The 72089-nt window shown below is 37.9% G+C and overlaps 2 protein-coding genes and 1 pseudogene across 2 annotated transcripts; 2 read left to right on the forward strand and 1 right to left on the reverse strand.

The window, feature by feature from the left end:
* Nucleotides 1–8548: 8548 nt before the first annotated feature.
* On the forward strand, nucleotides 8549–11814 carry LOC126592086 (uncharacterized). The gene is made up of 3 exons (XM_050257843.1): nucleotides 8549–8850; nucleotides 8956–9552; nucleotides 11340–11814. The coding sequence occupies exons 1-3, from the start codon at nucleotides 8697–8699 to the stop codon at nucleotides 11681–11683; spliced, it is 1095 nt and encodes a 364-aa protein (XP_050113800.1). The 5' UTR covers nucleotides 8549–8696; the 3' UTR covers nucleotides 11684–11814.
* A 10435-nt stretch (nucleotides 11815–22249) lies between these two features.
* LOC126592172 (uncharacterized) lies at nucleotides 22250–23469 on the forward strand (annotated as a pseudogene).
* A 28531-nt stretch (nucleotides 23470–52000) lies between these two features.
* LOC126592711 (calmodulin-7) lies at nucleotides 52001–53708 on the reverse strand. The gene is made up of 2 exons (XM_050258472.1): nucleotides 53529–53708; nucleotides 52001–52541 (listed from the first exon to the last, which is right to left on the reverse strand). Exons 1-2 carry the CDS (start codon nucleotides 53602–53604, stop codon nucleotides 52168–52170), a joined length of 450 nt encoding a protein of 149 aa, XP_050114429.1. The 5' UTR covers nucleotides 53605–53708; the 3' UTR covers nucleotides 52001–52167.
* Between the last annotated feature and the right edge of the window lie 18381 nt (nucleotides 53709–72089).

Consider the following 72089-nt stretch of genomic DNA (forward strand, 5'->3'; position numbering starts at 1 on the left):
CGGCGGAGATATCACCTATCTTGGGCGTGATTTACTGGGCAATATCCCTCGTTGCATTAAATGATCAACCTATGTGAGGGTTAAGCGATGGAGAATACGGACAACTTTGTCAACTAAGACTGCTTTAGTACGTTTAGCATCCTCTCTAGGGTAGGTGAAATTTGGTTACCTGAAGAAAAGACTCTATCCAAGGAGGATTTTTCTTCACTACATATCAAAGAAAAGATTACTAAAGTATGAGAAACAGTATTACATTACCAAGATACATAAGATAAAAGAGTAAATTGAAACCCTAGCTTTCAGTCAAAATCTCAAATTTTCATTTTTTTTCGTTGATTCCTCTGAAGATTTTGGGTTTGACAATCTTTAGTTTGAGAAAAAAAGTAAGTCATATTTAGAGAAGGGAGAGAGAGGGGACACGACATAGAGAGAAAGATAGAGATGGAGATCACAGGTTTGAGGAATTTTGTGTGTTATTCCTCAGACCTTGTGCCTTATTTATAGTAAACCAAGGAGGATTCTTTGCCTTGCAAGTAATACAATCCTAAAGGTAAAAGATCTTCTAGGATCCAAAATACAATCTATTAATGATTTACACAATCACACATGTGGTAGAATTATATTCATAACACTCCTCCATGATACTCAAGTAGATGGCGCATCAGACCTTCATGACAAATGTAGAAGCAATTAATGAAGTCATCTCGTCTAGTCGGCACAAGTAGCGAATGCGAGTATCAAAACAAACAGAAGAATGCATAGGTAGTAAAACTCACAAAAATTCGCTATAGTAAAACCCAAAGTAGGATAAAAACTCATAGTCTAAAGAGAAAAGTGAGAAGTTGCATTAATTCAAAACTAAAAGTCTTTAGAATGCAAGTATAATGCTCACAAGGGTATGACCAGCCTAGAATGAGTGCCTTGTTAAAATTTAGTTAGATAACAAAAACCCAGTAGAAAAAATGCTCCTAATTGTAATGAAAAATAGTACATTAAGGTCAAGTGAGTATGCTTCTGGATACTCCCAATGAGTTTGACAAAACTTTGAAATGAGAACTACAAGCATTACTAATGAGATAGTTACGCATACCAATTCCTCGGACTAGCTTCTGGAATGTAGACTTCGGCAGTGACTTCGTGAAGAGATTGGCAAGATTGTCTTTGAATCTGATTGCTTGACTTCAATCTTCTGATGCTCATGCTAATGTAGACACAATATGCTTGGCGTTGACTTCTTGGATCGTTGTTCAGACCCAACAAAGGATGAAAAATGTAGGTCCTTCAAACATAATCTCATGTACACATGTGGCATATGGTGAAGAACTCAAAGGCGTGGTAACTAAGGTCTATGTCATGGACCTTCTAAGATATTGCGGTGATCATAACGATAAAGACATAACCATTTGGAACATGCCTTGTGCGGGTTTGATAGTAACCAGCCTTAGCATAACAAACACAACAAGCACCATTCAGAGGATCATGGGAGTTGGATTCGCTCGAAATGCATAGGGATAAGCCCAATTCCATAGTACTTTCAAGGTAACGAAAAAACGTATTTAACACCAATTTGGTGATGGCATGTAGGCAAGTGTTATTTTTTTTCCAAAAGATTATCAGCAGTTTAGATGTCTGATCTAGTGCCTTGAGCTAAGTATAATAAATGCCAATCACACTTAAAGATGGAAACTCCAATGTCTTATTTGCATCTAGCATATGGGCGATTAGGGGTATTCTCGGAAACAACACCTTCTTGGTGTAGTTAGCCTTCAGGCTTAGATAATGTCGAGTTTTTCCAAGATCTTTATCTCAAATTTTGATTTCAGGTGTGAGGCAGGATGTCATCGACATAAAATGCAACTTTATCAATTTCGAATTTTGTACACGCAAGGGCAGATATCCCTAACTACTCAAATATTCACTTAGACGGTTGTACCATATCCGCTCGGACCATCCTGTCCATAAGGTGAAAGCATCATCTAAATCGAAAAGGTGTTCTATGGTATAGAACTATTTGAACCAGTTTATGTAATTCTTTGGGAATCTTACATGTAAATTTAGTATCGGGATCCCAAAGATACGTTACAACCACATTTATAAGTTGTAAATCAATCCAGGGCATATAAGGTAAGCGTTGCACCATAAGACAATGTTATAATGCACAATTTCATTCATCTCATTCGAAATGGATTGTTTCTTTCCAGTTGATCAATCAGTTCCACGTTGCCATCAATCAACAGGACGCAGTTCGATACGTCGTTTTTCATTTATATCGGTAGCTGCCATATAAGTGAAACATCATTGATGATGGTCTCATTTCATTTCCATATCTCATTCAAACTAGTATACTGGACTAAAAACTTCAAGTTGAGATTAATTTCATAAGATGGAAATGATTGAGACAACAATCGAGGAAAGGATTCGTTTGTGCCATGTTCCTCCACTTTTGAGGAGGTGAATCCTTATAAATGAGTGATCTGTTGTGCATCTAGAAGAGGACATATTGATTGGCTAGCCACCAGTGTACTTGGCGACCACTAGGTGCGAGGAATCTCCTCGTACACTTAGTAGTGTCCCTGACGTCAGCCCTTCTGGAAAAAAAAAAAAATGTAAGGACATCCTCCCTTCTGGGGAACAAAAAAAGTTTGTTAAATATGTGGCACAATTGGCACATAAAATGAACACCCAAAACGTGTAATTACAAAAGTTTAAGTTTGTACCCAGTTACCAATTATAACGTCAAAATATGATTGGGTGTAATGGGCCTCATAACGCTATGCAATATTACATATCCATACGCATAAAAACTGGAAGCTTGGTGAGCTCACTACCAAGTGTCTGCATGATCATTGAAAGCAAATAATGATTGCTTTCTACAAGACTTGATAACTCATATATTTCATGCATTTATACTATTCATTTCTAGTCTCTTTGTGATGTTTTTGAGTTAAACCTGTTGCATTTTACCTTATTTTGTGTTAGTGTGTAGTTACATTTACTTTAGGATCAATTTCAAGGCAAAAGAAATGAAAACATGCCATTTTTGAGGTTGACCCTCATTCAAACGTGGAAACAAGTTTAGTGGCCTGTTTTGAAGCCGAAATAAAGAATCCAAGACGAATCTGGCTTGTTAGAAGACCAAGAACAAAATGGGAAAGGAATTGGGATATCTAGCCTAATTTGGAGGTGCCAAATAAGGCAAAAACATGTAAAATAAAGACTAAGTTGCTGGGATCACTTTGGAATATCTTGCAGCCCCATTTAGCATATAAATACTAGGGTTTCATATCACTTTTACACAAGCCCCCCTTGGGGTCGCCCAGAGCTCTCTCTCTTTTCTTTCTTTGGCCTTTTTTCCAGAAACAAAACCCTATTTGCCTTCGCCATATGCCACCACGGAAGAAACCACGTAATCGCGTTGTTCTTGAAGAAGTTCAACATTAGAATTGCTTCAAGGTGGTTTCTTCTACGAACTTTAGTTTCACTCATGTTGTTCTTGATATTTATATATTTTGTAATCATGTTGTGTAATTAAGTTCATAGCTGGGAATTTCGATGTAGCCTTACAAAACTACTCTATGTTATTAAGTTAAAGTATTCAAACTACCAATTTGTGTTCTTGTTTCATTCATTGGTTTTATAGTTTAATTTGTTTGTTAATCTTAATGTTTGATCACCATTAGGGGTGCTTATGAATTATTTGATCAAGGTTATAGTACACATCATGCTTAATCTTGGTGGACATGTGAATGAATGAAGAAACTGCTATGCATACATCCTACCATGTGATTTCTTTGGTTCTTTGAAGTTTTCTTGTTCTTAATGGATTATTACTTGCTAATCTAAGTTGAACATCATAACTAGGTTGCAAATTAGGAGTACTTGATCACAACCACACATTAAATGGATTCTCATAAATAAGTAAAATGAACCCTAGTTGCAGATTGGATAGTTAACGCGTTTTGACTTAATTTTCATGGAATTGACTTGTAATGGTGAAATTGGTATCCCTAGTTCCGTTCCCATCATTTCTGAATCAATCTATCATTCATCTTTATCTTGTCTTGCATTTTAAGTTACTTTAGCTTTCAAAACAAAATTCTAAATTCAGTTTTCATTTTCATTGCTTAGTTAGGGTTCTCATAAAGCTAGTAATTTGTAGAGTTCTAATCAGTCCATGTAGTTCAACACCGTTACTTGTGCCATTATACTATCCTTATATTTGCACTTGAAAGGAACACAACAAGACTGTGGGTGTGAACATAGGGAATCAATATGTTCAACCCAAAGGAAATGAATCATTAATTTTTTTTGATATAAACTCTCCGAAATTATCTAGTGTTTTTGACTTTATGGTAATCGGGGTGGTGAGCCCACAACCTAATAATTGGTACCAAGAGTCTAGCAAAGCAGCATTAGGTGTGGACAAACATGTGAGCAATGTGTAGATATGTCAACCAAAACCATAAAATAATTAAATGGTCCACATTTTGGTTAGCTTAGTCCACAAATATTTCCTTGAATTCGCTGTAGAAAGGCGGAGGATCCGTAAAGGCCATAGGCAAGTAATTGGTTTGCCTATTAATGATCTTAGTAACTGGGCTAAATAAGTTGCTCAGTGAAGATTGGTGAGCATGCTGGGCAAGGCATGCTTTTAGGTACGATATCTTTACTTTTGGTAAGGGGATGTACTATACGGCGCATTACTGATCATCCTGGAAGTTTTAAACGTTCATGCCACATCAAGAATTCCTTTACAATGTGAATGGTTATGATGTACAATCTATTGGGGAGGTGTTACATCTTTTTTAGAATATGCTTCTAGACCATGTTATTAGGAAGTGGTACACAAAGGAATTCAACTCCATTTTCTAGTGATTTCTATGTGATGATAGTTTTCTTGAATATACTTAAAGCTCAAAGGCATTCTTCTAGAACCAAGTGAGTATAAGGCTTACCTTTATGGTAAAAATTAGTATAATTGGATAACATCATATAGGCAGTGACATGCCCATAATCAGGTTGGATAGGCTTGAAAGGGTTATCATAGGGGGTGATTAGGTATAAAGTTAGCATATGAAACCAAACAGCTAACTTTTCCACAAAACATACCTAAGCATGAGTTAATTGGATTCTTCACATGTATTAACTTGGATCAATTAACTCATATTCTAGAACAGTAATGTGATCTAGAACAAACACCAAAATTAAATTTGGGAACATAAAATTTGTTCACATAGTAAACCAAAGTTATTAGGGGGGTTCGGTCAATATGGCCTTCAATGTTAAAATTTTTCTCACCCAAATGTCTTCGGTAGAGGAAAATTATTCTCACATATTAACTATGGGAATGGTACTCCTTAATAGCATTGGTAGAGGTATAGACAAGTGCATAACCAATGATCTATTCTGTAAAAAATGGAAGTAAATTCTGAAGGGTTGAGGTTCGAAAGTTTTATCATGTATTCTTGAAGTTTTGGGCCCTAGGTGCCAAGGAATCACACTTCTAACTATAATGCCTCCCATTGGTAGGTTCTGATTCTACCTTATGTTGTAAAACAAACTCGCAAAATAGGTGTGAGAGAAAGAGACATACCTCGGCTTGGGTTTGGAATAATTCAGCCGAAGTTGGAATGGTTGTTCAGTACACTTTGCTGAAGCAGAACATGTCATTCAGTAGGCCTTTACAGAAGTAGAGCATGCCTTTCAGTGAATCCCTGCCGAACCAGGATACCACCATTCAATATAGTCTAGCTAAACTGGGTTTATATTGTTCGGTACTTCCCAGCTGAATCATTAGGTACCTTTCTCTCACAGTTGTCGCAGTAATCAGATCCGAGAATTTGATAAACTTTCACTCTCTACACTACTGCTTCTAGAGTAAGTTAGAGACATGGAAGGACGAGAAAAACTTCTCCATTCAAAATTCAACCGGATTCTATAAATTTTAGAATTGTACCTATTCATGAAAGTAAAGGTTTCAATCATGTCTTACTTCAGGCAAGAAATCATATTTTCATGATTGAACAATTTATAGGAGCGAATGAAAGAGCCATGGAATTCTCGTTAGTGAGGTACTTCCATTTGAAATGCTTCATCATAAATCTTCGAATGAAGATCATTGCGGAGGCTTATTTAGCTCTTTCACGCCATTCTTGGCTTCATTGATTTTGCAGATTTACGTAGTCAAGTGGAGCTTCACATCTTGTATCCACATAAAATAGTTTTCTGTTATAAATTTCCAAGACCTTGTTATAGTTTGACAATTCTTGTAATGGAGGGAACAAGATTGTGATTTGTGCTCTAGGAACTAAAATCTCTATAAGCATCAAAGTTAGTACATTCAAGTTCTAATACATTATTTGGTTTAAACGGATTAATCGTGGAGAACTTCGGGTCTCAACATGAGTGGTGCGTGTTAGGAAACTTCAGGCTTCTATAACACCTTTTTGAAACTTCAGGTTCGGGAGTATGAACTTCAGGTTCATAATACCTGCAACCAAACACAATATATACAACACAATATATAAAGCAATTGAAAACAAATATAATGACAGTGGATAGCTTTAGGACCCTTTGTGTAAAAGTTTAAGGAACGTATCTAAAAAATATGGAGGTTCAGGTCCAAAAATAAAGGGTAAATTACATAGTAGCCCCTCAAGTTTGAGGTCTATTATAACCCCATACAACATCTTTAAAATATTTTACTTTCATACCTCAAGTACTATTTTATTTCAAAATAATACTTCTGTTAAATTTTCCATCCATTGATACGTTAAATGCTGACGTGGTTGCCACATTTATGCAACGTGGCTACCAAATATGTGCCATGTGGTAATTTTTTTTAAACCTTAATTTTCTAAATTAAAAAAAAAAAACTAAAACCCGTAACCCCCCTCCTCGCAAGCAAACACAGAAACCCCCTACCCCGCAACAAACCCAGAAACTCGTAACCCCCTCTCTGCATTTCTCTGCTGCTTCCCGTCTTTTCCTTCCCTTGCAGATCAAATCCAACGATCTAAACCCCCTAACTTTTCTCTTTGCACCCTAAAACCCACTTTTCCCACCCCCTAAAACCCTAAATCCACACCCACAAATTCCTAAATGGACCATCGCTGGCCTCCCCGTACTGTCAGCGACCTTCGCCAGTTTTTTTTTCTACGGTTCCCGGCTCACCAGCCCGCTGTGCGATTCTCGCCTCAACTGGCTCCAGTGTGGCCCCTGCTCCTATTGCTACCAGCAATCTGACCCGGTTTTCAACCTGGTCGGATCTTGCAGGAGTCGCAGAGCTTAGAGGGAGGAGAGGGAGGGGATGAAGGTCGGGGAAGATGGGTTGCCGATGAGTTCGCAATGGCGTGGGGGGGGGGGTTGCGGGGGCGGCGGCCGTGGAAAGAGAAGGGAGGGAGGGTTGTTTGGGGGTTACAGGGGTGGGGGGATGGGGTCTTAGGGTTGCAGGGAAAGGGAAGGGCTCGGGAAGAAGGTTATTTTTTATTATTTTTTTTTATTTTTTATAGAATATTCAATTTTAAAAAAAATTTAATTTTTTTTGCCACGTGGTACAAATGTGGCAGCCACGTCAACACTTAGCGGATCAATGGATGTAAAATGTAACAGAGGTACTATATTGAAATAAAATAGTAGGTGAGATATGAAAGTGAAATGTTTTAAAGATGTTGTATGAGGTTGTAATAGACCTCAAACTTGAGGGGCTACTATGTAATTTATCCAAAAATAAATTATTATTTTAATTGGCCAGGCTCCGGGCTAACTTGTGGAAATAGGTGGGTTGGCAGAAGCTAACTTGTGTAATTTATTCAAAACTTTCCCTAGGCTACAATCATATAGGATGCATTAATCCATAAATATATATAGAGAAGTTCTATTTGTTTCTTCCCCAAAACTTCCCTTGGGCTATAGCCCACCTTAGCCCTCTTAGTAGTTCCCAATGCTTGTGTGAGAAGCTTACCATGTATGGTGTGTGAGTTTGCATCCTATAACTGTTTGGATTCAGATGTTGTGTGTTTTTTAATGACTGGCCTTGTAGGCACATAATCAAGATCTGATATTCATTGCAATTGCATATCTTAGCAGTTTATCAAATTGTTTCACTCTGTATTTTGTAGTACAGTAACGAGTCAAAGTGTGACAAAGTTTGTAGTTCAAGTTTTGTCACATTGTGACTAGTTACTTACAACACTACAAATATAGAGAGTGAAACAACTTTATATACGGCTAAGATATGCAAATGAAAATATAATACAAGATCTATGACTAAGTTTCTTCCCCTAAACTCCCCTACTGACAGAATCCTAACAGAAGAACCAAATTGGTTTGGAACAATCAATTTCAAAAGCGACATTGATTGATGAGAGACAAAAAAAAAATGAAAAATTAGGTCAATGTCAAAGATCATTTGTGATAAAAACCCTAAAATTAAACAACTCAAACTACAAGTGTAATACAAGATAGGAATACTGAAAAACTGCATGCTAAAAGGTTAATTGTACTTTTTCTTCCTTACCTTGCAAACCACTAATATATATATTACCGTTACGCGCATGTGCCAGCTGCTTGCTGGTCCATTTTCCAGTCTAAAGTGAGAAACATCATTCGATCACGCTCTCCTTTTACAATCCTGAAACAATTTGTCTCTCTTACATCCTCATCACGCCAGGCCCAGGGGAGAAGAGAAATCGTCGATGATGAAACGACAGGATACTAATCTGCGGTCAGCATCTTTGCGCCGTGAAAATTCGCCGACAGAAAATCTCAACGCCAAGACCGTCGGCTGCATGTCCGGCATCTTCCACCTTTTCTCTAAACACCACTCTTCCCGCAAATTCCTCACTTTTGGTCTCTTTCCTTACTATTTCATTTCTTCTCTATCTATATATTTTGTACATTTATCTCTCCCTTTTGCTGTCCATTGATTAATATTTTGTTAAATTATATTTTCAGGGAAAAGGCAAGAGAGGAATGGGATTGGTTCCTCTTCTACAAGATCAAAATCGATAGCACTAATCAAAGGTTCCGCACCCGCCAAACTAGCTGAAACCAAACATGAAGACAAGTCCATTTATATTGGGAGATTCTCAAGCAATAACGTGCCAAGAAGCCCGACTCTGCCAGCAGAGATCCGGCGGTTTAGCTCCCTGGATTCGCCGGCTGAGAACTCCAGAACCCCACCTGCTCTAGTTGCTCGGCTGATGGGGTTGGAGCAGGCTCCGCGGATAATGTCAAAGATGCCAATGCAGGAGTCCATGTCCATCAACAAGAGGCAGCAGCTTCTGGGAGCACTAGAGAAATGTGATGAAGATTTGAAGGCCCTAAAGAAGATCATAGACAGTGTCCGGGCTGCTGAAACTCTCCGATCACCCGCCATGGTGAAGAGAATGGAGGCCGCCGTTGATGACAATAAGAAACGGTTCTACGGTGCAAATTTTAAGTGTATGGAGCTTACTAGTGAGCAGCCGAGTCCGGTGTCTGTGCTTGACGAGTTCACTCATTCGCCTTTCAGCAACCAGCACCACTACAGAAAACAAGTATTAAATTACGGTATGCGCCATGTTCACTCTTTTCTTCCTTACGACAACTTTTTCTTGACCTTTTGCTTTTGCTTCGTATAATATACTTACATTTAATTTGGATAATGTTTGTGTTAACTTACTTGTTTCTCCACGTATGATTTACATATCTTCACCGTACGAACATTATAATTGGAATTGTTCATTCTCTATTTTTATCTAAGATCCTATCTGCAAAAATAATTTAATTTGGATATTTAGTCATCCATATATGTCAAACCAATCGACAATTTAGGTTATGAGTAGCACCTTCATGATGAACTGTTAATTTGTTTGATGCATATGAATAGCTAAAAGATCTCCCAATTGAATGATTTTTTGCATATATGGTCTTTACACAATGATAAAGTGAATGAATGGTTTTGATTATGATCTTCCTATGGTAAAGATGAGTAAATAGCAAGTGAAAGGACAAGTAGGTTTCTTGTGGAAAAAACACAAGCATTATTCTTAAAATTTTAATCTTAACCTTGTACATTAGTTGAGTCATTCATCAGCATCTCAGTCTTTTATTAGTTATCTTTCTTAATTTTTTTTCTGCATATCTCAATATCTAGCGTTTAAAGTATAGGATAATACTTCCCTCAGTTTGGGGATGAGAAAGTCCTCATTTGTATTCAATAGTAGAAAAGTAAAACTTATAAACACTTTTGGGAATTTAATTTCATCCGTGGTAAAGCATATCATTAATCCTAATTATGTTAATTAAGTAGAAACCAGTAGAAGAATATCAATCGGCAGTTTAGAGACTGCATACCCTAACCCTAGTGGAGGGGACTCGATGCTTTTTTCGAGTAAGGTGAATGTTCCAATCTGCACCAGCAAGACTTAGGAATTAGGATTCCAAGTGAATGCATCATGCACCATCATAATCATATGCATACTAGTGGGAAACAAACTAATTTCATCTCTCAATTGCTTACTATTTGCAATTATATTGTCAACTCAATATTATTGCAAATAGTAAAAGAATCCAACTATAATTTTGGTCTGTTGACCAAGCACAATACAAAAATAAATAATATGGGATTTGTATAACTCTAAGAACTATAGTAATATCATTTAGTACTACGGTTTAGTGATATTTATGTTCACTTGTAAGTGAGAGGTCTTGGGTTCGATTCTCGGCAAAGGCGAATTTGAACTATATTATTGCTAACATATTATGAGGCTTAACCCACTCCCCCCACCCTCTTAACATAGATAATGTCGTTTATTTAAAAATAAAAAATAATAAAAAAAAAACTATGGTATAAATTAAGAAAGCTTAATTTGTATGGACCACAATTTTTTGAAATTCCTTCATAATGTAGTCAAAGATGATCAAAAGCAAAAGGAGAGAGCGCGAGACAGACAGATTTACAGAAAGAAAGGAAAAAAACCCTAATGGCTTACCTGGAAAAACCCTTTTTTTGTAGTGTGTGGGTTCCATGACCACTTTGTATGAACTAGTGTATGCTTCAAGTTTTGACCCCCTCTCACCAAACCAAAAGAAAAATAGAAAGAAAGGGAAAAGTGAATGCTTAAAGCTGCGTCTGGCAGCCTCAGCATAGACTGAACTGCGCATGGGGACGGCTGGTTGAGGCCATCATGCATTTTGTAACTAGCATATGCATCGTATGTCTCCACATGGCGCCAGTAGCGCGAGCGGAAGGTTTTTTTTATTTTTTATTTTTATTTTAATAATGCGCGCTCTTTGCGTCTTAAATTTTTCGTTATGTAAACGATATACAATTTTATTCTTATTTGGATGTATAGGACGAGCAGCGGCACAACCTCAACTAAGGAAGAGACCAGGAGAAGAGGACTTTTTGAATCCAAGTATGATTGACAAAATCACAACGGAATCAGTACTTTATAAGAGCCACAACGTAGAAGCACCATCGACACCATTATGGAATAGCAAGGCCATGGTAGAGAGTGTAGCAGAAGTGTGTAGGGACATTGCTTGGGGAGAGAAGAGAGAGATTGGAAGAATAGGGCTGGCTTTGCAGGACCACATTTGCAAAGACTTGGTAGAAGAGATGGTCAAAGATATGGGATCATATACTTGTGTGTATTCACTGCCCCTTGAGGCATGTAAGAGAAGACTACGCTTCTAATTAGTTTGTGTGTATTTTTCTAATATTTTGATTTCGTTATTATGATTTTGATTCTAGAATTCCAAGAGTATAAGACGACCGAGGGTATTGAATTTATTATATTTGTCAATCATGAATTCTATTGTTTCTTACTCTCTTGCAGCCTTAGATACAACTTTTATGTCTTGAACTCTTAATAAGTTCTAATATACGAAATGCTTGAAAGTGATTGAAATTTTTTTTTTATGGTGAAAGTGTTTTTGTATTCCAAGAACACTTGAAGTAGTTTTTAATAGAAACACCAGTTATATATGTTTTTTAGGATTTAATTAATTGCAATTTTACTAAAAATTATCTCAAAAACGCTTTTATTCATTTTAAAAGCACTTTCAAATGCACAGTCGTACGAAAGGTTTGAAGGTGTTCATCAAAAAGGTAAAAACATTGAGCTTAAGATCGGAGTTGACAAACAAGGCAATGCACTAACTTTTTCTGAAGAGTAAATTCTAACTATATGGTCCTTTAACTTTAACTCAATTAGAATGGTCTCTCAACTAAAAATCCATTATCATTGGTCCCTCAACTCATCAAAACGTGCAGCTATGGTCCCTCAACTAAAAATTCATTACCATTGGTCCCTCAACTTTAATTCAACTTGAGAAATAGTCATTTAACTTTAATCCAATTGTAGCAATGGTCATTCCAACATAACTCGTTTTGACAAAAAATTTGACATAATTGACGAAAATGACCATAATTACACACTTTGATGAGTTGAAGGACCCTAATTATATAAATGGTTATTCCAACATAACTTATTTTGACAAAATGTTGACGAAATTGATGAAAAGGACTGTAGCTACACATTTTGATAAGTTGAGGAACCAGTTTTAATGAATTTTTAGTTGAAGGACCATTACTCCAATTTGATTAAAGTTGAAGAACTATTACTACAATTTACTATTTTCTGAAATACAAAAAAAAATACTTTTAAATTATTTAGGATAAAGCTTCAACTATTAGGACATGTGAGAACAATCTTTTTGTTTTCTTTTCAAGTCCAAGAACAAGTTTGAGTTGATGCTGCAGTTATTTACTCCATGGTATAATCCCATCATTGCACATGTTGGCAATAGTTCGACTGTATTTCATTCCGTAATTTGAGAGTGCTCCATAATATTTCTCATAAGTTTTCACCTGCATGGAAGACGACCACATTAACTAGCATCAAAGAGCTAGTTTTAACTAGTTATCAATATTTGGTCACAAAACTAGTTATAAACAAATAGATCATGTAATTGAACTTGTAGTTCATGGATAGCAAAAAAAAATTAAAAAAAAATTATGAAGCTGACACGTGAACTTTCATCGGTAATTGACGAGAATCTCCTTATTAAATTAGTAAGACCCACATTTACTCCACACGCAATTCAATCTTAAAAAAGACCTAACCTGCAGACTACAACTCCTCTAAGCTCATCTGCTCATGGAAAAAAGAAAAGTCAAAGGAATTAAAGATAGAATTAATAGCTAAATTAAAGATAGAATTGATAGCTATCACTATCTTTAAGCTTTCTTATTGAAGACCAACTGGATATCAACACATGACATGAAAAACGCTACACAATTAAGCACTAAACTCCCTTTTAGAGAAATTGGCTCAAGTATTGGAAAAATCCATTAGTCAAGCCCCCATTTCGTGGGCGCATGGGGTATCTCCTGCGTTACCTGTTGCACACGTTGGATAATAGATCCATGAGAAGATTTAAGGGTTAATTACACATACATCACCTGATTTCTTTTGTATTTTCACAAAGCCCTTTCAGATTTTCAAGGTATCATAGACACCCCGACGTTTTTCAATCATTTCACAAACCTCCCTCCATGACTAAAAAAACCCTAACCGTCCAGTGTTAAATACAAAATCCCTCCAGTGTTAAAGTAATATTTGGTTATAATTTTCGGTTAGACTATTCCTATCATATTAAAAAACCCTAACGATAGTTTTTCACCGTATAAAACCACTTTTTTGTAAAACAGTCTGCAGCGTGAAAACTAGGCCCGGCAATTCCTGACACGATCTGATAACTCGACACAACACGACACGAAATTAACAGATATTTGGGTCGACACGATAATGAATCAGGTGTTATCGGGTAACCCGATAAGCACCTGTTAAGATAACGGGTTGGTTCGGGTATACACATGGGTAACACGATACACGATAAACAGAATATTAATTTAATAATTTTATAACCCTAAAAAATACTATAATAATTATATATATTAATTTAACAATTTTATACCCCTAAAAAGTTTAAAACTATAATAATTATATATATATATATTAAATTAACTATAATAATTATATATACTATAATAATTATACCCCCAAAATATTAACTATAATAATTATATGTATATATATATATATATATTAAGTTTTAAATTAAATTTTATATCCCTAAAAACTATAATAATTATACATACAAAATAAATAGATTTAAATCTACATAATATATATATACACACACCATTGAACTTGATGGGATACACGAAACTAATTTCAACGATCCAACCGTTAAACTTGTTTGTATATGCTTCGAGATCGCATCAGCAAAAAATTGCAAAAAACAAACATTCAAAGATCAAGTAATAAGACAAAACTTTTCAACGGTTATAAAACAAAAAATCACGATTTAACGGTTATTTTAACTCCGATTATGAAGATTTTTTACAGCTCCACACGTTGACCCAATATGAATACAATGAATAAATTCGATTTTCAATTTAAAATATTTACACAAGTGGATACCACAAAATCTTATGTTATGCTTAATGAAAGTATAAATAAGATCTAAGTGTTAGTGAATCTATCGTTTTGATGAGATACGAATTCTATGAAACTAATTTCAACAATCCAACTGTCAAACTTGTTTGTATATGCTTCGAGATCGCATACGCCAAAAATCACAAAAAACAAACATTCAGGGATCAAGTAATGAGACAAAACTTTTCGATGGTTATAAAACAAAAAATCACGATTTAACGGTTATTTTAACTCTGATTTTGATGATTTTTTACAACTACACTCCTTGACCCTATACGAATACAATGAATGAATTTGATTGTCAATTTAAAATATTTACACAAGTGGATACCACAAAATCTTATGTTATACTTAATGAAAATATAAATAAACTCTAAGTGTTAGTGAATCTATCGTTTTGATGGGATACGAATTCTATGAAACTAATTTTAACGATCCAACCGTCAAACTTGTTTGTATATGCTTCGAGATCGCATATGCCAAAAATCACAAAAAACAAACATTCAGAATTCAAGTAATGAGACAAAACCATTTGATGGTTATAAAACAAAAAATCACGATTTAACGGTTATTGTAACTCCGATTTTGATGATTTTTTACAACTACACTCCTTGACCCTATACGAATACAATGAATGGATTTGATCATCAATTTAAATTATTTACACAAGTGGATACCACAAAATCTTATGTTATACTTAATGAAAGTATAAATAAACTCTAAGTGTTAGTGAATGTATAGTTTTGATGGGATACGAATTCTATGAAACTAATTTTAACGATCCAACCATCAAACTTGTTTGTATATGCTTCTAGATCGCATATGCCAAAAATAACAAAAAACAAACATTCAGAGATCAAGAAATGAAACAAAACTTTTTGACGGTTACAAAACAAAAAATCACGATTTAACGGTTATTTTAACTCCGATTTTAATGATTTTTTACAACTACACTCCTTGACCCTATACGAATAAAATGAATGAATTTGATCGTCAATTTAAAATATTTACACAAGTGGATACCACAAAATCTAATGTTATACTTAATAAAAGTATAAATAAACTCTAAGTGTTAGTGAATCTATAGTTTTGATGAGATACGAATTCTATAAAACTAATTTTAACGATCCAACCGTCAAACTTGTTTGTATACCCTTCGAGATCGCATACGCCAAAAATAAAAAAAAAACAAACATTTAGAGATCAAGTAATGATACAAAATTTTGTGACGGTTATAAAACAAAAAATCAGGATTTAACGGTTATTTTAACTCCGATTTTGATGATTTTTTACAACTACACTCCTTGACCCTATACGAATACAATGAATGAATTTGATTGTCAATTTAAAATATTTACACAAGTGGATACCACAAAATCTTATGTTATACTTAATGAAAGTATAGATAAACTTTAAGTGTTAGTGAATCTATAGTTTTGATGGGATACGAATTCTATGAAACTAATTTTAATGATCCAACCGTCAAACTTGTTTGTATATGCTTCGAGATCGCATACACCAAAAATCATAAAAAAAAACATTCAGAGATCAAGTAATGAGACAAAACTTTTCGACGGTTATAAAACAAAAAATCACGATTTAACGGTTATTTTAACTCCGATTTTGATGATTTTTTACAACTATACTCCTTGACCCTATACAAATACAATGAATGAATTTGATCGTCAATTTAAAATATTTACACAAGTGGATACCACAAAATCTTATGTTATACTTAATGAAAGTATAAATAAACTCTAGGTGTTAGTGAATCTATCGTTTTGATGGGATACGAATTCTATGAAACTAACTTTAACGATCCAACCGTCAAACTTGTTTGTATATGCTTCGAGATCGCATATGCCAAATATCACAAAAAACAAACATTCAGAATTCAAGTAATGAGACAAAACTTTTCGACGGTTATAAAACAAAAAATCATGATTTAACGGTTATTTTAACTCTGATTTTGATGATTTTTTACAACTACCCTTCTTGACCCTATACGAATAAAATGAATGAATTTGATCGTCAATTTAAATTATTTACACAAGTGGATACCACAAAATCTTATGTTATACTTAATAAAAGTATAAATAAGCTCTAAGTGTATATGCTTCTAGATCGCATATGCCAAAAATCACAAAAAAAAACATTCAGAGATCAAGAAATGAGACAAAACTTTTCGACGGTTATAAAACAAAAAATCACGATTTAACGGTTATTTTAACTCCGATTTTGATGATTTTTTACAACTACACTCCTTGACCCTATACGAATGTAATGAATGAATTTGATCGTCAATTTAAAATATTTACACAAGTGGATACCACAAAATCTTATGTTATACTTAATGAAAATATAAATAAACTCTAAGTGTTAGTGAATCTATCGTTTTGATGGGATACGAATTCTATGAAACTAATTTTAACAATCCAACCGTCAAACTTGTTTGTATATGCTTCGAGATCGCATACGCCAAAAATCACAAAAAACAAACATTCAGAGATCAAGTAATGCGCCAAACTTTTCGTCGGTTATAAAACAAAAAATCACGATTTAACGGTTATTTTAACTCCGATTTTGATGATTTTTGACAACTACACTCCTTGACCCTATACGAATACAATGAATGAATTTGATCGTCAATTTAAAATATTTACACAAGTGTATACCACAAAATCTTATGTTATACTTAATGAAAGTTTAAATAAACTCTAAGTGTTAGTGAATCTATCGTTTTGATGGGATACGAATTCTATGAAACTAATTTTAACAATCCAACCGTCAAACTTGTTTTTGATTAGGCTCTTATTTTCGAGTGTAGATGTAGTACTTGAATGACAATTATGTTTTAATGTTTTGAAGTAATATTTATGTGGTAATGTGTGGTATGTGCAAATTTAAGAAAAAAATATATTTTTCTTAACGGGTCATAATGGGTTGGGTCACTTTACCCGTTGGGTAAAGTGACCCGGCCTGTTAAAGACCCGTTAAGATAACAGGTGTGACACGACACAACCCATTAAGATAACAGGTGTTACACGAAAACGACACGACCACGACAGACACGACCCGTTTGCCAGGCTTAGTGAAAACGATCTGCAGTTTCCCATTATGCTTGTTTGCTTTGAAAATTAAGCTTTCATCAATTTTTGCTCCAGACTGATAAAAAAATTATTAAAAAAAAAAGGAAAAAGGATTACCGATATCCACGTGAAATGGCCCCTGGTGATTCGCCAAATTGAAGGTTGGTTTCACACCTGGTTTTCTATATATTCCCTCATCCAATGCAATCAGAAATGTCTTTTTATAATTTTCATCGGTTATTTCATATGTTGAAGATATTGAAGCTAATGAGGATGAGAATGAGGGTGAAGGTGATGATAGTAGTGGTGAAGAGGGTCGAGCACCTGAAGATGTTGGTGACGGAGAAAACGAGGCGTTCCTATTACGACGAAGATTTCTTCGAAGAGGGCTCCTCAGCTCTTAGCACAGCTCCCCAAGGGATTGGCACTTTGGATGTGTAGTCGTGCTCTTGCTTGGTGATGTGCTTCAAGAAGAGAACAAAGTTAGTTCTGAAATGTGCCTTTATGGGGCCTTAGGTGTAGGCCTTAAGGCTCGCAATCAAAAGTAACTGAGTGCTACGCGTGCCACTACTATCTCAGTATAGCAAATGTAGAACAAGAGTGTGTTTAGTCGATTACTTAAGCCCTAAGTTACTCGGATTTCTTGTTATCAAAGGATAGTCGTGGATGGGTTAAGTCCACATTAAGTTTTTTTTCTTGCCTTGTGACCAAGGACTTTTAGTTCATAATCTTGTTTGTTTGAATGAAGGGAATCCAGATCCCCTTTAAGCCATTTAGCCATCTGCTTGGTTCTTGATTGATATTAAGGATAACATAACTATTAAACTAACCAAATCCAGGTGTAAATGAGGCTCTTAAAGTAGGAAAATAGGTGGATATGACTTGAATACATACAGGAGAATGCATTACGTAATAGATCTGTATATTCAGAAAACAAACAAAGAGATTCGGGCAAGATTTCACCTTGTCTGTCAAGGTTGAACTTCTTGCAGTCACTTATCTTTGTGATTATAGGGGTTTATATGCTAAAAATCGATGGATGGTAGACAAGTTTATACAAGGGAATTGATACTACACCACTGAAAGAGATAGCTGAGCTTTTAGACTAAAGAGAAAGATAGCTTGTCGTTAAAAATGATTGAATCCGGGTAGATTTCAGCTTTTGGATGCAAATCTGGCTTGAGAGCAAAGTTTGTATGTTTGTTTGTTTGATTGGTTGAGTGTCCTATCTCTAGGGCCTCTTCCTCCTTTTATAGGCCAATTAGCCCGACTACTGTGACCTTGCTTTTGCCTGAAAGCATTTGGAGGGTAGTGATTCATCATCTTTTTACTTGTATTGTCATTAAAAAGTGCTTTTTGGCTGATTGTGAGTTAGTCTCCATCACCTGACATTTAAATCATTAATGGGGAGATGCCAATTTGTCTCTGGGCCTGGTGCTGGGCTTCAGGCAAGTCTTTTTTTAATTGGTATCTCTGGGCTTCCTCACAATTGCAGCCCAATGTTCAAATATTAACCCAAACAGTGCCCCATTTAATCATTGTTAAATCTGTAACCCAAGACGCTAAGGCCCTGTTTGGCACACCGTATAAGGCACTGGATAGTACTAATAATATGGTGTACGGTGTTTGGTGGCTGTTTGGATTAAATAGGCACCGGATTAAATAATCCGGGCCCATTTTTTTTACACGGTGTTTACCCGCTTGCTTATACCATCCAATTTCACGATATAACTTAGTCGGGCTCTCTTCTCTCTCGGCACAATCTTCCACTTCCTCTCCAGACGCCCTTTTGCTCTCATCCTAGGTTCGTCTTCTCATAGTCTTCTTCTTCGTTTGAATCACAATTCGTCTTTTCAGTTTTCTTCTTCTGGGATTCTGCCCCTCCCTCTATTCTTCCCCCTCTTCCTATTTTTCTTGCAATTGATTGAATCTAGTTATTATTTTCTCTCTAATTATGCAATTGATTATGTAATTTTGTGTTTTAGTTATAATTTTTTAATTTTAGGGTTTGCTATTGGGGTCGAATTTAGGGTTTGTTGTTGGTGTTCAACTTTAATTAGAATTAATGATTGGGTAGAGTGGGAGTGTGCAGGTTCACTTAACTAAACAAAACTTTGTCTCTGGCGCAGCTCCCGTTTCACTCACTGTCTCGCAGCCGCAACGCAACCATACGGACAATAGGGTAAGCCAATTTCTCTTCGCTCTTGTTCTCTGTCTCTCATTCCCCATCACCGTCTATGGCCTAGAAATTAGATCTCAATTGTTGTTCTTCTCAGTTTTTGCATCACTCCCTATCAGCTTTTATCCATTTTTTAATTTTTATGTGAATTTTACTTTTTATCTGGATATATATATGTGTGAATAATTTCGGACTAGGGTTGTTGAATTGTTGATTGGCATTTATTCCACTTTGTAAAGTAATTGCCTTTTAGAAAAAAGAGTGTGAGTGAGAAATAGAGAAGAAAGGGAGAGTTGCTGCTTTTCTGATGTTTCGGCTTAATTTTGATGCAACATGACACTCAATTTTGATGCAACATGAGGTGATGAATATATAATGCTTTGAGATCGTACAAAGTACCTCATAGACTAGACTTCTTTGCTGCCCAAACCATTTCATTACTCTCCATTGTATATTTGCTCAGTAAGGTCCATGCAGTATGATCAAATAATATAGAATTTAATTGATTATTAGACAATCATTGGGCCCTAAAAGGCTTAAGCAGTTAGGGAATGGACCAACAAAGACAGATCAATCCCATGTGGTTTGCAATTTAACAAATAATACGGGTATAGAGAAGATAGATTTCACATGTCATAAGAGCTCTGATACCAGTGACAACCACAAATGCCAAAAAGGAATGGGAAAAAAATAATATCAATTTAACAAAACACAAGGCAGGAAACTTAACTCAAAACTAGTACCAAAGTTGCTTGTATCTTTATATGAATCAATAAAGCATTATATTACAGTCTAAAAGCTAAGAGATCACCTCACAAATAAATTTGTCCCCATGTCCTAGTTGACCATATTTGTTCCAACCATATTTTTTGGTAGGACTTATTAACATGCTTCCTTCCGTTTTCAGTGTTATTATGCATTCATGCTCCAGTTACTTAATTTTTTGCCACTATCTAATAATGTTATTTTATATTTTCACTAGACATGGATGAAAGAAAGATTGTGGCATGCTTCAATGTTAAGTTGTGGTACTTGAATATTGTGACTTGGTTGATGATATGGTTCATGATGAATCATAATTCAGCTAGAAGGCGGAATCGGCAACTTGCACTTAGAAATCGCACATTTGTTAGGAGAATGGTAGGGTCACCCTATTTAGATAGCATAATAGGATATGATGATGTTCAGTGTGTGAACCAAATTAGAATGGATAGAAAAACATTCCATTATTTATGTCAGATGCTTCGTGACCACGGTAGAGTAAAATTGGATGGTGTAGTGACAATGGAAGAACAAGTTTGCATGTTTTTGCAAATACTTGCACATCATGTCAAGAATCGTACAATTGGGAGTAGGTTTTGTCGATCGGGGGAGAGCATAAGTAGGTATTTCAATTCCATTCTACATGGAGTGTTAAGGCTACAAGGTAGACTTTTGAAAGTGCCAGAACCCATTCCTAATGCCTACCCAGATCCTAAATGGAGTTGGTTTGAGGTATTCTTCATATTTTATAAAAATTACTTCTAAAATTAATGTAATTTAATATATTGAGCTTACCAATGTTAATGATTTTTTTTTTAGAATTGCTTGGGGGCATTGGATGGGACTTACATTAACGTTCATGTCCCTGAGCGAGATAAACCAAGATACCGATCGAGGAAGGGAGATTGTGACCAATATGTTGGGAGTTTGTAATCTGGACATGAATTTTATATTTGTGTACCCAGGTTGGGAAGGGTCGGCCTCTGATTCTAGAGTACTCTGAGATGCGATAAGTAGACCATCAGGATTAAAAGTTCCCACGGGTAACAATAGATTTTTTGTTTATATTAGTAATTTGAATCCTCATTTTTCTTATATATAGTAATATACATTTTTTGATGTGTTAGGGTGTTACTACCTTGTGGATGGTGGGTACACAAATGGTCTAGGATACCTTGCACCGTATAGGGAGTGCGTTACCATCTCTCGGAGTGGAGAAATAGAAGACTCCCGATTAATCATGAGGAGTATTTCAATATGAAACATGCTCAAGCTAGAAATGTCATTGTGAGATGTTTTGGACTACTTAAGATGCGTTGGAGCATCTTAAGAGGTCCATCATTTTTCCTAATTTAAAACACAACTTAGAATTATGACAACCTGCTGCCTATTACATAATCTTATTAGAAGCCATATGTCAGCTGATCCAATAGAAAATGAAATCCTAAACTTGGACGAATCTGAAAGTAGTGATGATGATGAAGATATGATTGAGACTGTTCAACCTACACAAGAATGGACTGCATGGAGAAACACTTTGGCCATGAATATGTACAATGAGTGGCTTGCACAAGTGTGATTTGATTAAATTTTCTTACATATGCATGTTGTCATTTGGTTATGGTTTGTTATTTGAACAAATAGTGATTTCTTATGTATTCGGTTATGATACTTAACAAAGTGTGACCTGGTTATGTATTTATTTAAAAACTGTGATGATTTGCTTATGGTTTTTATCACTTACTATTAATTATATGCACTGTTGATTATATGCTATCTTATTGTGTATGTAATTATAGGAATGGAAAGTGAACAAAGTAGTCAACCAAAAGGAAGTAGAAGGGTTTGGAAACAACATGAAGAAGATGCATTACTGTCCATACTTGAGGATGTAGTTGTTAAGAATTTGTGATGTGATAACGGTTGTTTCAAACACGGAACAATGGCTCAATTTGAAACTGCTATTAATTTGAAATGTCCTAATGCCAATATAAAGGCAGTTCCACATATTGAGTCCAAAATGAGGAGGTGGAAAAAAGATTATGTAATAGTTTATGACATGGTTAATAAAACAGGTTTTGCATGGAATGATGTACAAAAGTGTATTGAGGTTGATAGCACTGATGTATGGCAGTCCTATGTGAAGGTAATTCTGTAACATAATACTAGAATTTAACTTTACATATTTGATTACTTAACATGTTCCTTTACATACAATTTAATAGTACGATTGTGTCTACCAAACCATATCCTCTAGCCCCATTCATTATGACAACTTAATTAAATTAATGGATGCTTGATTATATCAAGACAGGTTGAAGGGAACAAAATAAGATTATTTGTATTTTATGGATAATGTGATTTGTTTTCGCATTGCAGGTTAACAAAGAAGTAGAGGGCTGGCTAGGAAAATCGTTTCCATTGTATGACAGATTGAATGTTATTTTTGGGAAGGACCGAGCAACTGGAGTAGGAGCTGCAACTCCTACTGAGATGATGAATGAGCCTGAGCACATTAATGAAGATGAAGATGAAGATGAGGTGGAGACTAGTTCTCCTTCTATTGCTCAACGATCTAGCAGTTCAAGTACCCGGAAAAGGAAGAGAGTTGCTAATGATAATGATCTTGCTATGGCATTTAAAGAAATGCTTTCTGAATCAGTGGATAAGTTGGGTGAAGTTTTACAAGCTGCTTTTGGGAAATGAGTGAATCCAAAACTTGAGATTGCTTCAGAATTATCAAAGATAGATTTGTCTATTGAGGATCAAATCAAGGCACTAAATATTCTTTTTCGAAAAGCCACAAAATGAGAGGACATTCTTGTCTTTGGATGGTGTAATGAAAACAGCTTTTGTACTCATGTGACTTGGACAAAGTAATCGCAATTTACATTTCAAATCAACAACAATATATTTTGTTAAAAGCAACATGCACATCTTTTGTTAAAAGCTGCAGCATGCATAGATTTTGTTAAAAGCAGCATGCATATATTTTGGCTATCTGGACAAACTGTTTCTTACTGAAACCAACTTGCATTTGTATAGTTTATGAACTTGAATATGTGGTTGGATTATATAACATAACGATTGTAGTTGTTTTTTGTGAACCTTCTTTTATGTTATTGGAAAATATTTTGAATTTGATGTATGGAATTTATTATTTTTCTTTGTTTTTGAAATTTTGTGTGGTTTTCAATAGGTATAAACATGAGAAAAGTTCAACAAACAAAGAAAGATTTGTTAATTTTTTTTTTCTCTTGTCCTATCCGGTTTTGTACCAAACACAGTATAAATAATACGGTCATTAATCCGATACTGCACCAAACGCCCGACTAATTTAGTCAGTACTATCTGGTGGCTATTTATCCTATCCGACAGAAATAGTCAATACAGTCCAAGCTGCCAAACGAGGCCTAATAATGATTAAATAGTCGTCGCATGCCTTCACTAGGGACTTGCACCATTTAAAGTGGTCGTTGGTTAAACAAAACCCTTGCACTAACCCACGAACTCCAATGTTAAGTAACCGTTCACTATATAATTCTCAGTTAACCTCCTTGGCAAACTATCTTAGCCATTTCAAGCCTTCAAATTCCCAAAACTTTCCAGAATTCTCAGATACTTTTCTCGTTCTTAAGTTCTTGCCCCCTAATTCCGATTTTCTTCATATATTCTCCTCAAGATCATCCAATGGCACCCAAAGTTGCTCGAATTCAATCTCCCTATGAGACTGAAGAGGGGATTTCCACCATGCGCCACTTGCTCAACGGCTTTCATCGCCCTCGGGCAAGTCTGCACAATGAACTCTTCTTCAAGGAGGGAGGAATGAAATCCTTGGGACCTGCATGGACTTCTCAGGTCCCAATTGCTGTAGAAAGCAACATGCCCGAGAAATCAGTTCCCACAATATTCTCAGAAAGGTGCATTGCTTCCAACTTCTGTTTCAAGGCTTCTATGGCATGGAGGAGTAGCCGAGCAGCTTTAATCGTACTGATAGATTTTACATATGGATATAAAGCTATCTTCTCTTGCACTAATATCCACAAGCCCGGACTTCCCCGTAGCTTCTGCTTTCTTGATCTCGTCATCATCATAGGTGTATGCTTCGGGATCAACTACCACAACCTTATCGGCTTTAGGATCAATGTCAAAGGCTTTGGTAAGACTTGTGGAAGAAAGATCTGCTATGGAGGCAAGGATCACAGAGGTGTCTTCTGAAAATGAGAGGTTGGAAGAACAACTATCAAGCGACCTTAGACAACCAGGATTCTAGGATAGTTATTCTAGTCAAGGATGTAAAACTATTGAGCTGATTCTTATGTAACTTCATCATTCAATGAAATGAAAATGAGTTCTTTAAACTTAATTATAATGAGCACATAAGCTGACTTTAGATTTCTTGCAATGCTTATACTTCTTCAATGTAGCAATCCCTAACATCCCACAAGGTGGGGTGATATTTCTTCAAAAACTTAGCGTTGATTGGATGCTTCTGTAAGCTTCCTTCTATATCTGCCAAGTAATATCCTCCTTTGTCCAGTGCTTGGATGATAATGAAAGGACCTTCCCAAGTCAGGCTCCACTTCCTAAAGCCTCTAACTTGAGCTCCCAAAGGAAAAATTTCTTTCCAAACTAACTCTCCTTTCTTGAAGGTCTTTAATTTTACCTTCTTGTTATATGCTCGGGCAACAACTTTATTCCCTTCTTGAATTTTATCCAGAGTTTCAATTCGGGATGCTTCTAGATCTTCAACTTCTTAACACATAGCATGAATGTATTCTTCACTGTGTAGCTCGAATTGGTTCTGAATCCTAACAGAACTCGCATTAATCTCCATGGGGATTACAACGTCTTGCCCGAAGGTTAGAGCATAAGGAGTAGTTCTAGTCACTGCCCTTTTGGAAGTTCTGTAAGCCCACAAAGTCTTTCCTAATTTCTCATGCCACTTCTCTGGACTCTCGGCCACTATTCTTTTTATAATGTTTACCAAGATTTTGTTGCTAACTTTTGCTTGACCATTTGACTAAGGGTAGTAAGGACTGGACTGAATCATATTTATTTTGAACTTACTTGTAAACTCCTCTACTTCGCTTGAAATAAAAGATGGCCTGTGGTCTGTGACAATTGTCTCAAGCACCCTGAATCTATGTAAGATCTTGGTTTCAATGAACTTCTTGATTGCGGTTGAAGTGATTGTCTTCACAGCTAAAGCTTCTACCCACTTAGTGAAGTAATTCGTTGCTACGATTGTGAATGTGTGTCATTTGCTAGAGGTTGGGTGAATTTGTCCGATGAAGTTCATTGCCCATCTTCTGAAGGGCCAAGGTTTGACCACGAGGTTCAAGGGTATCGAGGGCATATGTTGGAGAGTTTTATGTCTTTGACATTCTTCACATCCTAGGGCATAAGCCTTGCAGTTTTTCTCTATTTCGGGCCATAAATAGCCATATCTTCTAAGCAACCATCTCATCTTAGTTCCAGCTTGATGTGCCCTATAAATTCCTTCATGTACTTCGGCCATTACCCTCTTGGACTAAGCACTTCAATAGAAGTCCAACTGAAGTATTTCTTAATAGATTTTTCTCCCACAAAACATACTTAGTTGATTGTTGTCTATTTTTCTTACGTGTGGGGAATGATGGATCTTTCAAATATTGAGCAATAGGTGTCCTCCAATCCTTTATCTCTATTTCTTCATTCATCATATCTAAACTGAATCCCCTTTCGAAGATAGAAGGGAGATGTCTTTTCTGAACTTCTATATCCCCTTCAAACTTCATTTCTTGGATCTGTGCTCCATAAGCCAATTGTGCCATCTCATTAGCAATTGCGTTTGATTCTCTAGGGATATGGCTGACTGATATCTCAGTGCCCCAATAACTCAATAATTGTGTAGATGCCAAATAGTAACCTTTCATGGCAATGTGTCTGCACTTGTATTCTCCATTTAACTAATTGATCACCAATTCTGAATCACCAAACACCTCAACTTCAGTTGCCCCTAACTCTCAAGATCTCCAAGCCAATTATCAATGCATCATACTATGCTCGATTGCTGGTAGGTTCTTGATAATCGAGTAGGAATGAATAATAATGGTGAATACCTTTGGGATCAATGATGACAATCCTGGCTCCAGCAGTGTTTTGAGTGCAAGAACCATCAAAATACAATCTCCAAGGAGTGATCTAGAGGCTAGTTATTCTTTTTATCTCTTGCTGAATCATTATTCTCTCCCCGAAAAGGCTCTACTTGGTGGGATTCAAACATTGGCTACCTCTAAAGTTCCTGGGATGGTGATAATTTCCTCTTAAGACTCTTGGTGCTTAGCTAAGAAGTCTACAATTGTTTGTCCCTTGATTGCTCTTTGAGGCACATATTGAAAGCTGAACTCTGATAGTGCTAGAATCGACTTTCCAATTCTCCAGTTAACATTGGTTTTGACAACATGTACTTGATCACATTTGTCTTGGCGATGATGTGGATGTGGCAAGGCAACATATAATGCCTTAGTTTGCAGGCAGTGAAGTATAGAACCAAGCACAACCTCTCCACTAGTGTATATCTTGTCTCTACCTCAGTAAGGATTCTACTGAGGTAGTATATTACTTATTCCTTCCCACCTTCATTGTTTTGGGCTAGCAAGTTTCCCATTGACTTTTCAAAGGTAGAAATATAAAGCTTTAAAGGCTTCCCCGTTTGAGCTGGCATGAGTGATGGTGGAGAAGTCAAGTAAGACTTTATTTTGTCAAAAGCCTCCTGGTGTGGTGGGCCCCCACTCAAACTCTTCTTTGTCTTTCAATCTTAGCAGAGGAGTTAGCAGCTGAATCTTGCTTGCCAAGTTAGCAATGAATCTCCTCAAGAAGTTGATCTTTCCCAGCAGCTTTTACAGTTGTGCTTTATTGGTGGAAGGAGATGATTACATTATTGCCCGAGCTTTATTCTTGTCAATCTTTACACCTCTTTGATGAACAAGAAATCCCAAAAAGTTGCCCGACCTTACCCCGAAAGCACATTTCTTTGGATTAATTTTTAGCTTATGGATCCTCATTCTTATTAAAGCTTGTCTGAGGTCTATCAAGTGTTATTCTTCAGTTTAAGAGTTCACCACGCTGTCATCAATGTATACCTCCACACTATGACCGATTAAGTCATGAAAAATTGCATTCATCGATCTTTGATAGGTTACACCAGCATTTTTGAACCCGAATGGCATGACTAAGTATTCATATGCTCCCACATGACCTGGCATCTAAAAGCTGTTTTGTGTATATCTTATTTAGCCATTTTTATCTTATTATAATCGGCATTCCCATCCATTAATGATAGGACTTTGTGTTTGGTAACTACATCTAAGGATAAGTCAGCCATAGGCATAAGATGTTCATCTTTAGGTGTAGCTCCATTAATGGTTTTATAGTCAACACGACATCGAACTGCTTTAGTTATAACTTTCAATACGGGTACAATGTTGGCCAACCATTCAACATATTTGGCAGGCCTAATAAATCCAGCCTTTATAAGCCTTTCAATTTCTTCTTTTACTTTCTCCTCGATCTCCTTTGACATCCTCCGTGGTGCTTGCTTTACAGGTTTATATCCCTCCTTAATAGGCATCATGTGTTCTACTAAGGTTGGATCTAAACCTGGCATCTTAGTATAATGCCAAGCAAAACAGTATTTGAACTCATGCAAAAGGTTGACTATCTTTGCCCGATCCTCCACTTCTAACAGGCCACTAACCTGTATAGGCCTTGGATCTTCCTTAGTCCCCAAATCAATGGTCTCCAAGGGGTCTTGCACCTCTGATGGTGGCTTGTCAGGCTCTGCATACAAAAACTCGACTAACTCTAGATTCTAGGATAAGTTTTCTAGCCCCATTTGTATGGCCACTTCCAACTCTCTTCTAAATAACTTTTCTTCACCTCGGTTTTGGCTGCCTGAAGCTTCTTCCCCTTGTTCGTCGGCCAAGCTCTCCCTTTCCTGCTTCTTCTTTCTTCCATACACCAATAGTCTTTTGATTAAGGACCTAACTTTAACTGCTTAATCCTTTCTTCTTTATTTTGTCATTACTTGTGTTGGGGAGTTAGGACAATATGGGGCCTATCCCATTCTTCCTTGGTGAGGAATAATCCTTGTTCTAGAAGCTTTTGTGTCATCACCATAGTTGGGCGATCGCTCTTATCAGCTCCTAAGCATTGGAGAATCCCAACACTGGGATTGTAAAAGCTGGCTTCTGCAACATTAGCAATAGGGAGGAATGGCCATGACTCGGCCTCCACCATCTCCCAAAATCCTAGTCTCATGGCTTCTTCCTCGTGGTAAACTACTACCTGTTGGTGTATGGTGGAAGGCATAGAGAGACTCTAATGAATCCAATCTTGGCCTAGTAAAGCTCCATAAGCGGAAGTGATGTCCACCACGAAGAAGGCTAGCATGATTTGCTTGGAACCCAAGTCAACCTCCAGGAACAATATCTCATGAGTTATAGTGACGGCTCTAGAGAAGCTGGAAACAGTTAGATCCGTGGGGATGAGATCCTCATCACTTCTACACATCCTCTTCATTTGCTTGTACGGCAACACATTGACTGTAACTTCTTCATCAATAAAAACCCTTTTGAAGAGTACTCCTTCTAGATGAGCAGTTACATATATAGGCTTCAGATGGTTAGCTAGAGTCAAGTTCGGGCAACTGAAGACCATTATGTCTATGCACACCTTATCGGGCTATTTCTTTGTGAGCTCGGGCAAACTTATTCTACCCAACTCCTCTTTTCCTGCCTCTTCGACACTAACATGTACCATCATAGGTTATGTTGCCAAGTAATCACCTTCCATTGTGGCAGGTTGATCATGCTTGGGACAAAACATGGCAGATAAAACATATGTTATGTTTACATGGAAGCTGCTAGGTTCAGGTAAGTCCTTTTTCTTACCCCCGATGTGGCCCATGAATTCATCTAACCAGACTTGTACTTCTTTGGGCAACATCAGCTCGGGCTTACGCCAAAGTTTGGCATTGGTCCTGGAACTTCACAAAGAGTATCGATCAATAAAGGTAAGGGTATCCCCCTCTCAGGTGAGATAGTTCCAAAACATATGGCTTCTAGGCTCCATCTAGGGGTTGGCATCATCACCATATCTTCTTGAGCTATCCTCAAGATTCTATATTTTTCCGGATAAGGGTTTTGTGGCACATAATCTCTTTCTCCCTCAATCTTGCTACAAGCTCTTTCTACCTCCTTCTTGCTTCTCCACTAAAGTTGATTTCTTCCTTTATGTAGTATTTTCTCAAACTTCACATTTTCAAAGGTTTCTCAGGTAGTAGGAACTTTTAATGAGTTTATGTGAGCTTTGTGCTACCTCTAAATTCTCATGATCATAGAGGCTCATATTTCTTTGATGAGTCTTCCATCATTTCCAACCATATACCATTTCTGCCCGAGTTGGGCAAAATTCTTCTTCATGATTGGATTCATTATCCTTTCCCTTCTTATGATATCTCTACCGGCATAGCTTGGCTAGGGTGGCCTTACATCCACCCATTTTGGTACTTTAGCTTCTCTGTCTTCCATTTCTTCAGAGGTTTCATAATTTATGAATACTTCTGATGAGCCCTTTGGTTGAGAATCACCTCCCAACCTTTGGAAAACATTTCTTGAGGTCTTTTTCTCAGCTGTTCGCAAGATACTTTTGCGGGCTTCTTGTTCTTCTTTTTCTCTTCTTTTAATCAACTCCTGATTAATGATAGATATTGATGCTGGTACTTCAAACTCACATTCACATTTACACCTGCTGCATAACACCACTCATTTGACTATGGTTGCTTTGGGCTTCTCAAGCAACTTGATAGCTCATTTTGTTGGCCTCTCAACTTGCCTTCTTTCTTCTTTGACTTCCTAGGTAGCCTTCTTTTTCCTTTTCTTATCCCACGTCAAGTTGGTCATGTTTATTGGTGCTTCTGGGAAAGGATCCGTGTCAATCATCATATTGGCTTGCTGTCTTTCCAATAGTAAATTTCCTTTCACTATAAGGTCTTGTATCCAATCCCTAAACTGGACACAGTTAGTTATGGAGTGATTGAAAGTGTAATGCAGCCTGTAGTATTTTTTTACTCTTAGTTCCTCTAGTTTTGGCATCTTTTTGGTACTGTCGGGCATAATCACTCTTGCCCGCACCAACTCTTCATAAATCTCCGAGGCCTTGGTTAAATCAAAGGAATAACTCTGGTATTTAGGGGGCTTCATGGGGACAAATCCACCATCATTCATCATCACTTTCTGGTCCTTAACTGGCTGGATTAACCCCTTCACTATCAAAGGTTTAAAGGGGTAGTCATCTCTACCGCACACATATCCATCCATTCTCTTCTATGGTCATCACTCTCTTCTAGCTCTACCTCTTCCAACTCCACTTGGTGAATTGCAGCTTTTCTTTTGTAGAAAGGATGAGCTTTAGATGAGTGTTTCACCTGTTATTCCTCGAGCAACAGCTTCTCATACTTTGTGGCAGCAATCACCAACACTTGCAACTCACTGAACTGTACATCATAAAACTTCTTTCTCAAAGGCAACCTCAAGGCCTTTTGAACAATGGATATGAGTTGGGCATGATTAGTAGAGAATTGGCACCTCATCCTTGTCCTTTTGAACCTCATCATGAAGTCTTTTGTAGACTCATGTTTGTATTGTTTCACCTTCACCAGGTCATTAATAGACATATCAGGCTTCATCCTAGAACTGTTCATGGAAGACCATCTCTATTTGCCCCCAATTATCAATAGAATTTTGGGGGGGGGGGGGCAACAGAGAATACCATTGAGATGATAGGCCAACCAATGAGTTCCCAAACAATCTTAACTTACAATTAGGATTGTCTTCAAAAGCCACGCAATGGTTAGAGAACTTGAAGATGTGATCTCTAGAGGATATAATGCCATCTTCCCCACTAAAAGTGGGAAACGCAAGCATCTTGAAGTTGAGTGGAAATGGATTTTGCTCATCAATGTACTCCGAGTATGGCTTCTAGTAGGTGATCCTGAACATTGGGCGAGCTTGGGGTTAAGCATTATGGGCCACCATCTTTCTTAACTCAACTAACTCATCTTTGAGTTGCTGGTTAGCTACATTATTGTATAGGGTTGTGGGGCTTCCAACTTCGAGTTGCGATCATTGCCCGAGAAAATCTCCTTCCTTGGTTCGAGCTTCCCCCATTTGGCATCTCCTCCTTTACTGGCCTATGGTGGGGGCCTATAAAAAGGAGGCTTGTCTGCCTTGGTAGGCTCGCCTTTTCCACTGGGCTCTCCGATTGACTGAGGCATCTCATACTTCATTTTTTCTTGCCTGCTCTGCCCTCTACTATCTAATGAAAATAATAGGGGGTTGGGTAACTCAGCATCTAGGATTTCCTCCAACACTGGCTGACTAACTCCAGATCCTTCTTTGTTTTTTCCTTTATCCTGCTTTTCCTAAAGGAAAGGAAACAGGGGAATAACTAGTTCTTTCTCAGGGCTCTCTTTCCTCATTATTTCCCTGTCATAACCATTTTTTAAAGTATAGAACTCCAGATATAATCTTTTTTGCAGACTCCCTGTTAAAGAACAGAACCTGCTTACTTCTCCTCTGGTTTTTAGAGTGATTTTCTCCATACTTTTCAGCACTTGTACCATGATGGCTTGCAAATCTTCATTGGTTACCTTTCCCCCTGACTTTTCAAATGAAGTCGGGCTTCCGAGAATAGCTGGCCCTTGTAGGGAAGGAAAATCCTCCGGCCGATTTGTCATGCTTGATCTTGGTAGACACTGGCGTCGCCCGTATTCTGTGTTCCACATGAAGGTTTTCTCCTTCCTTCTTCTTCTTGAGATACAAAACTATGAATATCCCACTGAGCGTGCCAAAACTATGGTCGGGCAGATTTCACCGGATAGGGCTCCTCGGATCTTAGCACAGCTCCCCAAGGTATTGACACTTTGGATATGTAGTCGGGCTCTTGCTTGCTGATATGCTGCAAGAAGAAGACATAATTAGTCCTTAAATGTGCCTTTGTGGAGCCTTAGGTGTAGGCCTTGAGGCTCGCAATCAAAACTAACTGAGTGCTAGGCGTGCCGTTACTATCTCAGTATAGTAGATGTAGAATAAAAGTGTGTTTAATCGATTACTTACGCCCTAAGTTACTTAGATTTCTTGTTATCAAAGGATTGTCGTGGATGAGTTAAGTCCACATTAAGTTCTTTTTCTTGCCTTGTGACCAAGAACTTTAGTTCATAGTCTTGTATGTTTGAATGAAGGAAATCCATAACCCCTTTAAGCCATTTAGCCGTTTGCTTGGTTCTTGATTGATTTTAAGGATAACATATCTATTAAACTAACCAAATTCAGATGTAAATGAAACTCTTAAAGTAGGAAAATAGGTGGATATGACTTGAATACATATAAGAGAATGCATTACGTAATAGATATATTGATAGGAGCATATTTATGCGACTTAGTTAGCTTGTTTCTTGGCATTTATGTTGTTAGTTCGTAGTTATTTTAGTATTTTAAGCTATTTTCGTGTGTTTGAAGGTCCAAAGGTTTAATGTGGCAAAGAACTGCATTTTGGAGCATTTTTGAGCATGGAATGGATAGCATATGCTTGGAGCAAAAGGAATGGACGAAATTTAAAGTTTGTGCATCATCCTCTCCCTATAAATAACCATTTTAGCACACTCATTTCACCCAACACATTCACCTACCACTACATCCACTCATTTCACCCAACACATCCACTTATTACAACCACCCAACACATTCACCTACCACTACATCCACTCATTTCACCCAACACATCCATTCACCTACCAACACATCCACTCATTACAACCACCCAACATATTCACCTACCACTACATCCACTCATTTCCCCCAACACATCCATTCACCTACCACTACATCCACTTATTTCACCCAACACATCCACTCATTACAACCACCCAACATATTCACCTACCACTACATCCACTCATTTCAACCACCCAACACATTCACCTACCACTACATCCACTCAGTACCACCACCCACTACATTCTCTCCCTAGCCTATAAATACATCCACCCTTCACCATAACTAGAATTGCAATTCCCTAGCTGTGAGCACCTTACATTCATCCACATATTCCCACATCCCACAAACACATGCAAAACCATTCCCTTGCCGTGGCACTCATCCAACCAAAAATCAAACACAAATCCATACATTCCCTTCAACCTTGCCGAGGCATCCATCCAACCTAAATACATTCATAACCTTTCCATAAATCCATACACATCCTTAGATACTTGTGCTGCAACAAGGTGGTGAAAACGAAGGTCCTTGCCGTTGCAAGCTTGAAACTTTGGAGCGTTTTAGGTGTACTTCGTTCTTGCTTTCAATATCTACTTTGTTATTTTCTGATTTTGTTGCAATTATGAGTAACTAAACCCCCCTTAGCTAGGGGGAAATTCAAATCCATGAACATACTTGCAATATGAATTGATTACCTTCAGTTGTGATTTCATAAGTTGTGAATTCAATTTGTTTAGCTGCTTGATTGTTAACTTATTCGTGTATGTTTATTAAGAGTGCACACTTAGTTGCATGCATGAATATGATGCTAGAATATAAGGGAGTTTCACCTAATAGTTACAAACTTATATTCACAAGTAGTGGAGGTCGCTTATAAACGATCGCGTTAAATGAATTCTTGGTAGGAGTTTCATGCTCATCATAGTAACGAATGCTTCGTCAATACTTATAGTTTTTATAATGCTTAATGATCTTTGATTGTTTCTTTATTGTACTGTTCACGTAAAGGACTTTTGAAGAATGCTTGAATTATTGTATGCGCTTTCCCATCTAATTCAATAACTTCAAGAGAACTTGAAGGTTAATTTAAGCGGACTTAATTAACCTAGGGTGTTGAGTTTCATGATTCATCGAAAGAACAACTGAAAATTGGTTTATGTGCAAGTGTGTCATGTGTGGAGAAGAACCCTTTAGCTAGCCCATCATCCATAGTTTACCCAAATTCGTCCAAAATCTGTTTTAGCTTACAATCTGTTTGTTTTGTTTTCAAATTCGTCAAAACCCAATCCCCCTTTACTTTAAAGTGTTTTATTAGTCAAAATATGTTTTGATTTGTGTTTTTAAGTGTCTTGAGTCAAGTTAGAACCTAATTTCATCCAAACTCATCCCTAGAGTCAGTATAGAGTCTAATTCATTGTTTTAAGCTGTTTTGAGTCCTTTAAACTAGTTTTGAGTCTTTTTAGTTTGTATTGCATCTTTTGAGTCTAGTTTGGTGTTTTAAACTTAATTCTACATTTTAAAGTCAATTTCAGGTGTTTTAGCAATCCTTCTTAATCCCCGGCCTAGAACGATCCCTACTTACATTCTTTACTACAATTGACAACAAAAGGGTTTAATTTGTGTGTTAAGTTAATTTTCGCATCATCTATAAATTCAGAAAACAAACAAATAGCTTCGGGCAAGATTTCACCTTGTTTGTCAAGGTTGAACTTCTTGGATTCACTTCTCTTTGTGATTACAGGGGTCTATATGTTAAAAAATGATGGATGCTAAACAAGTTTACACAAGGGAATCGATATTACACCATTAAGGGAGATAGCAGAGCTTTTAGATTAGAGAGAAAGATAGCTTGTTGTTAAAAAGGACTGAATCTGGGTATATTTCAGCTTTTGAATGCAAATATAGCTTGAAAGCTGAGTTTGTATGTTTGTTTGTTTGATTGGTTGAGTGTCATTGTCTCTAGGGCCTCTTTGGCCAATTAACCCGACTGTTGTGACCTTGCTCTTGCTCGAAAGCATTTATAGGGTAGTGACTCATCATCTTTTTACTTGTATTGCCACTAAAAAGTACTTTTTGGCTGATTGTGAGTTAGTCTCCATCACTTGACATTTAAATCATAGACACATGGTCTATATATTAATAGGGAAGCGCCAATTTATCATTGGGCCTGGTGCTGCACTTGAGGCAAGTCTTCTTTTAATTGTCATCTCTAGGCTTCCTCACACTTGCAACCCAATGTTCAAATATTAACCCAAACAGTTCCCATTTACTGATGATGAGGATGACAATTTGAAACCCAATATAAATGGTGACGATGTGGTTAATGATGACGAAATATGAGGATTACACATCCAAAGTTACCAATGATTATAGTACTGATTATTATGGGAAAGCTTTGGACAATGAGGATGGGCTTTCTGATTATTATAATTCAGACTCTGGCCATGACAAGGTAGTTAGTTCCGAGGAAGAGAAAGAAGATGACTATATAAGGGTTTTAAGTAAGAGGCTATACAAGGATTGCCTATAGAGGTGGAGTTGAGGATAGTCAAGTGTTTAATGATGTTAAGTATTTTTGGAATACGCTTCAAGACTATGTTATACAAGAGGAATTCAAAATCATTCGAAAGAAGAATGAAAGAGCTAGAGTTACTACTATTTGTAAGGTATGATTCATTTTCACACTCTAGTAAATAGTTCTATTTCTCTCTATTATAGTGTTAAAGGTAATCATAAATCATCACCTGAAACCCCTGATTGTATGTGAAAAATATATATAGTATACATGTGCATTACATGTGAAAAATATATAGTATACATTGTGAACACGGAAATTCCTGCGATGAAGGAGACAAGAACACGTGTACAAAATAATATTTGTATTAATGATTTAGGGGTTACAATCTCTCTCAAATTTGATCCTCTGATTCGATCTCCGTAAGGTGTTGATTTGTGGATTGTTATGTTGATCCAAGGGCCGTCAAGGCTTGATCTCGGATGAATGGTTGGAAGTTTATTCTAGGGGGCCTTTTGGGCTTGATCTTGAAGGTTAATGAATGAACGGATCTTCAAGGGCTTTTGGGCTTGATCTTGAATAACTGTTGATGAACGGATCTTCAAGGGGCCTTTAGGCCTTGATCTTGATGAACAGATGATGGATGGATCTTTAAGGGCTATAGGCTTGATCTTGAAGAACGGTTGGATGTGTGGATTTGTTGATATTGTTGATCCAAAGGGTCGTCAGGGCTTGATCTAGGGATGAATGGATGATGAATGATGAACACTTTCTTCAAGGGCCGTCGGGGCTTGATCTTGAATTGGTGGAAGTTCTTCAAGAGCCATTGGGGCTTGATCTTGAAGGTTGAGTTGACAAAGAACGAAAAAGGCTTTCTTGATCCTTCGGGATTTCTTGGGAATTTAGGAGGTTTGATGCTTGAAAGCTTTAGAACTTCAAAGCTTCAAGGATTTAAGGAATTCTCTTCCAATTTGGGAGTAGAGAAATGCATATGTGAATTCCTTCTTTTAATTCCTTTTCTTTTTTTGTATGAAATGGCTTTTATTTATAGAATTTTCCAAGGTCTAATTTTGAATATAATATTCAGATGAAATAAATCGTTTCTGCCAGGTCTTGACACATGTCCTGTTTGATGACTTTTCCGATTTATTTTGATTTTTCGTTTAGTCACACGCTACGTGTAAAATTTATGTGACACGTAAGCGATGAAATTTTAATTATCGGTCAACATTTATTTTACCGAAATTTCGATGTCTACAAATGCCCCCACTTCAAGGCGCATCGTATGCATGTGCTTGTCACGTGTAGGAGATGCGTTTTGGAGTATCTTAATGTAGATGTAGATTCAAGGGCCATCGAGGCTTGATCTTGAATCGGGCTGGAGATTTCTTCAAAGGCCCTTGAGGCTTGTTCTTGAACTTTGTTTGAAATTTCTTCAAGGGCCATCGAGGCTTGATCTTGAAGGTTGAAATTGGACCACAAGGAGCTTCACGTGTTAGATGATCTTTGGCTTTGGTAGTGGATGAATCGGCACGTATTTTGTTGCGCTTTTTTACTTTCCATAGCCTTGATCTTGAACTAGGTTAGAGGATTTTCTGGATTCCTCCAATTGTTGACTTTCCACAGGCTTATTCTTGAACTGGGTTGGAGGATTTTCTGGTTTCCTCCAATTGTTGACTTTCCACAGGTTATTCTTGAACTGGGTTAGAGGACTTTCTAGCTTCCTCCGATTGTTTGAACTTACTCTTTTTTTTTTATGTGGAGTTGGATTTGATTCAAGGGTGATGGACACTTGATCTCGAATCGTACTTGTGATTTCTTCAAGGGTAGTCGATGCTTGATCTTGAATTTGGCTGGAAGCTTCTTCAAGGGCTGTTAAGGCTTGATCTTGAAGGTTGATTCGAACTCATGGCAAGCAGGCACGAGGTGAAGGTGACGACCTGTTTCTTTGTTCAATCTTTCTAATTCACACCTGAGCAGTTTGGTCAACGGTATGATCTTCAAGAGTAGTGGGCGCTTCTTCCAGTTGGTGACTTAATCTTTAAGGATTTGATTCAAGGGTGATGAATCGGCACGTGCAGCTCACAACGCCTAGCAAGTCGACCCAAGAATTTGAGGGTCAAAACAAGTCCACCAAACACAGAGTGATTATAACCCTGATGATATGAGATACCTTTGATTTTGAAGAAGTAGCGGATGAATCGGCACCTGCTTTGTTGCGCTTGTCTCCACATGCTTCAATGTATCATTTTCACTTGCCTTATCTATTCTTTGGGCAGATGTGGTATCTTCTCTAGAAGCATAAGATGTTGAGATAATGGGTACTTTGAGAGCAGTGTTAGGTAAGTAATCAGGGAAGGGTTCCAGGCAGTTGGTTCCAGATCGGAAGATTGATACCAAGTGCTGGCTGATTGCTTTCTTTCTTCTTATCCCGCAGGTAAGAACAAGGACAAAGAAAAGGACAGAGAGAAAGCCTGATATGAAATACTCTTGCTTTCGAAGAAGTGGTGACGATTTGACAGCGTTGCACAGCGAGGCTTTGCTCTTCGGCGATGGTGCCTTCAATATGTTGTTGAAGCTTCTCGAGCTCTTGGATTCAACTCAGACTCCTTCTGTTGGGTTGGTTGATTGTGCAGGGAATGGGAGACTTGATCTTGAAGGAAATCAGCACGTTGTCTCCATATGCTTCAAGGTATCATTTTCACTTACCTTATCTGTTCTCTAGGCAAATGTGGCATCTTCTTCGAAAGTACATCAGCAGCTGAAGACGAGTACTCGAGAGCAATGCCAGGTAAGCAACTAGGCAAAGGTTCCAGGTAGTCGATTCTTTACCAGGAGTTTGAGTGGAGGTTCCGACATATTGCTTTCTTTATATTTGTCTTTGTAGGTAAGAACAAGGACAAGGGAAGGGACAGGGAGAAAGCATGATATGAGATACTCTTGCTTTCTACCCTTGTGATATGAGATACTTTTGCTTTGGTGTTATTTGTTTGCAAAGGTATTCCTGGAGAGGAAGAAACTTGAGTATTTCGAGAGGCTCTGCTGGGAGTGCACTCTTGGAAGTGAGGAAGGGTTGGGCATTTTTGCAGGTCTGCCCTGCTATGGAGGACGAAGGTCGACATATATAGGAATTTTCCAACAGCCAGCAGTGGCATTATTCATTTAATCTTGTCAGCAACCGTCGAGTAATAGACACAGTAAAATTCATGCGTTTTCGACTTTGTCAGAAATCTTTGACAAAATCGCCCGTGCTTTCTACAAAGTTGAGGTTGCATGTGAAATGTGCTAACAAGTCCTGAAAAGCCGGTCTTATTTTTAAATTCGGAGAGCGGTGCCTCTTCGATCTTTGAATCGGTGGCCTCGTTGCCTCTTTGATTTCTAAATAGGCTCTATTGCCTCTTCGATTTCTGAACAGGCTCTGTTGCCTCTTCTTTTTTATAGAGACATGAATCGCGTTCAAAAAACACACTTAGAGAGTTGCCGCTTTTAGGAATTTTCCTCTTTTTTGTATTTCTAATAACTCGATTTACACAACCTCTTCTTCCTTCATCATTCCTGCAAATGGCTTGCCCATCTGACCGTCATCTTGATTTGAATGTTGGGGAAGATGTTGATATGTCTTCTCCAAACAACATATGGCACCCATTATTCTTATCCCCTACTGGTCATCTTACGGTTGGGGACTCTGTGATGAAGAATGACATAAACGCTACGGTGGTAGCTAGAAATCTTCTCACCCCCAAAGACAACAGGATCCTTTCCAAGCGGTCTGATGAGATGGCTTTTCAGGACTCTCTGGCTTTCAGTGTTCAGTGTGTAGGCTTCGTATCAAATATGGGCCAATGCCTTCTTGCTCGAACTCATCAAGTTGAGTCACTGATGGCTGAGGTGGCGAGCCTTAAGCAAGAGATTAGAGGGCTTAAGCTTGAAAACAGAGAGTTTCACATGCTTGCCAATAGTTACTCGACGAGCATGAAGAGAAAGCTCGACCAGCTGCAGGAATCCGAAGGTCGTATTCAGAATGACCATCAGATGTTTGTGGCTTTACTCCAAATGCACCTATTGCCTTCGTCCTCTAGAGTTTTACCAAGTGTTGAGGCTGCAAATAATCAACTTCTGGTGCCTCCCCCTTCTGGAGCTCCGCCTAGTATTGAGGCGCAATCGGATCAACCTTGAAGATCCCCTCCTGTAAATTTGATTTGACTTTTTTTTTTGGCATGTGGAATGCGAATTTATGTAAATTTTTTAGAGAAATAAATAAAAGATGGACTTTATTTCACTAAATGCATTATATATATATATTCATATGTTTCTCATGGTGCCAGATGCTCCACCATTTTTTATCATTTTTTTTATGGTGCCAGATGCACCACCACTTCCTTTTTTTCTTTTTCTTTTTTCCCGGTGCTGGATGCACCCAAGACATATGTACATATATAATTATAATCTCCACTATCTTTTGGTGCTGGATGCACCACCCAAAACATATATATTATTTTCTTTATCTTTCGGTGCTGCACCCCCCACTTCTTTTTTCTTTCTTCCTCCTGTGTCGTGCATCCAGCAAGCTTCCATCATTATCTTTGTTTTTTTTTTCACGTGGTGCCAGCACCACTTTGCTCTACCATCCCCTTTCTTATTATATATTTTTTCTATATAAATTTGGGTGATGGGTAGAGGAATTTGCAGCGAGCGGAGCAAGGAGGCTGAGAAGATGGTGCTTCGAGCTTCACGACTGGCTAGTCGTTTGACGGCGGTCATTGAAGTTCTTTGCTATCATGGTGGTCATAGTGACGAGCTCGAGGGAGGTCAAGCGCTGCGGTGGATGATGGGCAGAGATGCATGATGGCAGAGCTTTGTGGAAGTTTGTTCACTTGAGGTTTCGCTGGAATAATGTTCCAGGAGGTGGAGCAGAGTGAAGGACTGCAAGAGCTTCCATTGAGGGCAAGGACAGCGATGGAGGTCCTGGTGCTGGAAGAAGCTGTTGATGCCGATGCTTAATAGATGGGCAGAAAGTGATGAGCAGCTTGGAGGCAAGAGATGGAGCACAATGTGGGTGCAAGGTCGGAGGATGAGCAAGGGATCAGGCGCCGGTGAGGGAAGTGCCGCTAGCCACAGAGAATGATGGGGCCGCCGTGTTTCTTGCTACTGACCATTGATTCAACAGGGCCTGGCATTTTGTGTTAGACCAAGAAAGCAACAGAGCTCAGGTGTTTACCTGCGGTAGGGAGGATGAGGGCAGATGAGGCTTACAGAGAACAGGCGAGGAAGTCGGCAACAACTGGATGGGGGATAAACGAGAACGCACCGCCTTCGAAGCCAGAGATGAACAAATCAGAAACGTTCCAGGAACGGAGCAGGGCGAAGCTTCCACCTTCGAAGATGAAGCAATCAAAGGCGTTCCAGGGGCGAAGCAAGATGAACTCGCCATTGCTGGCTCAGTCGTTGGGGTCGACCAGGCATGGAGAAACAGATGCCACCGTCAATGCTACTGCAGATTGTATAAGAACATTCCAACTCCCGCCTTTTAAGCACATCATTGCGGTAGAGACGGCAAGGATGAAATCGACGAGAATTTCTCAAGACACCCAACTCCCCCTTTACTTACTGCAGTCGGTTGAGATGGTAGAGAGGATAGAGGAGGTTGTTGGACTCTCGAATGACACTTTCACTGGAGCGACTTCAAAGGCTGAGACGGTCCAAGAGCGGAAGAGGAACTCCATGTCTTTGCGGGGAGTCTCTGGTGACCAAAACGTTTCGGCATGACCCGGGTCTATTTGAGTTAGGGGTGTCGGAGTCGAGGAGCTTGAGAATGCCGTCACAGATGTTGGAGAGCTCGATCTTGATCTTGGATCAATAGCTGCGGATCAAGGAGGCGTGGTCGTCGTTACCGCAGCTTTCCTTCTTCTGCTCGATGGAGGAGATGATGTGCCAGGAGGCACGGGCTTATGGAGTTTGCAATAATCGCTGCTGTTGTGAAGGAAGAAGGCAATGAGTCAGCCGTGGAAAAGCTTGGATTTGCTGCAGACATGGAGGAAGACAGTGTGGCTGAGCTTGACTGCCCCAATGTGGAGGAAGCTTGATGAAAAAGAAGGTAAAGATGGGTCTTCTCTCTGAATTCTTGAGGCCTTGAGCTATGTTGCATTCCATTTGATTTGGTGGATATTTTGTCACAGGCTTTATCTTTCTTTTTTTTTTCTGAAGAAACTGTGATTTAATTTTGTACAAAATAAATTTGTAATAAAATTGACCTTCTTTAATAAAACATTTATTCTTTTATTTTGATGTGACTGAACTCGAAAAATTGAACATTCGAGCTGCCTACGTACCCCTCCAAAGAAGAGATCAAGTCGTAACGTAGTTCAAATATATATATATATATATATATTGTATTTTCTTTTGGTGCCGTTTGCAGTTTTAGCTCGTGCAGGCAAGAAGCGTTGGTGTCGTGTTGCAGTTTCAGCTTGTGCAAGCAAGGAGCGTTGATATTGCCTTTTATGCTTGTGCAGACCAGGAGCTTAGTGCCATGCAGTTTAGGCTCGTGTAGGCGAGGGGCCTCGTGTCCTACAGTTTAGGCTCGTGCGGACAAAGAGCTTTGGTTCGTACAGTTTAGGCTCGTGTGAACAAGGAGCATTGTGTATTTGTCAAACGATCTTGGAGAGGCTTTCCTTGCAATCTTCATAGTAAGGTGTCTTAATTGAGTGTTTGAAGAAGTCTTCGGGGAAGAAATCGCGCATCGTGATGGGGACGGATGATCTTTGTGTTGAAATTTCATCATTTTTAACAATTTCCCGTTGCTTTTGAGGTTTACAAAAGCTGATTTGCCCTCTTTTCGGTTGATGAACTTGTGGAGGAGATGTAGGCTTCATGTGTAATTTCTTCGGAGTGACATGAATCCATCCTTCAACTTCACTTGACTCGAAGCATGCCCCTAGCGGTTGAGGTGAAAACTTTGAGTCGGAAGAGCCAGAAGTGATGGTGGTATAGTTTGACTTCACTATATCGTCAAGATATAGCTCAATGATTCCTTTATGAGCCAGCTTCATGATGAGATCTTTCAGCACGAAGCACTTTTCTGTTGGATGATTGATAAAGCGGTGGAATTTACAGTACCTTGGATTGTCGGTGCGATTCATCTCTTCTGGCCGTCTACACTCAGGCGAACCGATCACCTTCTTTTCCAGCAAGTCTTCTAACATGGCAACCACATCAGAGTCGGGGAATGGATAAGTCTTCTCCTCAAGCTCCTTCAAAATGCATTTATGCATCTCTTGATCACGAAAAGCTTCGGCTTGAATCGCCTTGCCTCGTGTAGGGATTTTGACAGGAGCTGTGTTTACCGTCATTGCTTCCTTGGTGGATTTCCACGCAGCCTTCTCCACCTTTGTCTCAAGAACTTTATCGTTCTTGTAGTCGGCGATCGGTTCTTTCTTCCCATGATGGGTGATGCTCAACTCCATGTCATGGGTGCGGGTGGCTAACTCCTCAAAAGTCTGTGGTTTGATGCCTTGAAGGATGTAGTGTAATCCCCATTGCATGCCTTGAACACACATCTCGATCGAGGAGGTCTCCAAAAATCTGTCTTTGCAGTCGAGACTTAGAGTGCGCCATCTGTTGATGTAGTTAATGACTGGCTCGTCCCTCCACTGCTTTGTGCTCGTCAGCTCTATCATGCTTATAGTGTGGCGAGTGTTGTAGAAGGGATTGAGGAATTCCCGCTCCAATTGCTCCCAGCTGTTGATAGATTCAGGCTTGAGGTCGGTGTACCAGTCGAAGGCGTTTCCTTTCAGCGAGTGCATAAACTGCTTGACGAGGTAGCCCCCTTCGGTCCCTGCGTTGTTGCAAGTTTCAACAAAATGGGCGACATGCTGCTTCGGGTTTCCCTTTCCATCAAACTGCATGAACTTTGGTGGTTGATATCCCATCGGCATCTTCAGGGCATCAATCTTCTTTGAATAAGGCTTCGAGTACAACCCGGAGGTATTTGAGCTCCTTTCGTACTATGCCTTGACGGTGTTGGCGATCATCTTTTGCAACTGCTTGATGGAGAGAGATCCCATGAGTGCCACTGCTTGGTCTGGTTTCGGCTTTTCTTCAACCTTCTCTACTGGAGGCTCTTCTTCTTCGTCGCCACCTTTCTTGAAGTTAGAGCTGAATCCTTCATCATGTCGTGCCCCCAACTTATTGACGAGTGCGGCAATTTGCAAGTCTTTCTCTTCTGCGGTCTTTGTGAGCTTTGCAATTGCTTCACTCATTTAAGCCAGCTGTTCTTCAATTGAGGTAACGCCGATGGTCATGACTTGTGCAACCATCATACGCGACTCTTCAGGCATCCAGGGTACTGATGAAGGACCCCGTTGGCCGCTTTGGGATGTCATCTGATGTGCCTCAACGGCTTGCTTCGATGCCCCTGGCGAGGTTAGGTTGATGACGAGCTTGCGTCTTTGATGCTCCACTTGCTCCCTCAGCGGCACTGACCTTGAAGTGGTTTGTTGAAGAGTAATTGTGGCGTCAATGGATGCTCCGATCATGGCAAAAGTACTCAGGCTTCTTCCCTTTGTGAGAACGGCATGTCCTTTGCTTGATGCCATTGATTTTGGAAGTGTGCTTGAATTTCTTGAACGGAGAAAGAGATGAGAGGTAGAGATTGTCCCACCGGGTGTGCCAAATTTGTGAACACCAAAAATCCTGCGATGAATGAGACAAGAACACGTGTACAAAATAATATTTGTATTAATGATTTAGGGGTTACAATCTCTCTCAAATTTGATCCTCTGATTCGATCTCCGTCAGGTGTTGATTTGTGGATTGTGATGTTGATCCAAGGGCCGTCGAGGCTTAATCTCGGATGAATGGTTGGAAGTTTCTTCAAGGGGGCCTTTTGGGCTTGATCTTGAAGGTTAATGGATGAACAGATCTTTAAGGGCTTTTGGGCTTAATCTTGAAGAACTGTTGATGAACGGATCTTCAAGGGGCCTTTGGGGCTTGATCTTGATGAACAGTTGATGGATAGATCTTTAAGGGCTTTAGGCTTTATCTTGAAGAACGGTTGGATGTGTGGATTTGTTGATGTTGTTGATCCAAAGGGCCGTCAGGGCTTGATCTAGGGATGAACGGATGATGAATGATGAACACTTTCTTCAAGGGCCGTCGGGGCTTGATCTTGAATTGGTGGAAGTTCTTCAAGGGCTATTGGGGCTTGATCTTGAAAGTTGAGTTGACGAAGAACGAAGAGAGCTTTCTTGATCCTTCGGGATTTCTTGGGAATTTAGGAGGTTTGATGCTTGAAAGCTTTAGAACTTCAAAGCTTCAAGGATTTAGGGAATTCTCTTCCAATTTGGGAGTTGAGAAATGTATATGTGAATTCTTTCTTTTAATTCCTTTTCTTTTTTTGTATGAAATGGCTTTTATTTATAGAATTTTCCAAGGTCTAATTTTGAATATAATATTCAGATGAAATAAATCGTTTCTGCCAGGTGTTGACATGTGTCTTGTTTGATGACTTTTTCGATTTATTTTGATTTTTCGTTTAGTCACACGCTACGTGTAAAATTTATGTGACACGTAAGCGTTGAAATTTTAATTATCGGTCAACATTTATTTTACTGAAATTTCGATGTCTACATACATGTTTAATGTTATTCCATTGTTGATGTTTGATTATTTTTTTGGATAATGCTACGGAGATCAAATTTTTTAAACCAAATTTGCAAACCAAATGATGTGGTTGTTGATGATTGAATTATTACTTAATCGTTGATGAACATCCTTATTTCTTATTGGTGACACATCATTTGGTTCGCAAATTTGGTTTAAAAATTTGGTTTCTTAATGTTACCCTGTTTTTTTTTTTTTTAAATTTCTAACTCAGGATGTTGGTTGTCCATGGCATATTCATGCCTCTCCTACACCCACAAGTCCTCAATGACCTTTATGATTAAGTCATACAATAATGAGCATATTTGTACTAGGGTTAGGAAGAACTCTAATGCAACTTTGACCTAGATAGCTAGAAAATTGGGTAATAGGTTAATCTCATACCCAAACAAGAAGCCGGATTCTATGAAGAGTGAGCTAAAAGACAATTATGCGGTTAAAGCTTGCTAGATACAATTATGGGGAGCAAGGCAAAAGGCTAAAATGGTCGTGGAGGGGAAGCATACTGAATGTTATGGTAAGCTAAGAAGATATGGGAACAAAGTTCTCAAATCAAATCCAGGAAGCATTATGAAGATTCAGGTTGACAGAAGCTTGGGGTATCCTGTCTTCAAGCATTTCTTATTTCCTTTGCATTAGTGAGAGATTGTTTTGTGAATGGATGTAGGCCTTTTATTGAAGTTGATGGGTGCTTCTTGAAAAGGCCTTTTGGAGGCCAACTATTCACAACAGTTAGCTTAGATAGTAGTTCTACAGTGTTTCCAATAGTTATGGCAGTGGTTGAATTAGAGTGCAAAAATAGCTAGACACTCTTCATGATACACTTGGAAACAATGGTTGACAGTTGCGATATAGACAACATTCCATGGGCCTTTATGTCAGATAGACAAAAGGTAATAGTCTTATTATTATTTTGCTTTTCTTTAACATACTTTGATTAAAGGAATTTTGCTGACAAAGTTGTGTTATACTTGAACGGTGTTATTGACATGGTTGCAAACATATTTCTACACTCTCATATAGACATTGTTGTAGACACATTCATATAGGTGAAGACGAGTATGAAGTGCATGACATTTCCCAAAGGCACATTATGCGAATGCCTACTAGTCATTGTAGTTGTATGGAATGGCAAATTAGTGGAATTCCATGTAAACTAGAAAACTATTGTCATGAAGTCTTCATCAAAGAGAAGTATGTGGCATCATACTCATCCTATTCACCCTATTCCAGATGAGAGATACTAGGCGAACGACCCTTATGATGTCATTCATCCCCCACCCTTAAGGAAACCTCGCGGGCGGCCTACAAAAAATAGGAGAAAAAGGCGGAGAACGTAAGAATGGAGGAAAGAGAAAGAGGTCTTATGCATTATCATTTAAAATTTGTGGTACATTGTGTCATAATAGAAAAAATGTGCCCAAAAGGAAATCTTGCATCAATGAAAGAAGAGGTGCAGATGTTGCATGGGGAAGGGGAAGAGCAAGTCAAGGAGTCGATGCACCAAAGACAACTGGTAACACTAGGAAATGAGGTCAAAATCTATTTTTCATATTTACTGGATACCACAATGTGATTTTTTTTTTATTCTTTTGTTTTTAGTTTTTATATATGAAATCATTCTTCATAATTTCGTTTTATTTTGGTGTTTCTGTTGATAGTTCCAAATGAAGGAATTCAAATTAGTGGCACTCATCCAGCAAGCTAAGAAATTGGAAGTCAAGCTTCTAAACCAAGTCAAGAGATTAGAAGCCAAGCCAATGAAACAAACCAAGTAGTTGGGTTTTGACTTTTAGTTTAGAATTTGAGTATAATATGGGAAATATTATGTTTGGTTGTACATTGTTCTTAAATTTGCCGTGTTAAGTTTTATTTTTAATTATTGCAATCTGTTATGAAAATATTGGATCGTTAAATGTTGGATATTGTTGAGTGTTGGATTGTTCTTAAATCTGCAATGTTAAATTTCATTTTAATTATACATTGCTTCAATGTTTAAAGCTCACTGCCATTCAAATTCAATATATCTTATTATGCCTGTCGAACTGATCGCTCGATGGATCTCATGTGAAACTCAAGCCGCTATGAGAGACCAGCCTAACTGGAATAATATGGGAAAATATTACGTTTCGGTGGAATAAGATGGGAAATATTATGTTTAGGGTGTTTGGTTACAAGTGGAATATCATATTTCTAATTGGAATATATATAAGGTTAATTTTGTCATTATAAAATTATTTGATATTGATGTTAGCATAAAATTAACGAAACCCTAGTGGAATGAGTTTTGTGAAATGATTTTAAAACGTCAGGGGTACTTTTGATATGTTGAAAACCTGAGGTAATTTTGTGAAAACACAAAAAACCTCAGAGGGTATGTGTAGTTAACCTGAAGATTCAAGGTCGTGTAAAAGTTGTACATTCAAAGCTTGGTCCAATGAATGGATTTAACCCAGCCCTAACTTTTTCTCCTTTGCCAATCCAGGAAATTGTGTTGATGATTAGCATCATTAAATATGGTTGGAAAAATGCAATGAATACGGGGCATGATACACTGCATTGTCCATTACAGGTTCAAAAACATTCTGGAACTTCTTGTCTTCTTCATAAGTGAGAGGCAAAAATGGGTTATTGGGCAGTTGCACCTTGCTCTGTGGTGCTAGCATATCAGATTGAGCTTTCTCATCAAATTCTGATGCCTGTTTTGGCACCAAGTATCCTGACCAACTCTAACCAATATGTGAAAAGGGGAACCGTCTTGTTTTCCCATCTTCCATTGCATTGGTGGTAGAAGTGGCAATGGTGGCGTATCTTCCAGATTGACCACAGTGGCTTCAAGGGGCAGGACTAATCTAAGAAGGGTAGAATCTAATGGTTCCAATGTTTTTCTTCGTAACATCAAGTTCTTGGCCTGATGATCGGTAAGAATTCTGATGTTAAGGGTGTTTATTTGTTTTGTATGTAGTCCTTGATTTGTGCGTTTTAGAGAAAGGAAAACATGATTTGAAATTTAGAAACCACGACAAACGATACATCTTATGTACCTAAACATGAAGCGGAGAACGGAGACCCTTATGTGGCCGCGCATTGCCACTCCTCATGCTAGAGCATAGCAGCTGGAAATCCTTGCCACCACTACTGACTACCATAACTTCCATCGCAACAGCTTAAACCCAAGAAGTTAAAGCTCAACCTAAGCGTCCAGGTGTCGTTGCCCAGTCCACAACCATGCAGGCCCACAACAAGCAGGCATTATCCCAATAAGGCAAGGGCAGGAGGTCCTGACAGCCCACTATGTAGGAGCTCAACACATGTTGCTCAGGCCATTAGATCCAATTCAACAAGCCCGCTCGAAGCAAGCCTAGCGCGAACCCAGCTTGCCCGAAGGACAAGTTTGTTAACCCACGCTCTAGCCCACTCCCCGACCTGTTTTAGCAACCTAGCTGCGACTCAAAATCACTCGTAAATCGATTCAATGGAACTAATCGCCACTCCCTGTACCGAACCTAGCCTGGGTCGGACCTACCCGTTTGACCGTCAAAACGGCGACTAAATCAAGATTTTCTCCCTATTTTTCGATTGATTCGATCCATTCTAGCATAAATTTGTGCCCGTTGTTCATTACACTTTTACCATTCTTGGAGACTCCTATCAACTGAGTTTTTCCACCCTAAAAGGTGATCCACACGTATCCTGGTAGGTCACGAACATGACCAGCGCCTTCACGCAGCAGACCACCTTGGTGAATCAACTCCTTGAGCACATCGAGATACCTCATCAAGAGTGTGTTGCGTCACGATGTGTTCAAGGAGTTGATTACCAAGGTGGTCTGCTGCTCGAGGGCGCTGTTCATGTTTGCAACCCACCAAGATAGGAATGGATCGCCATTCAGGGAGGAAGAGCTCAGTTGATAGGCATATTTAAGAGTGGTGGAAGTGTAATAACAGCATATGTGAATTTGAGCTATAATGGGTCAAATGAACCAAAAATGGGGTGAGAAAATCCCTGATTTAGTCAGTGGTTTGATGGTCAAGCCGGTTGGTCCGGCCTGGGCTGGGTTCGGTACCAGGAGAGGTGACTAGTTCGACTAAACCAGTCTATGAGCGGTCTTGGGGGGCGGCTAGGTCTCTGGAGCAAGTCGGGGCGTAGGCTAGAATACGAGTTAGAAAACTTGGCCTTAGGGCGGGCTGGACTCGCGTTAAGCCTGCAGCGCGGGCCTGTTGGATTGGATCTAATGGCCTGAGCAACATGTGCTGAGCTCCTACATAGTAGGGTCGTCCGGGCCTCTTGCCCTTGCCTCATTGGGATAACACCTGCTTGTTGTGACTCTACATGGTTGTGGACTGGGCAACAACACCGAGACGCTTAGGTTAAGCTCAAACCTCTTGGGTTTGGACTACTGCGATGGAAGTTATGGTAGTCAGCGGTGATGGCAAGGATCTTCCAGCTACCGTGCTCAAGCATGAAGAGCAGCAGTGCACGGCCACATAAAGGTCTCTGTTCTCACGTCCATGTCTAGGTACATACAATGTATCGTTCGTCGTGGTTTTTGAATTTCAAGTCATGTTTTTCTTTCTCTAAGACATGCAAATCAAGGAATTAAAAATTCGAAGATAAGGAGCCCTAGAAAAATTCAAGGAGGATAAAACTCCGAAAGGAATCGCGAGAGCTTCTTCGAGAATTAAATTAGCTCTCAATGAAAGTAGTAAAACTCCGCCGTCTTCAGTCTCCACAAAATTGTACCTACAAAACCATTAAGCACCTCTAACATGCAATGGAGAATGGGAAAACAACACAGTTCCCTTTTTTTACAATTTAATTTAATCAAGAACATTTTGGTAATAGTTAAGTTTGTTTCTATTTTAATTCAGATGAGTTAGTAAACAAATTATAAGAAATCAATGTCGTTCCTATCTTTTGTCTAGATAGTCTAATGAACAACTTCAATGAAATCGGAATTCTATCTCCCTTCTAGAGGGAGAGGAAGAACAAACCATGTCAGAGAAAGTAACTCGTTAGAAAAACAGGTGGGCATAATAAGCCATATTACAAGTCCAGATTAGGAGGTGGCACAAGGACAAAATGCATATTCCATACTTAACAGTAGTCCTGTATGTACGTAACATACTTAAAGTGCCTTAGAGAATCCTTCTTCATCTCGGATGTGAAAATAGGTTCCAAATCAAGCAAATATTCGACGGTGTTTCGCGATAGTAGATACCCCGGTGTTTTTAACTATCGAATCTTGACTCGTGTGATTTTAACCAAAGATCTGACCGTTGAAAGATTCAAAATATCTAATACTCCAGAACTCCGTAAAAAATTTCCCAAAGTTGAGACCCTAAGTCAAGTGATGACCACCCCAATACTTAAGGGCTGGTTTGGTATTGATGTGCTTTGAAAAAAAATTGTTTCTGCTGTAAGAATAAATTGTGAAATAAAGCAGCAAAGTGTTTGATAAACTTTTTTGTAAAAGTGTTTTTGGAAAAAAAAAAAAAAGCAGTATGATAGTGTTTGGTAAACTTTTATGTAAAACAGCTGTGACTATGAAATGACCAAAAATGGTATAATACTAAATGTGCTATTAATTTAATTTTCTTAACAAATATTGGTTAATTTTCTTTATAATTTTTATCCACTATTGCCATTTTTTTATATTTCATTCCAGCATTATCTAGTCATTATTCTTACGATATTTTAATCCTCTTTTGACATTTTTTATTCCATTCCATTATCCTCTGGTCTTCTTCTTCAATGATACAACTGCAAGCACTCCATCCAAATCCTCCCTCTGAAAAGCTCAAATCACCTTCTTTTTTTTGTGAAAAAACCCATATCAAAATTCTTCATTTTCGACGCCACCGGGGTGCCCCGGTCCCGATCAACCGAAACCGGCACAATGCAACACAGCGGGTTCATCTTCAACCCCAATCAGACCATCCTATCAGACAAAAAGCGAATTCGATCGTTGAAATCGGAATCCCTTCCAGCGCCGATCAAACGGCTCCGATTTATACAAATACAGGACCCGATCCAAAGCCAAAACGAACCTTAAATGACTCGAAGCTTCTGGTTCTAGAGAGAGAAAGAAGAAACAGATACAGAGACTCATGAAGAGCTTTGCGCAGCAAGAAGAAATGGAGGACGGTATTTCTGAGATTGTGAAAGTTCCATTAAATTCTATTGTTCACCAGCCTCTTGAAAAAAAAAGCTGGTTTTGAGAAGCTACATTTTGCTACTTCCAACTTTTTGCCACTACTTCAACTTTTTGCCACTTCTTAAGCTTAAAATGACAGTGACTTTGAAAATAAGCTAAGTTACCAAACACAAATTTTACCCTAGCTTTTTTTCATCCCAACTTTTTTTAAAATCACCTCAACTCCAAATCATACCTAAAGAAAATCGTCCATCCAACATAGAACAACGAATCCTCCCGCAAAGTTAAAAGGGGTTACCAATAAACCATAAAATGGAAACAAGTAAAGTGAGATTAAAAAACAAATTGAACTGCCAAACCATTGTCAAAAGACCACACCACCTCCATAACAAGAGTCTTAATACTCTTTTTCAAGGCTTGATTACAAAAACCATAACATAAAAATGGAAGCTAGGAATCCCAAATTAAGTGAGTTGGGGTTCGACTAGTGGTATCTCACTTAGCCATCATCACCTTCACAAACTCCTCATAATTTATCTGCCCATCACCATCAACATCAGCCTCCCGGATCATCTCATCCACTTCCTCATCTGTGAGCTTCTCCCCAAGATTGGTCATCACATGGCGGAGCTCCGCAGCTGAAATGAAGCCATTCTGATCCTTGTCAAACACTCTGAAAGCCTCTTTAAGCTCCTCCTCAGAGTCGGTGTCTTTCATCTTCCTGGCCATGAGGTTTAAGAACTCAGGAAAGTCAATGGTCCCATTACCATCAGCATCCACTTCATTGATCATGTCCTGGAGCTCTGCCTCAGTCGGGTTCTGCCCCAATGATCTCATGACAGTGCCAAGCTCCTTAGTTGTGATACAGCCTGCATAACAAAATTATTAGAAACAGCAATAAGTTGCGTCGTTTGCTTGGGCAGCAGATGTTTGCTTATGAGGAACTCAACTAACGCATCCAAATGCTTAATAGTAACAACTTTCTATCTAATAACCACAACAAGAAACACAAGAAATGCAGATTTTGGGACGAGATACAGAAAATTATTGGCATTCATATCCTTCGAGATACTGGAAACCAGCGCCCATTTTGAACTAGTTCACCGCGCAAACATAAATAGCCGTAGAGTAAGAACAATCTATATGCAAAACACCCGTTGTGCAATATCAATTTTAAAAGCATGGTATAGCAACTACGATCACCTATTAAAAAAACAACGCATATCAATTTTAAATTTCCTAGCAGCAAGAGTAATGAAGAACGAACACACACATCCCAAGCACGTACCAGCCTAACATGGAAATCGTAAGAAATTACAACGCATCAGGGCATCCAACAAATACTGCATCGCAGAACGCCATATAATTCCGCAAGAAAGAAATCAATTGCCTATGTCGCATACTTATGCAACTTGATATGAGTTGGCATTTTAACAAATGGGTCTTGTTGCACAGCCTATCATATCACAGAGATCCGAAATTAACTGCCATTTTTACTAATCACCCATCCTAATACCATTCCAACACGAGATTAAACCTATTTCAAATTTGAAATTTTGAATCGATCAAACTGATTTATAATTTCCACATACCCAGCTAGCTAATAATTTCACGAAACAAAACATAAAAAAATAAAATTTGAATTTCAAAATCGACGATCTACAATTCTCCGAAAATAAATCAAATTAAAAAAGCAAACAACATTTACAACAAGATCCCATGCAAAGATTAGATCCTAAATCAGAAAACGCCAGACGCAGATCTGACATAGATGAAGGAATCCAAACATGTAAATGATATGCATAATATAACTGTAAATAATGGGTGGACAAGAGACAGAGAAATCTGAGTCTAACCATCTCCATCCTTGTCGAATAGACTGAAGGCTTCCTTGAACTCAGAGATCTGATCGTCGGTCAGTTGATCCGCCATTGATCCTTGATTTTTTTCTCTTTGTTTTTCTTCTTCTCTTCGAAATTAGCGAGCAAAGAGAGAGAGAGAGAGTGTCTCGGACAAACAAGGAAAAGTTGTGGGTTTACGCGTTAAGCTGATATTTTTATATCGCCTCCCATCCAATCATCTCCTTTCCCATCCCCATTTGACCATTTTACCCTTATTCCCCTTTATGCTCTTCCCAGTCGTGCATCTCCAAATTACCATATTGTCCATATCATATGACTAGAACAAAAATATACATCTTTCTATACCATCATATCTCCTTATCAAGTGAGTTCAATAATCTAAATTATTTATCAATAGAACTATGGTCGTCAATCAAAATTCTATGAAATTACTATTTTAATTTCCCATCAAAACTGAACAAAATTATAAAAAAAAATGTTCAATTTATTTAAACTATGGTTGTCATACATAAACATAAATTTTACTATTTTTTTACACCAACCTCACAGTCAGGTTAGCATATCATGATCTATTTAAAAAAAAACTGCTCGTCATTTTTCCAATTTTCATAACTGATTTTGTTTTTTTAAATTTCAAAAACTAATCACACTTTATAATAGAAAAACAAAATGAGATGAGATTGCTCACATGGTGTGTGTGGACACCTGCTAGTAATTCTAATAAATATGGGTGAATTGTAATTTTGCACTTGCTTCCAACATCCTTATTTTTACTCTTTTTAGTAACTTCAACTACAATCAAGGACTGAAATGCCGATAATATTGGTTTTTTGAGTTACCGATATTTTAATGCTTATCCAATGAGTTTTCGTAAAAATATCGCGATATTATCGATAATATCGTGATATTATCGATATTGTCGTGATATTATCGATATTATCAATAATATCGTGATATATTAAATCTTTCTCTTGCCTCTCTCTCTTCTCTGCATCCCTAGAACCCATTCCCATCTCCCCCCTTCCCCTTCCCTGCAACCCCCCACCCCTTCCCCACCCACGCCAACTTCTCCTTCTCTCTCAGCTCACTCCCTCTTTCTCCCCCCTCTCTAGCACAGACTCTCCCTCTCACGACGATCTACACTCACGCACCCATTTACACACCCACACCCATCAACGACGGTACCAAAATCATCATTGGCGTCAACCTTCTCTCCCTTCGTCTTCGTGAAGCTCCGAGGCACCCAAAGGACACCCAACCCAGGTCCGGCGAGCCATGGGTATGCGAGCCCAAGTCCCGAGTAGACCGTACCCATCTAGGCGATTGCAAATCCCAAACGCGCAGCAACTCTGAATCTGCAACTTCCGATCTCGGTGAGCATCTGCAGCTTTGCCGTCTGTGAGCAAATGGAGGAAGAGAGAGTACGCGCAGAGAGAGAGAGAGAGAGAGAGAAAGAAAGAGAAAGAGAGAGGGTATTTGACATTTTAGTGTGGCGGTGCTACTATGCGAGCTGCAATTTTTGTTTCACTTTGTGGTTCTGATTCTTCTAAAAGAGAAGGAAGATGAGAACCAAACAGATTTAATGGGAAATTAGGAACGTGTTTTACTTTTCAAAGGGTTAAAAGGTCTGAATCATGAAACCGTATGATGATACGGGGACTCTGCCCTTGGGAATAGGGTGTGTGTATGTGTGTGTGTGTTATTTGAGAGAAGAAAAAAAAAATCCAAACCTGCTTTCAAAACATCCAGCCCACGTGTCAGTGATCGTGAGGTTTGGTCTTCAATATATTCACCCTACTTTTTGAAGCTACTGGAAATGTCTTCCATTTTGTTCCGTCTCTTTTCCTTTTGATTTGCTCTCTCTATCTCTTTATATGTCTATTCGTTTCGATTTTGATTCCATCATCCATACGGGTGGCATGTTAACAATTACATGCAAAACTATTTTGGGGATTTATCATTTGATGACTACTCTTCACAATACACTTACTCTACACATAGAGATGATGAAGATAGTGAAAAATTTGAACCTCATAGGAACTCTATGTGGTACTAAGTCACTCATGTATCTTACCATGCAATGTATAAAGTGTAAAATATTGTACTAATTCATTATATATAAATGATTATGGTGTGTTTAAACTTCTTTCATTAATTACTACATATTTTCTACACTCACATTGTTTGCCAACTCGCTATATAATCAACTTAAATCAGTTAAATCTATCATGCAATGCATTTCCTTCCAATTTTTTGTGATAAACTAATAGATAATTGACTAAATAAATATCCTGCAAAGTTTCAATAAAAATTTCCAAGTTTTTTTTACAATTTCCGTGGTTTCCATATTATTTTTATCGATATCGATAATATCCCGATATTTCCATCGATATTTCCGTGTTTTTGGACTACCAATATTTCCGATATCATCGATATTTAATACCTTGACTACAATAACTTTCCCTCGCAACCTAGCGCCTGCATGGCATGTGCAGAAGTCCCTAGTAATAAAAGAAGAAAAAAAACGCTTACCAAATATGTTATTATTAGTTTGTGTGTCACTATAGATTCTAGGGGTGGGTTCAAAAAACCGAAAACCGAACCGAACCAAAACCGAAAAAACCGAACCGAATTGAAAAAACCAAACCGAACCGAATTCTTTTGGTTCGGTTCGGTTTTAGTGATCTAGAAATGGAACCGAACCAAATTAATTAAATTAATTTTTTTATTTAATTATTTGTTTTGGGTATTATTTTCTAAACCCAATTTGTAAGTTAAAATGTGCTAAACCCAATGTGTTGCCAAACTTTAAGCTCAAAATATTAAAAAAAAGGCCTATAAAAACTCTAAACCCTAACCTATTATTTATCCCCCATATAAGGTTCCAGAACCAAACCTCCTCCTAAAGTACCTACATCCATCTCCATAGCACTGTCTACTTCTGCCCTAGCTTTCTTTTCCAAATCTACTCTCATATAACATGTAACAAAATCCATAAACATTTATTTCGGGTAGATTACTTAGGTAATTTGTGATGGAAAAAATCCAATACACACTAAATAAATCCACCCACGCATTACTTTTACTAATCAAGTTGTCAACATGCAATTACAAGTAAACAACCCTGATCTTTGAACAACATCATACAATTTAACTTTTCTAAGTCATTTGTACGATTTTTGTGTTGTGAGGTTGTTAGTTTGGACTTTGGAAGACTTGATTGATGATTTTAGTTCAACGTTAAATGTTTATTTTCATTGTCTTTGATTCTAGTTAGAATGCTTATGTTATGATTGTGTTGGATATTTTAAAATTTAAAATTTCAATGTTTTTCATTTTTTGAAAAAAAAAACAAAAAACCAAAACCGAACCGAAAAAAAACCAAACCAAAAAACCCAAAAAAAAATGAACCGAACCGAAATTTCGGTTTGGTTTCGATTTTGGCAAAAAACCGAACCGATTTGAACCAAACCCACCCCTAATAGATTCACGTGTTTACACCACTTCTGTTAAACCACCCATTAATAATTATTTTTCTTGGAACCAACCAATTAAATTCCTACCACTTAGTCTTGTATGTGAGAGGTTTTAGGTTTGATTCTCGCCAAAGAGAAATTTGAACCATATTATTGCTAGCCCATTATGAGGTTAAACATTTTCCTTAATGTAAATAATATCGTTTGTTAAAAAAAAAAGTTAAATTTTTGTGTTCAAGTGAAAGTGAAGGGATTGAGACAAAGGTTTTAAGAAATGAACTACAAAATCTTATGGGTCACTTCTAATTTATTTAATACATGTTCAGTTCAAGAGCTATCATCTAGGATATTTAAGGTCATCTCCAACCAACCCAACCAAAGGGTCCTAAGGCTAAAAATAGTTCGAAATGACACGAAAATCGTCTCCAACACAGGGCTAGGCCAAATGGCTTGTGGGCTCCACCAAGCCAAAATCCCCAAATCAGGCTAGCGGGTTGGCCATTTCCAGCCATCCCTCCAGCACCAGCATGTCAAGATTGACCTTGTGGCTGGTGCAAGAATATCATTCTTTATTCGTTATTGTGGCAAGTGGCACTCAAAATATGTCTGAAAACCTTATTTTAATATAGTAGTTTAAATTAATTAACCATATTAATTCAATTAAAATAGTAAATTATTGAAGGGGTTATGTTTTTTTTTCCGAAAAAATAAATAAATAAAAAAACATAACCCCTTCAATACCTATGGCTCTTTGGCCTCCTCGATTGGAGATGAGTTTTTTGTCAAAGGGCTATGCTTGGCCTAAGGCCCCTTTGACCCTCTCGGTTGGAGATGGTATAAAATATGGCTTGACATAGTTCATTAAAATATAATTTCTTGCAGGACTATAGGGCTAAACATGACCCTTTGGCTCTCCTTCAGTTAAAGATGGCCTAAGTTAGCAAAGTATAAATCAATTTAAAATATGTTGTTTCTTTATTATCATCCTGAAAAATTAAATTTGACACCCTCTTTCAACATGAAAAGTAGTATTTTATTTGAGCAAGAGCTAAATCATACTTCAAATAATTTTTTTGTCAGTTATCTCAGAAAACTATTAACGCATCTCCAATAGGAGATGCAAAATGCCTCGAAATTGACATTCTCCATATTTTATTTGCCAAAAAATTCTCGAATGGTGAAATGTAAGTTATGCATTTTCATGAGAAGATGTAAATAAAAACCTAAATTTACATTTTTTTATATATCTTTTGGTGGTGTGTCCCACTAATCAAAAAGAGAAAATTAAATAGAATCTCAAATTTACATCCCACTCATTAGAATAAAACTTTTATCCATATTTGCTGAAAATGTAAAATAGAATGAAATATGATTTTTGCATCTCAAATTTGCATTTTTCCCATTAGATGTGCCCTTAAAAAATAAATGTATTTGAAGTTTTAAAATTGGGAGTCATTTCAGTTAAATTTCATGTCTGACATACCATAAACTTCTTAAGTAGATAGTTATTAAAATCAATTTTGATTTATGAAATCCAAGTTTTAACGATATAACATTGAGTTAGTGTGTGTGTGTGTGTGTGTGTATTTGGTCAAGGAAGATTTAATTAACGTCAAAGATACATATTACATACAAAAGGCCCACAAACAGATAAACATAAACAAGCAAAAAAAAAATAAATGACCAACTAGACAATCCAACAAGAGCGCAACCAAACAACTAAGGCCCAATGACAAAAAAACACAAAACCGAGAAATTCACTCTAGCCGCCTTCACCAAAACAATACATCTCGATCTGCACAACTCTATTGCCCATCACCGAGCATCACCTCACCAAACTCATCATCCAAACCCGAATAGCTTCTTCGAGCACAACCACAAAGTAGAGATAACTAACTAAAAAAAAATCAGTCGGCTATCAAGAGAAAGAAGCACATGGAAAACCATGAGCAACATTACCAAAAACGGTAAGACAACAGAGAGAAGGTGGTGATGTTGGGTACACTCAAGTCGGTTGAAAACAGGAACTCCACACATATCTCGACGGAAAGTATGGCTAAAAAATGAATCTCAGAAGAAGGAGATCGAAGCCCAAATGAACAAAGGGAAGGGATGTTAGAAAGATAAAAAGAGGAGGACAGATCGAGATGTATAGGAGGGGGAAACATAGCAGAATAGGGGAACATAAAAGACAAAAAAAAAGAAAGGGGATTAAACTTTTGTAATAATACTTATTTGTAAATATAGATGATTTAATATAAAATTTGTAACAAAGGAATATATTAAACTGTTTTAATCTACAGGGAGGCAATAATTGAACCCAGGTGCAAAAAAAGGGGCATATTACTATCTAGGAAAAATTGCATATAAAGTAAACATTTAATACTTAATTTTATATTAAGACAACATTTTAAGGAGATATAAAAGTTAATTTATATGAAAGATGACGTCATTGTTTTTTTCTCTAAGTGTAAATTACAAAATTTTATCAAAATATATTCTCAAGGATTTTAAACAGATAGTAACACGTAGCACGACGAGATTGATTAAAAATCTTATTGAAAATCTATCCACAAAATTCTTGCAATAGCATGACACGTGATGCTACGAAATTGGTTAAAAATGCACTCGAAAATCTATCCACACAAATTGTCCTTTTGAATAATGACAAGTGGCATAACGAGATTGGTTAAAAATCATACTCAAATTAAATGTCCTATGTGGTTGAGGATGGGTAGTACTGATGGCATGTATGTAGTTTTACTAAAAATATACAAACTGATTCTACTCAATTTATACAAACTGATTTTACTAAAAAGTATACAAAAGAGATTCTACATATATTTGAAATTGATTCTACAAAAATGATCGAGGAGGGGGTTGGACTGATTCTAGAAATAAAGGATACAAACTAATTCTACATTTAGTTTTAGAAAGTGAACCTGCAAAAATGGTCGATGAAAGGTTGAGTTGATGGTGCAGATTAATTTTTTTTTCAAGTTGTGTGAGCTGGGCTATATTAACAAACATAATTTTTAGGGGTAGGCAGGTATTTTAAAAAATTGTTTCCATGTTTTTGAGCTGGGCTTTAGGTATTTTTGTGTTTTTCTCTCATTGAAATGTTTAAAAAGTAGTGAAACTCCTTGAAATATTGTATATATTTTTGTCTCTATATGCAATGCTCCCTACTATCTAATTTTGACATACGACATATATTTGCCACAATTATAAAACGCTCAAATTTCTTAAATATTTATCTATATACAAATTACAAAATACTAAACACATCACTGCTCTCATTAACTGTTGGTTCCATTTCAAAATAAATATACTATTAATTGAATTTTTTTAAATTAATGTAGTTAATTTCCAGGAGACGTGTTAATAAAGGCTTATCTGGTTGATATTTGGGTTATGATGCTTTCTTTCTAGTCAGTGAAGTTTATCTTCACTCATCGTCAATGTAAACTTGCAGCCCATTTAATACCTTAGCAGAAGATGTAAATGTTTATATTCGAATTTGATTGATTAATATAATTCTAATCTTACGAAAAAAAATTAAAATAGTTAATTGTTACAACCATAATAAAAGGTCAAATCTGTCCAAATATCAAATATTGTTAAAAGACAAAATCCCCAGTTGTTAGCGGGTTCAGGGTTCTCTTTAGGTGAGAGATTTTTGCTTGCATTTGGGATTCTGGAGCTTATTAGCTCGATCCCTTGCAAATTTCTGGGGATATTAGCTCGATTACAACCACACTTTCTCCAAACTTTCCTTCCATAAAGTGCATGTTAATAATCTTTTGGCGATTGTAAACACCGTTCCTTTCCCTTCAATTGGTGTTGAAGTTGGAATATATTGAACTTGTCAGCAATTTTAGGCCATAAGACCTTTTTATTTTGATTTGTAACATCGATACTGTGGATACAAATTTCCGCCTTCTCCTTCTTTGACAAAATTGCACCTACAAAACAATCAACACCTTTGGTCAAGGCTAAGAGCCTCACGCCCCCACGATAAATGGGGGGGTTTTGGCCGAAGAACCTCCGATGCCAAAGTTAGAATTTAGAGAGAAAAGTGTTTGGAGAGTTTTTGGGAGTTTTGCAAGAGTGTGGACCTCCTTTTTTAGAAAAAATACAGTCATATATATAGGGAATGGAGGTGGCTGACCCTTAAAGGTTATTTGTGTGAAAATGGGTGATTTAATTGGTGATTAATGGATCAATTAGGAATTAATCCATTAATTAGCCAATTAATCTCCATTTATATGGAATAATTTGTAGGTTATGAGTAATTACTTAAGATGAGGATGGATGAGATAATTTGAAATTGGTTACCTTTTTTGGACACTCTTGGCTTGATTAAAGAATGATTGTCCACTGCTCGCCCGTAGTACAACCGATATGTATCAGTGTCACATCTCGGCCCGGGGCGGACCACTTCCCGGGCCCAATCCACCACCGTAGCACGATATTGTCCGCTTTGGGCCCCGACTACGCCCTCACGGTTTTGTTTCTGGAAACTCACACGAGAACTTCCCAGTGGGTCACCCATCATGGGATTGCTCTCGCGCGCTACTCGCTTAACTTCGGAGTTGCAATGGAACCCGAAGCCAGTGAGCTCCCAAAAGGCCTCGTGCTAGGTAGGTGAAAATGTGAATTGACGATCCGACCGTTGGATCGTCACCAAACTTTGATACGTTGTAATACGTAATATTTGAGGATTATAGGAACTTACGGATCGGGAATCCGATTTACGGATCTTTCGGAATTGGAGTTGTAAGTTCATAAAATAGAATGTTAACCGTCACTTGGTTTTGGAAATTGATGGAGATCCGACCGTTGGATGGTAATGAAATTTTAGGATGTTGTCCTAGAAGTATATTGTGGACCTCTGGAAGTTATGGATTTGAAATCTGAGTTGCAGATCTTCCGGATCGAACTACGTAGTGACGTATTTTATATAAGTTATATATTCTATCGATATGAATTCTGAGGTTGGATTTGATTATTGTTCTAGGCGCCGATCGTCATGACACCTTGATGTGTGGTGCTAATGAGTTGTTGGGCGAACTCCAGGTGAGTGGGCAGTTTTGTTTTCAGTATATACCTATATACTATTAATTTTCCCATAAATTGAATTTATATGAAAGTATGTTTTCAAACGCCATGCATGCATATTATGAATTATATGAATTGATATTGATGCATATATATATATATATATATATATATATATATATATATATATGAATTGGTGCTGTGGACGCACATGTGAGTATCAAGTGAGTTTTATGTTACTCATGTGAATCATTGATGATGTGAATTGTGTTGAGAGCTCATAACCTGCACCCCTGGTGTTAGTGCTTATATTATTCACCGCACCGCACGCTCACCTTGGATCCAAGTAGGTGCATGTCGTACAGACCATGAGAGGGTTCCGACATGCTAGTCGTATAGACCACTAGAGGTGGTTCCGACTAGTAGGTGACCTTAGATTACGCGGGCAGATGATTGATGAGAGAAGCACTAGAGCGTATCATTACACCATTCTTGTCGTACAGACTACTTCAGGTAGTTCCAACTTATGTGCAGAGTAGTGCCGTACAGGTCATCGTGGTGACTCCGGCTGGGTTGGATGTTGAGCTATGGAATCAACCGTACAGGACCAACTGCAGGGTCTCCGGTTGATTCATTATGTCACCTGTTATTTTGATGCATCCACGTTTTGTTATTGACATTTATGGCATGGCATATTCCTGGATTTGTGATAGATTGGTGATTTGTGACGTATGAGGTTTTATATACTATTATGTTATTTTCTAGGAAAGTATACAGGTTTTACAGTGAGGGGTTAGAAATATTTTAAATGAAATGTTTTCGAAAAACTTTGTTTTACTGACCCACTCAATTTTGTTTTGCGCCCCTCCAGGTTCCAGATAGCAGAGCTTTGGTGGCCACGAGGAATCCAACGGTGTTCTGACATAATTCACAAAAGTAGGACTCACCCTCGGGTGTTTCATCTTAGTAATTGTTTTTTTAAAGCTTCTGAACTGTGTAAATGGTTACGTCAATCTCACGTGACGGCCATCATGTTCTCCTTCGGGACGGGGTGTGTCAATCAGGGTTAACTTTGTCCTTTTTACCAAAAATCCACGTGTCGCCTTGTGATTATTTTTGGCTCCACAAATGCCCCCACACTTGCTGGGCTACTCGTAGGAAAGGGCAACGGTGTAAAGATCTTCTTACTTTAGGAAACTTAGGACTACTTCCTGTTTTGAGTAGATTCCCTCTTTAATATGAAATTAGATCCTTCTAGGAAAAGGAAATAAATTTCTCTCAAAGCCTATTTAAGTCCACCTTATGTGGGTTATTAAATCAACTTTGGATAGTGATTTATTCTATCCTACAAGAGAGAGCTTAGAGGATATTTGTTCCCCATCTTCTAGCAATTTTCTACATCTTGCCCATGCAAATGACTATTTTTTGTTGTTTTCTTCATCTTCTCCATGCCGCACCAATGTAATAAAAACTTAATTTCTTCTTGTCTTCTTCTTAGGTGGTGCTGCCACGAGGCAATCGTAGGGGTGGTACGGCACGTCGGTTGGCAGGGGCCAGGAGTCGGCTTGGCATAGGCCAAGGAGGTGATGTGGCAGGGGCCATTACTTAAGCAGCTCAGCTTGATTAAAGCAAAGGATTGGTTCGGCATGGGCCGATGAAGTGGCATGGAATAGGCAATTGTTTGGGTTGCCACGTTTGGGCTGTCTGCTGAAAATGAGGAAACTACTTAAGTTTGATTTTTCAACTGCCATAGATGGAGCAGTCAAGGATGAAGCTACCAAGATCAGAGTTGCTGAAGATGAAGTGTCGGATGAGCGAACTGTTAAGTGTAAAAGTGGTTGATGCCCCATAACCATTTGTTACTTAGTTGATCTTCAATCATTCGATCTTTTGAACTATGTGGCATTCTTGCACTGGAGAGCTTACCTAGATGGGTGTCAGGGATTTAGTTTACCCTCTTGCACTGGAAAGCAATTAGTTTTACCCTCTTGTGCTGGAGAGTAATTAGTTTATCTTCTCGCACTAGAGAGCAATTAGTTTATCCTCTCGTACTGAAGAGCAAACCCATATGGGTGTCGGGGAATTGGCTTACCCTCTCACACTGGAGGACAATTAGTTTATCCTCTTGCACTGGAGAGTAAACTCATATGGGTGTCGGGGAATTGGTTTACCCTTTCGCACTGGAGAGCAATTAGTTTATCCTCTCGTACTGGAGGGCAAACCCTTTTGGGTGTCGGGGAATTGGTTTACCCTCTCGCACTATGGAGCAATTAATTTATCCTCTCGCACTGGAGAGCAATTAGTTTATCCTCTCACACTGGAGAGCAGACCCTTTTGGGTGTCGGGGAATTGGTATACCTTCTCGTACTGGAAAACAATTAGTTTATCCCCTCGCACTAGAAAGCAGACCCTTTTGGGTGGGGAATTGGTTTACCCTCTCGTACTGGAGAGCAATTAGTTTATCCTTTCGCACTGGAGAGCAGACCCTTTTGGGTGTCGGGAATTGGTTTACCCTATCGTATTGGAGAACAATTAGTTTATCCTCTCGCTCTGGAGAGTAGACCCTTTTGGGTGGGGAATTGGTTTACCCTCTCACACTGGAGAGCAATTAGTTTATCCTCTTGCACTGGAGAGCAAACCCAAACGGGTGTTAGGAAATTGGTTTACCCTCTCGCATTGGAGAGCAATTAGTTTATCCTCTCGCACTGGAGAGCAGACCCATATGGGTGTCGGGGATTTAGTTTACCCTCTCGTACTGGAGAGCATGAAAGTAGTTGTCGTGAGTGCAGCTGAGGAAAACTGGACTACTGGGACAACCGAAATAATCCTTAGCCTGCGAGGTCATATTTGGCGATCTGCTTGAGACTTCAAACTGCTTGTGGACCTTGCGTAAGGGTGTAAGCGCAGTGAGCTATTCCTAGAATTATTGTGCCATCATTAGGTGTTTCGTCGTGTGCCTTTTTGAGGCTTGGTTGACACAAGCCACATAGCAAGATCGGCATGGTTGGGAGCCGTGGTGCAAGATTGGCACAGTTATGAGCCATGGTGATAGATCAATGGTTGCCGGGAGCCGTGGAGCAGGCAGGCACGTGATGCTACAACGAGATTGGTTAAAAATCTTATCGAAAATATATCCACAAAATTCTTACAGGAGCATGACACGTGATGCTACGGAATTGGTTACAAATGCACTCAAAAATCTATCCACACAAATTGTCCTTTTGAATAATGACACGTGGCGTAACGAGATTGGTTAAAAATCCTACTCAAATTAAAAGTCCTATGTGGTTGAGGATGGGTAGTACTGATGGCATGTATGTAGTTTTACTAAAAATATACAAACTGATTCTACTCAATTCATACAAACTGATTTTACTAAAAAGTATACAAAAGAAATTCTACATTTTGAAACTGATTCTACAAAAATGATCGAGGAGGGGGTTGGACTGATTCTAGAAATAAAGGATACAAACTAATTCTACATATAGTTTTAGAAAGTGAACCTGCAAAAATGGTCGATGAAAGGTTGAGCTGATGGCGCAAATTAATTTTTTTTTCAAGTTGTGTGAGCTGGGCTATATTAACAAACATAATTTTTAGGGGTAGGCATGCATTTTAAAAAATTGTTTCCATGTTTTTGAGCTGGGCTTTAGGTATTTTTGTGTTTTTCTCTCCTTGAAATGTTTAAAAAGTAGTGAAAATCCTTGAAATATTAAATATATTTTTGTCTCTATATGCAATGCTCCCTACTATCTAATTTTGACATGCGACATATATTTGCCACGTATATAAAACGCTCAAATTTCTTAAATATTTATCTATATACAAATTACAAAATACTAAACACATCACTACCCTCATTAACTGTTGGTTCCATTTCAAAAGAAATATACTATTAATTGAAATTTTTTAAATTAATGTAGTTAATTTCCAGGAGACGTGTTAATAAAGGTTTATCTGGTTGATATTTGGGTTATGATGCTTTCTTTCTAGTCAGTGAAGTTTATCTTATTAATTAATTTTTTTTAAATTAATGTAGTTAATTTCCAAGAGATGTGTTAATAAAGGCTTATTTGGTTGATATTTGGGTTATGATGCTTTCTTTCTAGTCAGTGAAGTTTATCTTCACTCATCGTCAATGTAATCCTGCAACCCATTTAATACCTTAGCAGAAGATGTAAATGTTTATATTCGAATTTGATTGATTAATATAATTCTAATCTTACAAAAAAAAAATTAAAATAGTTAATTGTTACAACCATAATAAAAGGTCAAATTTGTCCAAATATCAAATATTGTTCAAAGACAAAATCCCCAATTTTTATCGGGTTCGGGGTTCTCTCTAGGTGAGAGATTTTTGCTTGCATTTGGGATTCTGGAGCTTATTAGCTCAATCCCTTGCAAATTTCTGGGGATATTAGCTCGATTACAACCACGCTTTCTCCAAACTTTCATTCCACAAAGTGCATGTTAATAATCTTTTGGCGATTGTAAACACCGTTCCTTTCCCTTCAATTGGTTTTGGAGTTGGAATATATTGAACTTGTCAGCAATTTTAGGCCACAAGACCTTTTTATTTTGATTTGTAACATCTACACTATCTTTGCGAGTAGAAACTCATACCAAGCACAAAGCAACATCTTCATCATTGGACTAATTAGGTCATCTAATATGATTTCTCGCCATCTTGAACATTTTGAAAATGGGAAGAATTAGTTTTGGAAGTCAGTAGAAAGAAAAAATAGAAGAATTCTAAGAGGAAAGTAAATTTTGTATGAATGTTTGAACAAATGCATTGGCAATTATTGAGTTTGTGGATGAATTTTGATTTAAATAATTTGTTAATTATTTTTAGCCGGATTTAATTTGGGCCGTTATATCCTTTTTTTTACTATTAGATTTGATTATATTCGATCACAGTCGTTAGATTTAAGGTATTTATAAATTTTATATTAAAAAATAAGTTGAATCTGAACCATTGAATCAACCAATGGTTCAATCACGAGGTTTGTTGGATCAAAAAATAGTCGTTGGGCTTCGAAATTGGTGGTTGACAGAGCTGTTGGGGGTAGGTCTCACCCGCTACAGCTTTGTTGCATGTAAAGCTTGAGGTTCGTCAGATCGCCCTGTTGGGAGAAAAAGTTGGCACGTGTACACGCATTGGTGTGACACCGCCAAATTTTTGGGCTAAATTTGGCCCTATTTTAAGTTGGGTAAACTTCCTTGTAACCCTTTGAATTATTACTCAAGTTAAAAATGACCACCTAAACTATTTTTCCCATTTTCAATAAACTAATTGATCCCTCACTGTCATATTCGAAGAAATTTCATTCACTTTATTGTCAAATACTAGCACGTGATTACTTTTGAGGATAAAGCCGTTCTCATCTGTCATCCCTTTTATCCCCTCCAAAACCTCACGATGAAAGATCGATGGTACATACATCTTCTAAATTTTCCTAAGATACACATCAAAGCTTGCAGCCAACCAGGAAGATGTTGCATACTTGGATGTGTGCTCTCTCCCACATATATGTTCTCCTCTGTGTGTCTAAATCCTAACAGTTGGACCTCTAGCAACATATGAAGCAAAAAACTTTCAAGGACAACGATGATTTGATGTGCAATTTACTTGAGTATTTACACATTCAAAAGTTAGTATTATAGTCCTAATTTCATTAAGAGTATAAATGTTTAAATCCTATTAAATTATGTAAAGAATCCTATAAGATCTAGAAAATCTTACTTGTACTACTCGTACTAAAAAGGTAAGTGTCTCTCTCTCTCTCTCTCTCTCTCTTTAGTATAAATACATGACACAAGACATGAAAAATATAAACCGCATAATTCCTCGAGCCTTTCTCTCTCTTACCCTTGCCGCCAGTTATTGTTACATTGAGGGGCATCTTGGGAAAGGTAATATTTTGAGAAAGGTCAAAACGGTAAGAAAAATGTGAACTAGTCGAAAACTGAAATTGTGTTCCACGTAGCATCTAAAGAATACGTGCCAAAATAAAAGCCAATCAGAGAGTAGAGCTCACGTAGTCCTCATTGTATCCAAGCATTTCCTCTGGTCAATTTCCGTGCGTGAAGGGATTTTCAGCTTTTATTTTTTAATTTTTCTTTTTGAATTCACTAGTACTTGTAATTTGACGCGGTTTCTACGCGTACTCGGGATGTGAGCTCATCCTCTCACACGTTGACTGCCACGTAGCACTCTCCCGTCCCCATCTTGCACTATCTCAGGCAACCTTATCGCATCTATTTCCTTTTCTGTCACTCATGCCCTTTTCCCTTTTGACTGTTCAATTCTTTCCTTTGCTAAATATCTTTAGAATGACTAACGTATGAAAATAACATTTGGCTACTCGAATAATAAATAAGAGTTTTTATTTGAAATTGTTCGTCATTAATTTATATAATTTTTTGTTTATGTTCAAAATCATTCGTATTATAAATAGAGTTCTTTATAAAGATTGTTTTTGCAAAAAATCAATTAAAATTAAAATCGTTTAGTCATTGAACTGTATAAAAACAGAGGCACGAAATTTGTAAAAGCATTACGAACCGTCTACAATTGATTGAATAAATGACATTATTTTTAATTGATATTTTTCAGAGATGATATATACACAGTGATTCATAATAGAGAAATTTTATTTGAACCTGTATAACTTTTTTCTACACAAAACTTAAACTTTAAATGTGAATTATCTTTTGTTTGTACCATACTTAGGGCTTCTGTATTTAGATCTCGTACAAATACTCGGGGAACTTAAATGTAATTATGTAATAAAGGAAGGGGCAAATATGTAATAAGTGAGGAGCCCTTATTCTATAAAAGGACTTCTCACCCTCACAATTAGGGGAGGCAATTTCTTAAGCCTTCTCACCCCTCTCACATCCCCTCTCATATTCAGAGTTTCTTTTCTTCACCTCTCAGAGAAATACAATAATTAGTGTGGACGTAGCCCAAACCTTAGGATGAATCACGATACATCTTGTGTTATTTATATTACTTGCAAATTTACGGTCGGATTTATGTTGTTCCAAGACCTCCGGTTTTGTGCATCAACATTTGGCGCCGTCTGTGGGAACGAGACTTATTCCCATTCTCTTCAGCTTTGCCAAGCTGGTTTCCACCATTCGTACACTCTCTTTTGACCAGGCATCCCTCTTTAACATGGGGAGCGAAGAAAGCCACATCACACAGAATGACACCCCTCATGCACCTAGTGCAAAGCAACGAAAGAAGGAAGGAAAGTGGGTTGCTCTTCAAGCTAAAGTCGATGAGCTAGAAGCTCAGAACAACAAGATAGCAATGAAGAATGAGGTCCTCCAGGAGTAGTATGAGAAGCTCTTTGAGACGCTCCATGAAACTAGGCGTACTCAAACACGCGAGCTCGTTGCCTCTGTGGACATCAACCATCATCTGGGTGCCCCCAACACGGAGGGTCACCTCCCTTCGACATGGGTATCCCTGATGAGGAGCGAGCTAATCATTAAAACATTGATCAACATGAGACTTCTCACAACCCAGATGTTTCAACCCGAAGTAGAAGAAGTGGAGGAAGACATGATGCGAAATTTAACTTAACACACAAATTAAATCCTCTTGTATCAATTGTAGTAAAGAATGTAAGTAGGGATCGTTCTGGACCGGGGATTAGGAGGGCTTGCTAATAACCTCTAAACTGACTTAAAAACATAAAATTAAGTTTAAAACACCAAACTAGACTCAAAAGATGCAATACAAACTAAAAAGACTCAAAACTAGTTTAAAAGACTCAAAACAGCTTAAAACAATGAATTAGACTCTAAACTGACTCTAGGGATGATTTTGGACGAAATTAGGTTCTAACTTGACTCAAGACACTTAAAAACAAAAATCAAAACAAATTTTGACTAATAAAACACTTTAAAGTAAATGGGGATTTGATTTTGACGAATTGGAAAACAAAACAAACAGATTGTAAACTAAAACAGATTTTGGACGAATTTGGGTAAACTATGGATGATGGGCTAGCTAAAGGGTTCTTCTCCACACATGACACACTTACACATAAACCAATTTTCAGTTGTTCTTTCGATAAATCATGAAACTCAACACCCCAGGTTAATTAAGTCCGCTTAAATTAACCTTCAAGTTCTCCTTAAGTTATTGAATTGGATGGGAAAACGCATACAACAATTCAAGCATTCTTCAAAAGTCTTTTTCGTGAACAGCATAATAAAGATACAATCAAAGATCATTAAGCATTATGAAAACTATAAGTATTGACGAGGCATTCGTTACTATGATGAGCATGAAACTCCTGCCAATAATTCATTTAACGCGATCGTTTATAAGCGACATTCACTACTTGTGAATATAAGTTTGTAACTATTAGGTGATACTCCCTTATACTCTAGCATCATATTCATGCATGCAAACTAAGTGTGCACTCTTAATAAACATACACGAATAAGTTATCAATCAAGCAGTTAAACAAATTGAATTCACAACTTATGAAATCACAACTGAAGGTAATCAATTCATATTGCAAGTATGTTCATGGCTTTGAATTCCCCCTAGCTAAGGGGGGTTTAGTTCCTCATACTCACAAAGCAAAGATAAACAAATTTAGACATTGAAAACAAAAGAATGAAAACACCTAAAAACGCTACAACAATCCAACTTGAATGGCAAGCACGTCCAAGGGTCCTCCTTCTTCTCTTTGTTGCGGCACAAGGTGTGGTTTGATGGATGCATATGGATATATGGAAGGGAATGGCTGAATGTGTTTAGGTTGGATGGAGGTCACGGAAAGGAAAGGGAAATGAAGATGCATGGAATTGTGTTTTTGTTGTGGAAATGTGTAGAATGGTTAAGAAGAAAAGACTCTGCCTTGCGGCAGAATGTTTCTTCCTCCTTTCTCCTAAACTGTCCCCTTGAATGTGTCTTTGGATGGATATATTTATAGGCTAGGGAGAGGATGTAGTGGGTGGTGGTAATGAGTGGATGTAGTGGTAGGTGAATGTGTTGGGTGGTTGAAATGAGTGGATGTGTTGGGTGAAATGAGTGGATGTAGTGGTAGGTGAATGGATGTGTTGGGTGAAATGAGTGGATGTAGTGGTAGGTGAATGTGTTGGGTGGTTGTAATGAGTGGATGTGTTGGGTGAAATGAGTGGATGTAGTGGTAGATGAATGTGTTGGGTGGTTGTAATGAGTGGATGTGTTGGGTGAAATGAGTGGATGTAGTGGTAGGTGAATGGATGTGTTGGGTGAAATGAGTGGATATAGTGGTATGTGAATGTGTTGGGTGGTTGTAATGAGTGGATGTAGTGGTAGGTGAATGTGTTGGGTGAAATGAGTGTGCTAAAATGGTTATTTATAGGGAGAGGATGATGCACAAACTTCAAATTTCGTCCATTCTTTTTGCTCCAAGCATATGCTATCCATTTCATGCCCAAAAATGCTCCAAAATGCACTTCTTTGCCACATTAACCCTTTGGACCTACAAACACACGAAAATAGCTTAAAATACTAAAATAACTACGAACTAACAACATAAATGCCAAGAAACTGTTGGAAATGTGCCCTAAAACCAATCATGTGATGATACTTTACGGACATTTCACATGTTAAACTAATCTGGTTTAATATAAAGGGCAAAGATTATTGTTTGAGCCGTCTCATATAAATGTTATATGCTTAAACGATAAAGTCCAAGGAATATGTGATTGGAAGAATGTAATCTAATGAAGTTAGATTCATGAGACCATTCTTTCGTAGACACATCCTAAATGTTCCTGATCATAGGATTGCCAATTGGGCATTGACAGTCCGTCAAGATCGGTACGTGCTATGTCTTCTCTCAGGGAGAGTGACTAGTCTCGAGTCATTGGTGTGTGTGACATCAAGACAAGTACGTAGGTGCTCAGTAGAGAATGAGTTCACTGAACGCGATCAACGAAGAGTTCTCATACTCATGTCACATGAGAACTCATGTTTGGGATAATGCAAATTAGTCCTTTG

Source organism: Malus sylvestris, chromosome 12 (assembly GCF_916048215.2).
Source record: "Malus sylvestris chromosome 12, drMalSylv7.2, whole genome shotgun sequence".
Classification (NCBI taxonomy): domain Eukaryota; kingdom Viridiplantae; phylum Streptophyta; class Magnoliopsida; order Rosales; family Rosaceae; genus Malus; species Malus sylvestris.

Excerpts from the sequence above, each read along its gene's own strand:
- LOC126592086 (XM_050257843.1), top strand. The coding sequence starts at position 8,697 with ATGATGAAACGACAGGATACTAATCTGCGGTCAGCATCTTTGCGCCGT. Across the intron at positions 8,851-8,955 it reads CCGCAAATTCCTCACTTTTG|GGAAAAGGCAAGAGAGGAAT; the intron begins GTCTCTTTCCTT and ends TTATATTTTCAG. Across the intron at positions 9,553-11,339 it reads AAAACAAGTATTAAATTACG|GACGAGCAGCGGCACAACCT; the intron begins GTATGCGCCATG and ends TTGGATGTATAG.
- LOC126592711 (XM_050258472.1), bottom strand. The coding sequence starts at position 53,604 with ATGGCGGATCAACTGACCGACGATCAGATCTCTGAGTTCAAGGAAGCC. Across the intron at positions 52,542-53,528 it reads ATTCGACAAGGATGGAGATG|GCTGTATCACAACTAAGGAG; the intron begins GTTAGACTCAGA and ends TTTGTTATGCAG.